Genomic DNA, 72089 nt, shown 5'->3' with positions numbered 1-72089 from the left:
TATACTTGAGAGAAATATTTCTGTATTACACAATTGAATAGTTGCCAGAGCAAGCTACTGAAGGTCTGTTCAGAAGAAGATAACGCTGGTGAGGGAACTTCCTAACACAAATCACCAGGAGCCCCGCGTTAATACTGGTGATTTTGTGACTCCTATCTCTGGTAGATCTCATTTCATAACTCTCCTTTCACTCAGGTTTGAGTTCTGTGCTTGATGCTAAGAATATAAGATTAACTTAGCCCAAAAGGAAAGCTATGTTACAGTGTAAGCAGTACGGGACAGAAAAATGGGTTGAATAGACCAGTACACAACACAGCACTACCAAGAGAACCCAGAGATTCATAGAAAGGTGTTCTACACATAAACTACTGTCCAAAAGGAAGAAACAATACATGAGGAAGGAGTAGGTATTTCATACGTTAGCAGTGTTTTCTATTACCTCTTCACCTCACACTCATTTAACACAAACTTTTCATTGAACACCATTTCTGTGTCTGGAACTTTGCCAGGGAAAGGACACACCTACTCCCAAGGAACACGCAATCTAGTTAAGGCTATAGAATGTATTTATAAAGATACAAGTAGCAAAGTAGCAAATACTATGTAATAGGCAATGATGAATAATGCCAAATATCCCAGTTTTATAGAAATATACCAATGTCAGCCTCTTACGATTGATTACCTTATCAAGAGCATAGAACCAAACCACATCCTTGAGGATCAGGGTGGAGTTTCCCCAGACAGGAGGAGTTTTCCTATCGTCAGTCATCCTAAAAGACATTAAACAAGAGGGCTGGGTTCCGGAGAGTGAGGGGTGAGAAACCTGTGTATAGAGAAACTTGTCTCTTTTTGGGTGGGAGCATTTGATACATGAAAAAGACTATGAATTCTGGAGTGTTTCAAATGGTAGGGTTTGAGCTGTCCCGAGTCAGCGGAGATAGGCTAAAAGCAAGGCAAAGAATGAGCCTCTGAGCAACCAGAATGTGCATAGGTGTAGGCAGTGGTTGTTAGGAATTCTCTGACTTAAATGCCTCTTCTTTCAACCATGATGGATCAATGAAGCCTAAGCAAGAATTATCATAGGTGTCAGTTGTATTGTGGGTTATCAAGAAAGGCTTGGTGCATGCATTTTGGGAAGGAACAATACAAGTGGGAGTAGTTCCTCCTATCCAGAGCCTAGAGAAGGATGAGTGTGGAGATTAAGGAGGGGAAGGTGGGGAGTCAGTGGAGCTGGGCAATGCAAGGACTACCAGGTAGAGTGACTGTCTCATAAGGATCAGTGGTCAGGAAGGCAGAAGAATGAGGATCAAATGAAGACCGAAGAGAAGAGGTATTTGTGCCTAACAGATGAGAAGTAGTACTCTGGGAATGGCCAGAAACAGGTGAGGTTCATTTTGATGAACCTCATTTCCTGACAATTAAGTTAATAGATCTGCCATAACAATTTGCATATAAAGATAAGGTTTGCTTTGATTGGATAATAACAGATTTGATAACTTAAGGCTCTACTATTCAGAGGATAACCATCTGTCCCTTTGCCCAGGTCAGTCAATTTATGCCAGTTGTCCCAGTGTAATTACCAAAAGTACTCATTTTCCTATTAAAAGAGTCCCCACTCGAATAATAATGTGGTCACCCTAACTAAGCACTGCATCAATGACACAGAAAAGACACAGTTTCAGAAGAGAAGGCATCACTGAAGGATGCGAAAGATTACATCTGAAATGTGTTTTGAAGGAAGGGAGGGCTTAAAGACAAAACAGTCAAGATTTTATAGGAAAAACGAATAGTATATGAAAATAAACTCAATGAGGCATATCGCCATTCTTTGCTAATATATACTGAATTCTTTTCATGTGTCATGCACAATTTTCCGGGATTTTATATGTATGAATAGTTTTACTCCTCCTAATAACCTATGAAGTAGATACTACGACCAGTCCTTTTTTAGTGAGACACATTACCCAAACTAAACAGTGAGATGGTGGCAAAGCAAGAAGTAAAACAGCCTAGGGGTGCCTGGGTGGCTCAGTTGGTTAAGCTTCCAACTTCAGCTCAGGTCATGATCTCGCGGTTCATGAGTTCGAGGCCCGCGTCAGGCTCTGTACTGATAGCTTGGAGCCTGCTTCGGATTCTGTGTATCCCTCTTTACCTGCCTCTCCTCCACACTCACTCTCTTTCTCTCTGTCTCTCAAAAATAAATAAACATTTAAAAAAAATTTTTTTTAAAAGTAAAACAGCCTGGCCTCTGTACAATACACTATCAGACAGCAATAAGCAGATTTATTTTGCTAAAGTTTCTGGTGAAAGAACAGTTGAAAATAGGGCTGGCAAGATGGATTAAAGGGTCTGCAATGACTCGATACAGCATTTACACGTCATCTCTTACACAGTATAGAGTTAGGGAAGGGTTTTGAGATACTAATTTGAGTGACACTCATTTTTAGAAGGTTTATCTTTGAGAAGAGCATACAGAAAGAATGAGAATTAGACTTAAGAGAAATCACACTGGTTGATAATCTCAAATTTATTTTACTTATTACCCTCACTCTGCATATAGATAGGTCTGAACATAGGTGATAACTCTTAGAATTGTCACTAAAATCTGAGAGTAAGATTAATAATCAGAGTACAGAAAAAGAAAGTAACCAGAGAGGGATATATACATATATTTGTACATACAAATATTACAAAATATTTCCTGTCTAGAGCCTCAAAGTGGAGTGTAAAAGACTGCAGAAGAGAACTGAGTTGAAGGGAAAAGGGGAAAGGAACCGTAGGGTTATGAAATGATCTGAAATTTCAGTTCAAAACAAGAAAGATTTTCAAACAGTTACAACTATTTAAGAGTGAACAGGCTTGATGTGATTCTATGAGCATTTGATCCCAAATGCCTCTATTCTAAAAGTTCAACCTATTGAATCTTATACAAAAATTGGAAAGAAAAGAAGTATAACTGACACAGTAATATATATGTGTGTGTGTGTGTGTATATATGTGTGTGTGTGTGTATATATATATATATATATATACCCATATAAATAAAAGAAGACAGTACCTATTTAAGAGAAAAAAGAGTAACATGCAGAGTATGTATACTGTAAGTTGGTGACAGATGGACAGATAGGTAAAAATGGATATTGACTAGATATTGACAGGCAGATTAGTATTATCACATTGTTTTACCAAATGTGATAATTTTTCAATTTCCAAAATGTGGAAACCCAAGCAACACAAGACTCCAAGAGTTTTAAGGACTATGCCTCATAATGAATTGCATGGTCCACATATCAGTACAGACTGATATATACAGACTGGCTAGCTCAGTCTGTACAGTGTGTAACTCTTGATCTTGGGGTTGTGAGCTTGAGCCCCACAATGGGGGTTTCCTTTACTTAAAAAGGAAAAAAAAATTAATATATTTATACCTATATAGCATATGTATAGTTTCAGTTCCTTTTTAGGTAGTTTACATCTCATGATAGCAAAAATGAAAATTCCAGAAAGGAATCAGACACCTATCTTCTAATGCTTATACATTATTTTGAAAAACAATGAATTCTGTAGATGAACAATAAAAATATTTTCATTTTTAACTCATTTATTTCAGCAGAAAGACAACCAAAAAGTTTTTTTTTACGTATATTTTTAGGTTATATAATGAACTCATTATTTCCAGAGAATAATTCTTCTTTCCAATTGCTTGAAACCACTGTCATAATAATTTGATTTAGATTGGAAAGTAACAGTCTTTTCAATTAAGAGACACACTTCATTTTCCAATACCTCCATTCTCTTCATTTCTTCTAAAACTCATTACAAACCAAATAATTTTATTCAGCCCAAGTAATTTCTGGAAACACAATCAAGGGTTACAGTATAATTGTGAAGTTTTGATGTCCTTTATCTTTTTCTTAGGAACATTTGATATTAATAGGTAGAAACTCCAACTTTTAAAAAATATTTCCTTAAGGTATAACATCAGCTCTGAAAATAAAAATAGGAAAACTAGCTTTCCTCCAGGATTAGCATGACACAGCACTACTAAAGCACATATTTTAGGGCACAAATGTGTCAAGAAGCAATGATTATTATTATATAGCCAAAGAGAGCAATTAAAAGAAAGTTTTAAAAAACTACAGTGCCAGGTGTATGGCTTTTTAAAGTCAGCAAAATCAAAATGCATTTTTCCAAGTATATATTTTTTGAAATTTAATCTATAATTTCAGAAGAAATTATATTCTTCTGAAAATTTAGTTATTTAAGTTGGACTTTGTAATAAGATATGTAAGGGCCCAAACAGGACTTATATTTTGAGGTATTAGATTTAAATAAAAATTTGATGAAGGAAAGGAAAAATAATTGAACATTATGTAAGACTTAGCTCGTAGAAGTTCACCACACACTTTACATATGTAGTTGTCTTATTTATTACTCTTTCAACAATCCAGGAAGGTTGCTATCATTGCCTATATTTTATGGATGAAGAAAATGGAGGCTGAAAAAGAACAAGTAATTTAACCCAAGATCATACAACAAGTAAGTAGCAGAGTAAGAATTTCAAACCAGAGGTTAATTCAAAATCCTTCCATTTATTGACATGGGGATTCTTTGACCTAATATACTATAATTTTCCTAGATCAATCACATCAAAGTCGGCATTAAAAACATACAGAGAAATATTGGTAGGAGTATATCCACATAGCCATTTTAGAGAATAATTTGCCAATATCTATCAAAATTTTAAACATTAAAAAGTATATCCTTTCATCCAGTAATTCACTTTCAGGAATCCATCTTCTAGAAATTCCGACTCTGGAGCACCTGGGTGGCTCAGTTGGTTAAGAGTCCGACTCTTGATTCCAGCTCAGGTCAAAATCTCACAGTTTGTGAGTTCGAGCCCCATGTTGGGCTCTGCAGGGACAGGGTGGAGCCTGCTTGGGATTCTCTCTCTCTCCCTCTCTCTCTGCCCCTCCCCTACTTGTGTGCTCGCTCTCTCTCTGTCTCAAAATAAAATAAACTTAAAAGGAAAAAAGAAATTCTGGCCATCCACTAGTATGTCAATGCAACATTATAATTTCAACAAAACAAAAAAATAGGATCAATGTCCATGAATAGGGAATTGTTTCAATACAGTGTTCCCATACCACAGAACTATGGATAGTAATATAAGACTGTGGTAAATCTATATGTACTTACAAGGAAAGATCTCTAAGACATATTTTTGAGAGTAAAAGCAAAATAAAATATTACAAGTAGCATGATATTAGTTATGAGTTATATTAAAATTATAATAGAGTGACATATTGAGGAGATTTTTCCTACCATGCAATGCTATATTTGTTTTGACCTTGTGACCATGATTTACATTTATTCCTAGAAAACCAACCCATGCCACAGGTTAAAGACCAAAAATTAAACATCTCTATGTTTTCCTCACAGGTCTATCAGAGTTCCAGGACCAAAGCCACCATTACCCTTTTAATCACAAAGCACATTTGACATTTTAAACACTTTCACTTGAATTACCTAATCTGGTCCTCACAATACCCATAATCCAAGTATCCCAGAGCAGTTCAACAATAACAAAGTCACACTATTCTGCTATTTTATGCTAGTATGAACTGCTATTTTTAATTCTTTTGCCAAGCATTTATTGAGAGTTTATTGTGAGCCAGCTTCTCATAATAGGTGTTATCAGGGTAGAAAGATGAATCAAATTAGACAAGATCCTACCCTGAATAAAATAAGCAGGGTATTTATGTTGGTGGAGGGAGTAAGTTATAAGACACATGCATAAATAACATCATTAAAGGAAAAAGTGAATAGGTGACATTAGAAAGGTACAAAAAATAGGCACAAACCATTATCTTGGTGATCTGCAAATCTGGAAGCCTGGGGGCCTTCTGAAAGGTTCTAAACTCTGAATTAAAGTTGTTCATATAACTATTTTTGCTTATTTACATATAGTTTATAAGTAGTTCTTTTAAGCATGTATATACATACATGTATACATGTATACATATATACATATATGTATATATACATGTATATATACATGTATACATGTATGTATATATACATGTATATATACATGTATACATGTATATATACATGTATACACATATGTATACATATATATACATGTATACATGTATACATGTATACATATGTATATATATATATGCTTATTTACATATAGTTCTTTTGAGATCTTAATGATCTGGTAGCATTCTACAATGTGATCAAGTGGCAAGCACAGAAAGTTAGAGACAAGTAAATCTAATCTCCCATTGGAGCTGCTCCATTTACAAGCTGTTTGGGAGACTTATTTAAACTCTCTGAGGCTTTGTGTAGTCAACTGTATTTTCCAAAAGTGGCTACATCGATACTTATGCTTCAGAACCTTGTGTCTCCTCTATCAAGAGAAGTCAATTTCATCGCCTCTTGAAACTGGGCATTCTACATAGTCACACAGTCACTTAATAAACAGAATATGGCAGAAGTTAACACTGCTATAACGTCCAAGGCTAATCATAGAAGTGATTTCTCTCTCTCCCCTCTCTCAACGCTTACCTTTAAAATCCATCTGCCATGCTCTTAGTAACTGCAAATTAGTCCACATGAAAATAGCACGGAAGTACTTACCATCCACCAGCATCAATGCCTGGACGTGTGAGCAGATGAGTCTTCAGGTGATGACAGACGCAGCCTTCAAGTGCTCCACCTGAGGCCTCAGACATTGTGAAGCGGAGATAAGTCATCCCCGTTTGAATCCCTGATCCACAAATCCATGAGCATAACAAATGTTCATTTTGGCATAATTTGTAGAAAAGACATAGTAATGTGAACACTCAATTTCCTCATCTGGAAAAACAGAATAAGAACAGTATCTGAAGAGTTATTTTGAGGATTAAATAAGACAATATAAAGTAGTTTAGTATAGAGCCAGACACACTGCAGATTCTAAAAAAATGGACGTTACTATTACCATGTTAGTCTCTCTCAAAGACTGCCCCCCTCTACTACATTACACATTATCCGGCCTCCTCTTTTCAACTCTCTGGCAAAAAAAGTTCCCATTCTGAAATTGCACTCCTAGAAATATTCAAGAACTACATCATGAGTTCTTATGAGGAACTAGGTAGCTTTTAGCAAGCAGTTTGTATATTCCTAATCCCTTCCAGTAAACTTGAACTCTGAAGGTAGGAATTAGCAGGATGAAAGGAATGGTTGGAATAGCCAAGAGGGGGCAAAGTAAACAAAAACTCCTCTGTGATGAACCTGCTTTCTAATTTTTTCTGTTGTCACTTCAGGCAGTAAGTACTTGTGTAATAACACACACATACACAAATACACATGCAAATTCACCATTTGAAATGAGCACTTCTGTGATAGTGATAGAATTCATGTGATAGAATTCTGTGATAGAATTCATGATAGTTGGTATCCAGAGCATCAATTTAACATTTTATTTTTATATCCATTCATTCACGCATCCATTGGACAGACCTTCACTTAGCAACTTGTACATGCCAGATGCTGTGCAGGTACTAGTAATTCAAGAATATATTCTACATGGCTTCTGCCCTTGAAGATCTATAGTTTAAAGATATACACATAAAATTTCTTTTTGTTTTTTTGAGTTCTTTCTGCCTCACAAAAAAAACCCTTAATATTTTGCTTATGTAAAAATGTGTTTTAGTGAAAAGAGTAAAAATTTATTTATTTTTTAATATGAAATTTATTGGCAAATTGGTTTCCATACAACACCCAGTGCTCATCCCAACAGGTGCCCTCCTCAATGCCCATCACCCACTTTCCCCTCCCTCCCACCCTCCATCAACCCTCAGTTTATTCTCAGTTTTTAAGAGTCTCTTATGGTTTGCCTCCTTCCCTCTCTGTAACTTTTTTTCCCCTTCCCCTCCCCCATGGTCTTGTGTTAAGTTTCTCAGGATCCACATAAGAGTGAAAACATACAGTATCTGTCTTTCTCTGTAAGACTTATTACACTTAGCATAACAAGGAGTAAAAATTTAAAACAAATAAGTTATATATTAATGCATTTTCAAGTTATATTGATATTCTCCTCCAGTTTTCACATTATCTTCACTTATCACTGTCTTCATCATTGGGATATACATCAACCAATATATATTTCAAGTATATGTGAACAAAATTAAGTAATCACAGTATTGTCATATGGGAATGGATGTTACAGTGCACATGAAGTTATAAAGAGTATTTATATGTAGTATACTACACGTAAGAGTATGACAAGCAATTCATCCAGTATGTGGACTGAAGACAGAGAAACACAAAATGAGGAATAAGGCTAGAGTGGTAGGCAGGGACCAGATCACAAAGGTTGTTGGGTGCCACTTGCAAGGCTAAAGAGTTTTGCATTTTATCTTCTAAGTGACTGAGCAATAATAAAGGATTTTCAGTAGGTGAATTATAATGCATCCAGATTTGTGTTCCAGAAGGCTCACTCTAGTAGCAAAAGTAGAGAATGAACGTCCTGTGTCAAGGATACCAATCTGGGGCTAATTGCATTGGTCCAAGGCAATATATGTGCATGCCCGAAGGAAGGTATTTGTTTGTAGTGGTAATGGAAGAGAAAACAGTTTTGAAAAGTATTTGGAAAACAAAGGACTGCTTCTGACAGGGTGTAAAGAACAGGATAAGTGGAAATATGGGACAATTCTCAAGTTTTCTGCTTTGGGTGATCTGGTAGGTAAGAATATCATCACCAATGAAAGTAGAGAGGAAGAAACATCAAGATGGGAGGAGGAGGGACATTGAAGAAATGGTAGCTTTACAGTGCTGGCGGGACATTCAAGTAGAAATAGTCAGCCAACTTTTAGAAATAAACGTAAGCGGTGTGCCCCATCTTTTTCTGTTCCGCAGAGTATATTTCTTCACTTTTAAGGAAGAGAAAACCTGGGGTGGAGATCAACTTTCCCACATTTCCAGCTGGACTGCTGTCAAGAGGCAGATGTTCCTCATCACTAAACAGCCACAGTGAAGTTGATGCCTCTCCCTCTGATTGGCTAGAGAGGGACATGCACTTCCTGTCTGTATGAGGCACCACCTAACAGAACTCTCCACAATTGAATACAGATCCCAGTGGAAATATAAGCTGATCTTTATTGATACAGAATTCTTCAAAACCATCCCAACCTTTCTCTAAAAGCTATATATCTTTACCTATTAACTGGGACACAATCTAAGTTCTTCGGCCTCTTATCTAGGATTTGCATGTATCTCCATCAATGAACACCCCTCATTGTGTCATTAACTCTCTTTGTAGAAAATATTATTTTTCAGCATTCCTGTTCCATTCTCTCTCCCTAACAGCATCCAGATTTTTCAGATAAACACCCCATCCCTCATCCAATCCATGTACTTGGGGTAAAGATAATTCAAGGTCTACCAGAGGTAGACTTAAGCCAGCAAACAGGTTTCATTCCCCTGGCTGCTGTCACTGATGTATTGTCGATCATGTGACTTAAACAGCCCAATCAGAATAAATCTCAGGACTCTTGCTTAGAACATTTAGATGGAAGTTCTTTTTCCCACAAGAATAAACAAGGAAACATATATACACTTGATTACTATTGGCAGCCATCCTACGTTGTGAGGCTAATTTGCCTAATACCACAGAAGACAAAACAGAATTATTAAGTCATCAGATCACCCTAAACCTAAAATCTGTCCTGCTTCTGGATTTTCTGGTAATTGTGCCAATACATTTTCTTATTAATGTTTCAGCAAGCATAAGCCATATTTTCTACTAGTCCCACAAGTCATATTAACTATACTTGGTATTAAAATGTGAAACGAGCTGAATGAGAGAAGCATGGGTACATGGCATATCCTAAGCTAAGGAGTTGACCATCCTGATAAGGTTGAAAAACTGTTGATGAAACTGTTAGCTTTTGTGATGGGAAAGGAACAGCCTCTCTTCACAAACACCACATTCTCCACACCATCCTCTCTCTTTAGGCCTCTTCTAATACCACCTGAGTGAATCTGATGACTGGACCAATTCTTTGAACTAGCACCACTCAATGAAAATTCTGAAGATTCCTGACTCCAGCTACTTGTGCACGGTACCCTTAGGACATGGAATACTTAGCAACTGGCATCCTCAGCTTTGGGATTTAGCTGCCATAGGTGATAAATCTCATTTATCATTTAGTTACATATCTTCATCTTTATGTATATCTCTATCTACACCCAAAGCCATAACCATCATCACATCTATACCACACACATGCTTATATCTGTATCTATATACATTTATACATACCTATACCTATGCATTGTCTAAATTTAAGTCAATACATCCACCTGCATACACAACACTATGCTGTTGTAACATTTAGGTTGTAATAGCAGTTAAATGAGTTAACATATGTAGGTGCTCAATGAATATTTACTGAGTGAATGCAAAGTGCCCACAACATGTTAAGTTCTCAATAAAAGCTAGGCATTATTATTTGCATTCATTGTACTAAAGGTAGCAACAACTGAAAATCCCAACTTAAGCTTGTTTATCGATAAGTAAATTTATTACCTCAGAAAATTTTAAGATCAGAAGTAAACAGGTTCTAGATACAGTAAAATCAAAGGTTCAGTGATATCATCGAGATGCTTTACCCCTCTTCATTCTGCCATCCTCATATGGGGATGCATCATCCCAAAGTGATTCCCTTGCAGTTGCAAGATAACTGTGGATGCCAATCGGGACTCTGTGCCTCCTTGTTCATACCCAGTTGAAGAGAAGAAGAGAATATTTTCCCCAAGCACGGGAGTTACGTCTTTCCTTTTTCTCGGCCTTTCTTTTGGCCCTTCTCTTCACTTCCCTATGTGGCAGGCAGCCAAAAGTGGCTTCATCCAATTTAAGAATAAAGAAATTTCAAAAAGAGATTGACAGCTCACAGACCATCCAGGAAGCCTGGGGACAATGCAGCCAAGGAAAAAAAAAAAAGCATAAAACTAGTCTTGTGAGGAAGCTGCTACCACTGAGCATTAGACTGTGTAACTTGGACCACCAACATGGAAGGCAGAGGAAAGGATTCATGTGATTAGCAACGCCTAGAGCATGTATCCATACGTTAGGAGCAAGGGAGGCTGAGAAAGCAGCTATCTGGCAGTTTAGCATTTTATAGTGGGAAGTCAACTCTGAACTCTCACTTAGATACATAAAGCAGGCATTCCCAGACACAGAGAGATTCAGATAGCTGGCAACCACTAAGGTCCACTATTGACAAAGCTATATTACAGGAGCACACAGCCACCCACATGGTATGGTTCTCCCTGGGGAAAAGAGACTTTGGGAACAACACTGAAAGGGCTTGCTCACCAAACTCTGTAACACTTCAGGATCCAAGCAAAAGTAAAAGAAGAGTTCTCCATTTCAAATGGCACCCTGCTGCACCGTGGGTCCCCAGTCCAACAGACAGGCAGCATTACTGGAAGACCTCCAGTTTGCATTCATGGTACGAAGAATTTGACTCAAGAGACACTGAATTAATCTCTGTTAGTGGAAAGGATGGTGTGAGGCTGTCAAGGCAAGCATGACTCAGCCAGTGGCAAAAGCAGTGACAGCAACTCATCCAACAACGGTGACAGGGAGCAATAACCAGAACAGATTCCCTGGAGCACAGAAGGTACCCCTTGAGGACTCTAACGATATGTAGGAAAGAATTCCTTACAACGAAAAGGGAGCTTAAAATAAGCAAGATTTCGGTGCTAATGTTAAAATCCAAGGTCTCAGAGAACATGTGGATCACACATGTGATTAAAGAAACAAATGACATCTTATTTCCTGGAATCGGAGCTCTTAGAAGAAGGAAAAGGAAGCAGTTTTGCTAACTGGTTTCCTTTTCCCTCCAACTGATCATGTGAGGCAGCTTTCCTGGAATGCTCTGCCACCCAGCTGGTTCAACGCTGTTTTCTTCTGGACATTCAAATCTCAGCAATCAAGACACGTTCTCAGAGACATCTGCTTTGATGCCTCAGTGTACAATTGCTGCACTTCTCCCTGGCCCCGGCCCAACCACTCTGATCATATTAGTTTATTTTCTTCAAAGAACATGAACCCAGCTAAATTCTTAAAACTTATTTCTTGTTTTGTTTATTGTCTGTCCCCATATAAACATTCACCAGAATGCAAACTCCAGGAGAAGAGTGGCTTTGCATATTACTGTTACTGACAAATACCTGTATGCGTAGGACAGTACCTGGCACGTACGGTAGGCACTCAACAAATACTTCCTGAATGAGCATGAGTATCTGGCTTCTCAGAGTTGAGGCTATTTGACACCATATAAAAATTAAAACTTTAGGGGTGCCTGGGTGGCTCAGTCGGTTAAGCCTCCAACTTCAGCTCAGGTCATGATCTCATGGTTCATCAGTTCGAGCCCCACATCGGGCTCTGTGCTGACAGCTTGGAGCCTGGAGCCTGCTTCAGATTCTGTGTCTCCCTCTCTCTCTGCCCTTCCCCTGCTTATGTGCTCTCTCTCTCTCTTTCTGTCTCTCTCTCTCTCTCAAAAATAAATAAACATTAAAAAAATTAAAACTTTATGTCTACAAGTCTTTAATTCAATTCAAACAACTTTGTCTCTCATTGTTAAGCAGTCTCTATATAAAATCCTCAACACCTTATCTGCCTGGGATACACCTTTTCCCAACTACATTCCTCACTTCCCCTCCAGACACATACTTCGCATGGTTAACTCCTTCCCAATGCCTCTGGTTTACACAGTCTTTCAATAAGGACTCTGAAAGAAGTGAAACATCAAAATCAATAATGCCAGAGAGTAAATCAGACTAACAACAGAGAAGCTGAGGATAGAACAGGCACAGGAAAACATTGGTTTATCAAGATCAATTATTTTAGGAGCGAAACCTAGGGTGCATACATTATACTAGAACTAGGTAATGGTCAAAGAGAAAAAAAGAAATGAAATTATTTAAGCTAGCTACCGTAGTGTGACATGGGATGAAGACCCCAGGAGTTCCTAAAACTAAACCCAAAGACTTTGTTTTCAACCAACGTCTTGCCAAGTGTGGCTCTTTGAGGGTCTGGGATCTACCTGTGGCAATGACAGAGAATGCATGGTATGGTAGAAATCTGAGCATGGGCTTTGAAGACAAATAGAACTAAGCTTGAGTCCTAACCTTGCCAACCAAGACAACCCCTCAGAGAGTAATTGTCCATATAAAAAGGACAAGCTCATCAGCCTTTCGGAGATGCAATCTGTAAAGTATCACTTATAATAGTACCTGTTTTGTGGGATTATTGTGAGGATTAAATAAATTATTGCACATAAAATCAATAGTGCAGAAGATGGCGGCGTAGGAGGACCCGGGGCTCACAGCGCGTCCTGCCGATCACTTAGATTCCACCTACACCTGCCTAAAGAACCCAGAAAACCGCCAGAGGATTAGCAGAAGGGAGTCTCCGGAGTCAAGCGCAGACCAGAGGCCCACGGAAGAGGGTAGGAAGGGCGGCGAGGCGGTGCGCGCTCCACGGACTGGCGGGAGGGAGCCGGGGCGGAGGGGCGGCTCGCCGGCCAAGCAGAGCCCCCGAGTCTGGCTGGCAAAAGCGGAGGGGCCGGACGGACTGTGTTCCGACAGCAAGCGCGACTTAGCGTCTGGGAGGTCAGAAGTTAACAGCTCTGCTCGGAAAGCGGGAAGGCTGGAGGACAAAGGGAGGGAGAGCTGCTGAGCCCCCGGACGGCAGAGCTCAGCTTGGCGGGGAACAAAGGCGCCAGCGCCATCTCCCCCGCCCATCCCCCAGCCAAAATCCCAAAGGGAACCAGTTCCTGCCAGGGAACTTGCTCGCTCCGCGCAAACACCCAACTCTGTGCTTCTGCGGAGCCAAACCTCCGGCAGCGGATCTGACTCCCTCCCGCTGCCACAGGGCTCCTCCTGAAGTGGATCACCTAAGGAGAAGCGAGCTAAGCCTGCCCCTCCAGCCCCCGTGCACCTTGCCTACCCACCCCAGCTAATACGCCAGATCCCCAGCAACACAAGCCTGGCAGTGTGCAAGTAGCCCAGACGGGACACGCCACCCCACAGTGAATCCCGCCCCTAGGAGAGGGGAAGAGAAGGCACACACCAGTCTGACTGTGGCCCCAGCAGTGGGCTGGGGGCAGACATCGGGTCGGACTGCGGCCCCGCCCACTAACTCCAGTTATACACCACAGCACAGGGGAAGTGCCCTGCAGGTCCTCACCACGCCAGGGACTCTCCAAAATGACCAAACGGAAGAATTCCCCTCAGAAGAATCTCCAGGAAATAACAACAGCTACTGAACTGATCAAAAAGGATTTAAATAATATAACAGAAAGTGAATTTAGAATAATAGTCATAAAATTAATCGCTGGGCTTGAAAACAGTATACAGGACAGCAGAGAATCTCTTGCCACAAAGATCGAGGGACTAAGGAACAGTCACGAGGAGTTGAAAAACGCTTTAAATGAATTGCAAAACAAAATGGAATCCGCGATGGCTCGGCTTGAAGAGGCAGAGGAGAGAATAGGTGAACTAGAAGATAAAGTTATGGAGAAAGAGGAAGCTGAAAGAAAGAGAGATAAAAAAATCCAGGAGTATGAGGGGAAAATTAGAGAACTAAGTGATACACTAAAAAAAAATAATATACGCATAATTGGTATCCCAGAGGAGGAAGAGAGAGGGAAGGGTGCTGAAGGGGTACTTGAACAAATTATAGCTGAGAACTTCCCTGAACTGGGGAAGGAAAAAGGCATTGAAATCCAAGAGGCACAGAGAACTCCCTTCAGACGTAACTTGAATCGATCTTCTGCACGACATATCATAGTGAAACTGGCAAAATACAAGGATAAAGAGAAAATTCTGAAAGCAGCAAGGGATAAACGTGCCCTCACATATAAAGGGAGACCTATAAGACTCGTGACTGATCTCTCCTTTGAAACTTGGCAGGCCAGAAAGGCTTGGCACGATATCTACAGTGTGCTAAACAGAAAAAATATGCAGCCGAGAATCCTTTATCCAGCAAGTCTGTCATTTAGAATAGAAGGAGAGATAAAGGTCTTCCCAAACAAACAAAAACTGAAGGAATTTGTCACCACAAAACCAGCCCTACAAGAGATCCTAAGGGGGATCCTGTGAGACAAAGTACCAGAGACATCACTACAAGCATAAAACATACAGACATCACAATGACTCTAAACCCATATCTTTCTATAATAACACTGAATGTAAATGGATTAAATGCGCCAACTAAAAGACATAGGGTATCAGAATGGATAAAAAAACAAGACCCATCTATTTGCTGTCTACAAGAGACTCATTTTAGATCTGAGGACACCTTTAGATTGAGAGTGAGGGGATGGAGAACTATTTATCATGCTCCTGGAAGCCAAAAGAAAGCTGGAGTAGCCATACTTATATCAGACAAACTAGACTTTAAATTAAAGGCTGTAACAAGAGATGAAGAAGGGCATTATATAATAATCACAGGGTCTATCCACCAGGAAGAGCTAACTATTATAAATGTCTATGCGCCAAATACCCGAGCCCCCAGATATATAAAACAATTACTCATAAACATAAGCAACCTTATTGATAAGAATGTGGTCATTGCAGGGGACTTTAACACCCCACTTACAGAAATGGATAGATCATCTAGACACACAGTCAATAAAGAAACAAGGGCCCTGAATGATACTTTGGATCAGATGGACTTGACAGATATATTTAGAACTCTGCATCCCAAAGCAACAGAATATACTTTCTTCTCGAGTGCACATGGAACATTCTCCAAGATAGATCATATACTGGGTCACAAAGCAGCCCTTCATAAGTTTACAAGAATTGAAATTATACCATGCATACTTTCAGACCACAATGCTATGAAGCTTGAAATCAACCACAGGAAAAAGTCTGGAAAACCTCCAAAAGCATGGAGGTTAAAGAACACCCTACTAACGAATGAGTGGGTCAACCAGGCAATTAGAGAAGAAATTAAAACATATATGGAAACAAACGAAAATGAAAATACAACAATCCAAACGCTTTGGGATGCAGCGAAGGCAGTCCTGAGAGGAAAATACATTGCAATCCAGGCCTATCTCAAGAAACAAGAAAAATCCCAAATACAAAATCTAACAGCACACCTAAAGGAAATAGAAGCAGAACAGCAAAGGCAGCCTAAACCCAGCAGAAGAAGAGAAATCATAAAGATCAGAGCAGAAATAAACAATATAGAATCTAAAAAAACTGTAGAGCAGATCAACGAAACCAAGAGTTGGTTTTTTGAAAAAATAAACAAAATTGACAAACCTCTAGCCAGGCTTCTCAAAAAGAAAAGGGAGATGACCCAAATAGATAAAATCATGAATGAAAATGGAATGATTACAACCAATCCCTCAGAGATACAAACAATTATCAGGGAATACTATGAAAAATTATATGCCAGCAAATTGGACAACCTGGAAGAAATGGACAAATTTCTAGACACCCACACTCTTCCAACACTCAATCAGGAGGAAATAGAAAGCTTGAACAGACCCATAACCAGCGAAGAAATTGAATCGGTTATCAAAAATCTCCCAACAAATAAGAGTCCAGGACCAGATGGCTTCCCAGGGGAGTTCTACCAGACGTTTAAAGCAGAGATAATACCCATCCTTCTCAAGCTATTCCAAGAAATAGAAAGGGAAGGAAAACTTCCAGACTCATTCTATGAAGCCAGTATTACTTTGATTCCTAAACCAGACAGAGACCCAGTAAAAAAAGAGAACTACAGGCCAATATCCCTGATGAATATGGATGCAAAAATTCTTAATAAGATACTAGCAAATCGAATTCAACAGCATATAAAAAGAATTATTCACCATGATCAAGTGGGATTCATTCCTGGGATGCAGGGCTGGTTCAACATTCGCAAATCGATCAACGTGATACATCACATTAACAAAAAAAAAGAGAAGAACCATATGATCCTGTCAATCGATGCAGAAAAGGCCTTTGACAAAATCCAGCACCCTTTCTTAATAAAAACCCTTGAGAAAGTCGGGATAGAAGGAACATACTTAAAGATCATAAAGGCCATTTATGAAAAGCCCACAGCTAACATCATCCTCAACGGGGAAAAACTGAGAGCTTTTTCCCTGAGATCAGGAACACGACAGGGATGCCCACTGTCACCGCTGCTGTTTAATATAGTGCTGGAAGTTCTAGCATCAGCAATCAGACAACAAAAGGAAATCAAAGGCATCAAAATTGGCAAAGATGAAGTCAAGCTTTCGCTTTTTGCAGATGACATGATATTATACATGGAAAATCCGATAGACTCCACCAAAAGTCTGCTAGAACTGATACATGAATTCAGCAAAGTTGCAGGATACAAAATCAATGTGCAGAAATCAGTTGCATTCTTATACACTAACAATGAAGCAACAGAAAGACAAATGAAGAAACTGATCCCATTCACAATTGCACCAAGAAGCATAAAATACCTAGGAATCAATCTAACCAAAGATGTAAAAGATCTGTATGCTGAAAACTATAGAAAGCTTATGCAGGTAATTGAAGAAGATATAAAGAAATGGAAAGACATTCCCTGCTCATGGATTGGAAGAATAAATATTGTCAAAATGTCAATACTACCCAAAGCTATCTACACATTCAATGCAATCCCAATCAAAATTGCACCAGCATTCTTCTCGAAACTAGAACAAGCAATCCTAAAATTCATATGGAACCACAAAAGGCCCCGAATAGCCAAAGTAATTTTGAAGAAGAAGACCAAAGCAGGAGGCATCACAATCCCAGACTTTAGCCTCTACTACAAAGCTGTCATCATCAAGACAGCATGGTATTGGCATAAAAACAGACACATAGACCAATGGAATAGAATAGAAACCCCAGAACTAGACCCACAAACGTATGGCCAACTTATCTTTGACAAAGCAGGAAAGAACATCCAATGGAAAAAAGACAGTCTCTTTAACAAATGGTGCTGGGAGAACTGGACAGCAACATGCAGAAGGTTGAAACTAGACCACTTTCTCACACCATTCACAAAAATAAACTCAAAATGGATAAAGGACCTGAATGTGAGACAGGAAACCATCAAAACCTTAGAGGAGAAAGCAGGAAAAGACCTCTCTGACCTCAGCCGTAGCAATCTCTTACTCGGCACATCCCCAAAGGCAAGGGAATTAAAAGCAAAAGTGAATTACTGGGACCTTATGAAGATAAAAAGCTTCTGCACAGCAAAGGAAACAACCAACAAAACTAAAAGGCAACCAACGGAATGGGAAAAGATATTTGCAAATGACACATCGGACAAAGGGCTAGTATCCAAAATCTATAAAGAGCTCATCAAACTCCACACCCGAAAAACAAATAACCCAGTGAAGAAATGGGCAGAAAACATGAATAGACACTTCTCTAAAGAAGACATCCGGATGGCCAACAGGCACATGAAAAGATGTTCAACATCGCTCCTTATCAGGGAAATACAAATCAAAACCACACTCAGATACCACCTCACGCCAGTCAGAGTGGCCAAAATGAAGAAATCAGGAGACTATAGATGCTGGAGAGGATGTGGAGAAACAGGAACCCTCTTGCACTGTTGGTGGGAATGCAAATTGGTGCAGCCGCTCTGGAAAGCAGTGTGGAGGTTCCTCAGAAAATTAAAAATAGACCTACCCTATGACCCAGCAATAGCACTGCTAGGAATTTATCCAAGGGATACAGGAGTACTGATGCATAGGGGCACCTGTACCCCAATGTTTATAGCGGCACTCTCAACAATAGCCAAATTATGGAAAGAGCCTAAATGTCCATCAACTGATGAATGGATAAAGAAATTGTGGTTTATATACACAATGGAATACTACGTGGCAATGAGAAAAAATGAAATATGGCCTTTTGTAGCAACATGGATGGAACTGGAGAGTGTGATGCTAAGTGAAATAAGCCATACAGAGAAAGACAGATACCATATGGTTTCACTCTTATGTGGATCCTGAGAAACATAACAGAAACCCATGGGGGAGGGGAAGGAAAAAAAAAAAAAACAAAAGAGGTTAGAGTGGGAGAGAGCCAAAGCATAAGAGACTGTTAAAAACTGAGAACAAACTGAGGGTTGATGGGGGGTAGGAGGGAGGGCAGGGTGGGAGGGAGGGCAGGGTGGGTGATGGGTATTGAGGAGGGCACCTTTTGGGATGAGCACTGGGTGTTGTATGGAAACCAATTTGACAGTAAATTTCATATATTAAAAAATAAAAATAAAAAAAAAATAAAAAAAAAAATCAATAGTGCAATTCTCTGCCCACAGTTAACTGCTGTTCATTCATTCAGCAAATATCTGCACACACTATTATTAATATTGTCTATCTTTAAGCTATCTAGTTGACTCAAGAGATAATAATAGTTATTGTTTGCCAGGCACTGGACTAAGCACTTAAGAAGCATGATAATTTTTATTTTCCACAACTATAGGAAATAGGAAAAAATATTATTGTTGCATGTTATGGATTAAAAAAAAGGTGGAAGTAATCCAAACAAAAGACCAGAGGTAACCTAGATGATTTAAGCCCTCCATGAAATGGTAAGAAGCTCACCTACAAGATGAGCAGGAATCCTGGTGCTGATGTAGGAGACTTGCTACTTCTTCCAAGGCTTTATTTTTCCCCTGAAGATGTTATCTTTTTTAGAAGGATCCCTTACACACTAGGATGTTGAAATTTGGCACTGTGACCTCAGAAAACAGAATTCCTTCCCCATATTTATACCAGGAGTTGGAGCATATCTCAAACATAATTAAGATACAGACTTAAACGTACAATAATATCGATTCATTGGTCTATTTAAATTCAGGAGTTTAGCTTTTTTTTTTTCATTCTATTTTTGCTCAGCCTAATGCCTTTTATAGATCTTAGCACTGTTAACCAGGTTGTGATATTCGTTCAGTTATCTACTTCAGGTTTCAAATGACACACATAAATTTATCAAACATTAGACCTTAAGTGGACCTTAGAAATCATCTAATCCAGCAGTCTACAAATTACTCTGAACAAATGAAGGAATCCTTTCTCTTTAACCAAATGTTTCACTTTGTTTACAGAGCAAGTGTCATTTCTTTGAAATCAAATTCCACTGAGACTATGGATGCATTTGTTTGTTTTACATTAAACCACCAAGCTAATCCAATGAGAAAACTTTGGATTTTCATTCATTTATTCATTCAGTTTGGCCCCATATATGCCAGAGTTTCTGCCAACCAGTGAAGAAGAAAAGGACACAGTCTCTGCTTCAAGGAGCACATGTTCTACTCAGGGAGGCAGACACACAGGGACAATCATATCCAATAGGAGTAAGGCCACAGCAGAAGCTTGCAGGGGGAAGTGTGAGGCCATGCGTGAGGGGGTTTCACAGAAGCTTCTGGAATGGTGGTCACCTAGAAATGGGACTCAGAAATGAGATGAGAGAAGTAAGATAATTCCCAGGCAAAAGCAACAACAAATGCTAGCAAGAGAGAAAATGAAGAGCTCAGAATGGGAAATAATTGATATGGCTGGACTTTGAGATTCACTGCATGTGATAGGTACTCAATAAATGGCTGGTTTGTTGATTAACTAATTAATTAAACTGGAGGAAATAGGCTATAAAAGTAGATAGAAGTCAGTTCACGAAGGGGCTCATAGGCTGACTCAAAGAATTGGATTTTATTCCCTAAAATAGAAGTTGAAAATGCAAATGTCTGAAGGGATTTTATAGGAAATGTGAATAAGTGGGCCAGGTTTAAAAATGTATATATAGCAATTATGGGGACTATGCATGAAGTAACTGCCTTATTCAGGTACAATATAAGGTACTGTCAGCACACAGATCTAATATATGATCCTGGCCCTTAGGCTGCACATATAAATACATACACAAAATATAATGTGATGATTACCTCTACAATAGGATACAATAGGATCATTGAGGAGAGGCTTACTTAATTCCATCCGAGGAAATCAGATAGGTTTTACTGATGAGATTCTATTTGAGACAACTTGAGGAATGAATATGAGCTCATCTTTCTACTTTTGGACTTTCAGTCCAATCACGTTGGTCTCCTCCTCACTGTCCCACAACACTCTACACTGCGTTAAGTCCTCTCTCAAGTCTTCGACTCTGTCTGGTGTCCCTTACATTCCTTCTTTACTTAACCAATTCCTGCCAACTGTTAAAGGCCCATTGCAGGCCTTCCTCATGCATAAAATCCAGGAAGACTTCCCAGGCATCAAATGTTAATGGAGAATGTACCAGAGGCAAGAAACTACTGGAGGGCTGAAAGACGTTAGGACCCAACAGAGTGTAGAAGTGTTGAGGAAAGGGTGTCTTATTATTATGTGTGATGAGAAGCTTACTAGTTTCAGACTCCAGGATTCATGGGGTCTGTGATTACAGGCAGATCTTTTAGCATGTTTTCCTCAGTAGTCTTACCTCTAAAATGGAGGCTTATCCCCATTATCTTTATGGTCTCTTTCAGTTCTAAAATTATAACCGTGATTTTGTGAAGGAATGTGATCTCTTTGTTGTATTTCCAGTAGGACTTCCACATCTGCCTTCAAATTTTTCTTTATATAATATGATGAGTAGAAATCATTAATCAATGGTAGTAGTACTGAAGAGGATCTTCTCTCTGCCATTATAAATGCCATATAATTCCTACCATAGATTTAGGTGATTCCATAAGTCACAGGTTAACCGCAATAAAGTTGGCTATTGTGTTCCCCTGTTACTACTTTGGTCACCACCTATTAATTTAAGAATAGATCACTTGTTAGGGTGCCTGGGTGGCTCAGTCGGTTAAGCGTCCAACTTCAGCTCAGGTCATGATCTCGCAGTCCGTGGATTCAAGCCCCACGTCAGGCTCTGTGCTGACAGCTCAGAGCCTGGAGCCTGCTTCAGATTCTGTGTCTTCCTCTCTTTCTGCCCCTCCCCCACTCACGCTCTGTCTCTCTTTCAGAAATGAATAAACGTTAAAAATAAAAAAATAGAATAGGTCACTTGTGGTTCTTTCTCTGGACCCTTACAATTTCATGGCAGTGAGAAAATAGAAAATAGATTACAGATCCTGAATATTAAATCACAGAAACACTGCCTATGAAAAAGAACATTCATGAATTAGGGAAGCCATGAGATTATGCCAAAATAATAACTGAAAAGGAGTTGTTTTTTTATATTATTTTAGTTATTATAAATCTCTGAGAAAGAACTGTTTGCATTTTATCCACTTTTAAAATTCATATTTAGTTTGCCTCATTCCAACTTGCCCTGTAAGTTGTACTTTTGGGTATGAGCAGAAGAAGCAACTCTGGCCAGGTGTAAGCAAAAAGCAAATCTATTGAAAGTACACTAGGGTATCTCATGAACTCCAAGTAAAAGTCAAGAATGGGGGGAACCAGCTCAACTCTAGTGACCTCAGCAGTGGGACTTCACTGACCCTCTTACCATAGAATTTCCTTTATCTGACTTCACCTCCTATGACTTTCAGTCTGCATCTTCCTCCTACTTCTTTTAATTACTAGGAGAAAGCATCCATTGGACACAATTTAGGTCAAATGTCCTCCTCAGACACAATCAACCATGACAACACATTGTAAGACTAACATATTACAAAGATGGCCACCAGGGGCCCAACCTTATAGAAGCAGAGAGTTCCAGAGAAGGGGGAAATGTGAGACTCTAAGAAGCCACCTCAAGAGATGTTTGCCTATTGCACATACTTTTTTCTGCTGTTCCTTTTTGTTTTTGTTTTTGTTTTTGTTGTTACCATTCTTCCCTCTCTCCCTAAACTCACCCCTTTCCCCATCATTACAAATATCTATACGACATTGTATAAAATTGTATCTAGAATGGGCTCAAAATATCCTGCTAGATGTATACATTTTACATAAAATTAAAGAAAGGGAAGGAAAATAGGCTGTTGTTACTCTGCAAACTAAAATGTATAGAAATCAATTTGCTTGTATGTGCTGTATACAGTCATCCAAACTTAACTAAAATATTGCACAGAGACTAACCATTACATATGCACTATGATGATGTGACTTTTACTCTGACAACCACAGGACATTCTTTCATGATTAGTAAAGACATTCAGGAGCCCAGAAATAAAACCATATTTACACAATCAATTAATTTACAACGAAGAAACCAAGAATATACAATGGAGAAACGATAGTCTCTTCAATAAATGGTGTTGGGAAAACTTGACAGCCACATGTAAAAGAATAAAACTGGACCACTATCTTACACCATACACAAAAATTAACTCAAACTGGATTAAAGACTTGAATGTAAAACCCGAAACCATAAAACTACTAAAAAAAAAAAAACCCCAAAAAACAAAAAACAAAAACATAGGTGATAAGCTCCTTGACATGAATCTTGGCAATGATTTTTTTGTAACCAGCCTCAAAAGCAAAGGCAACAAAAGCAAAAATAAACAAGTGGGCCTGTATCAAACTAAAAACCTTCTGCACGGCAAAGGAAATTATCAATGAAATGAAGAGGCAATTTACTGAGTGGGAGAAAATATTTGCAAATCATGTGGGATTTGTTAAGTGGTTAATATCCAAAATATATAAAGAACTCCTACAACTCAATAACAACAACAACAACAAATCCAATTAAAAACAGGGCAGAGGATCTGAATAGACATTTTTCCAAATAAGGCATACAGATGGCCAACAGGCATATGCAGAAATACTCAGTTGTCATTAATCCTCATAGAAATGTACTGCAAAATCACAATGAAAGCAGGGGGATGGGGGAATGAGTTAAATAGGTGATGGGGATTAAGGAGTGCACTTGTGATGAGCACTGGGTGTTGTATGGAAGTCATGAATCACTATATTGTATATCTGAAACTAATATTACACTGCATGCTAACTGGAATTTAGATTAAGACCTAAAAATAAAAATAAAAAAAAAATTAAAGAAAAACCACAGTGAGGATATCACCTCACACTTGCCAGAATGGCTATTATCAAAAACACAAGAAATAAGGGCACCTGGCTGGTTCAGTCAGTAGAGCATGAGACTCTTAAGCTCGAGGCTCTGAGTTCAAGTCCTACACTGGGTATAAAAATTACTTTAAAAAATTAAACTATACTCATGCATTACTGAAAAAAAAAAAAAAAAAGACAAGAAATGGCAAATGTCAGTGAGGATGTGGAGAAAAGGGAACTCTCATGCCCTGTTGGTGGGAATGTAAATTGGTGCAGGCACTGTGGAAAACAGTATGGAGGGTCCCCTGGGTAGCTCAGTTGGTTGAGCGTCTTTTTTCTTTTTTTTTTTTTTAAAGTTTATTTATTTATTTTTGAGAGAGCCAGAGACAGTGTGACTGGGGGAGGGGAAGGAAGAGGGAGAGAATCCCCTCTTAAAGGTGACACAAGTAAGCTGCACACTGACAGCACAGAGCCTGATGTGGGGCTCAAACTCATAAAACCATGAGATCATGACTTGAGCCAAAAACAAGAATCCTACACTTAACCAACTGAGCCACCCAAGTGTCCTGAGCATCTGACTCTTGATTTCAGCTCCGTCATGATCCCAGGATTGTGGGATTGAGCCCCGTGTCAAACTCCGTGTTGAGCATGGAGCCTGCTTGAGATTCTCTCTCTTTCCGTCTGCCCTTCTCTCCCACTCATGCTCTCTCTTAAGAAAAAAAAAAAAAAAAAAAAAAAAAAAAAACCATGATAAGGGCACCTAGGTGGCTCAGTTGGTTGAGCATCCAACTTCAGCTCAGGTCACAATCTCATGGTATGTGAGTTCAAGTCCCACATCAGGCCCTCTACTGTCAGCACAGAGCCCACTTTGGATCCTCTCTCCCTTCTCTCTCTGCCCCTCCCCTACTCCTGTGCCAGCTCACGTGTGCATACTCTCTCAAAAATAAATAAATAGGGGCACCTGGGTGGCTCAGTCAGTTAAGCAGCCGACTTTTGATTTTGGTTCTGGTCATGATCTCACGGTTTGTAAGTTCTGGCCCGCATTGGGCTCTGCAGTGACAGTGCGAAGCCTGCTTGGGATTCTCTCTCTACTTCTCTCTGCCCCTGTCTTTCCCTGTCTTTCCCTGTCTCTCTCTCTCTCTCTCAATAAATAAATAAACTTTAAAAAAAGAAAGTGTCTTTAAATAAACATTTTTAAAAAAATGAAAAAAAAAACAATATGGAGTTTCCTCAAAAAAATTAAAAATAGAATTACCGTACAATCCAGCAAATCCACTTCTGGATATTTATCCAAAGAAAATGAAGATACTAACTCAGTAAGTATGGACTCCCATGTTCACTGCAGCATTATTTACAATAGCCAAGATTTGGAAACAACTAAAATGTCTATCAACAAATAAATGGATAAAGAAGATGCACAGGATACTATGCAGCCATAAAAAAAGAATGAAATCTTGCCATTTGTGACAACATGGATGGACCTAGGAGGCATTATGCTAAGTGAAATAAGTCAAAGAAAGACAAATACCATATGATCTCACTTACATACAGAATACACATGGAATTTAAAAAACAAAACAAACAAAATGCTCATAGATACAGAGAACAGACTGGTGGTTGCCAAAGGTGGGAGGGGAGATGAGCAAAATGAGTAAAGGAAGTCAAAAGGTAAGGTATAAATTTCTAGTTACAAAGTAAGTCATGACAATATAATGTACGGTATGGTAACTATGACAACTAATACTGTATTGCATATTTGAAAGTTACTAAGGGGCACCTGGGTGGCTCAGTCGGTTAAGCATCCGACTTCGGCTCAGGTCATGATCTCACGGTTCATGAGTTCCAACCCCACGTCAGGCTCGGTGCTGACAGCTCAGGGCCTGGAACCTGCTTTGGACTCTGCGTCTCTGTGTGTCTCTCTCTCTGTCCCTCCCCCATTCATGCTGTGTCTGTCTCTCTCTCTCAAGAATAAATAAACATTAAAAAAATAAAAAAAAATTAAAAAAAGAAAGTTGCCAAGAAAGTAAATCTTAAAAATCCTCATCACATGAAAAAAAAAAAACTTGGATCTATGTATGGAGATGATTGTAGTGATCATTTTCTCAATATATACAAATGTCAATTAATTATGTTGCACATGTGAAGCTAACATAATATGTAAATTATACCTTCAATTTAAAAAACTATTTCATTTTAGGGGTGCCTGGGTGCCTCAGTCGTTTAAGCATCCAATTTCAGTTCAGGTCATGATCTCACGGCTCGTTCTAGCCCCTCATCGGGCTCTGACCTAACAGCATGGAGCATGCTTCAGATTCTCTCTCTCTCTCTCTCTCTCTCTCTCTCTCTGCCCCTCCCCTGCTCACATGCTTGCTCTTCTCTCAAAAATAAACATTAAAAAAATAATAAAAATAAATTATTTTATATTATAAAAAGATGTTCAGATTGTTTTCTGTAAGTAAAATGTAGACATTTATCAATACCAAATAGATAAAGAACACATGGTATCTATATCCTGTATGCTCCTTTCAATAATCCGTGAAGGAAGTTCTTCCTGGACAGTTTCAATAAACTTTTCTAGATCCTTCTTCCTCTTAACTGTGGTATTTGTACACCTTTGCTTCTTGAAAGTTTAATTTGTCTTGGCTTCCTTGATATTGGACTGTCAGGTTTTTCTCATCGTAAGTAACTTTTGCTACCACCTGCAGACCTATCCACAGGTGAAGGAATTACTCCAAGGTTCATTTTTTTCTTTTCTCTCTATACCCCTATTCACTTACAGAACCCATGAATATAACTGGCACTTCAGGGCCAAGACTGCCAACTCTATCCTGAAAACTACTTCATGTTTTAGTCTACTGTTTCCATACAATTCTCTTTTTATGTCACACTCACACAAGAAGGGAAATATCAACCCAAAACCCTTATTACACCACAAACTATATTATCTTCCTATGGTCATTTTGAAATTACAACTATCAATTTCTCCCAGTCTTGGGAATGTTCCAAAACCTTAGAAATCAAGGGATGATCTTAGCTCCACTAATTTCAGAAAACAATTTATAATCTATTAGAACCAGCCCAAGCTAGTGATGACTACAAGTCCCAGGATGCAAAGCAGGAGCCTGGACCAATGCTGACTGTAGTTCCTCCACGGAACTGAAATCTGATCCCGTGTGCGGCAAACTAGGCGTCTTTGCCTCCATTTCTCAAAGTTAGTTTATAAAAATAAAGCTAGGGAAGAGAAAGTAGAATTCTTACCACAACACTAGGTCCAACCCAGCTGCCAAAGAGCCCTAGCCGCACGCACAATTCGAATTAGTGCCTCCGGGGGTAGGGGGCTGAGGAGGAGGGAGAAAAAGCTCTTTGCGTGACGTCACTTCCTGGAGAGGCGGCCCGGATTGGCCCCTCCCTCCACCTCGCAGGGATCCTGGGCTCCGCGGCAGCAGGGTAAAGCCGGGCTGAGGCAGTGAGCGGCTGCTTCGGGGGACGGAAGGTCACGTGAGGCTTCTTGGTCCCGTGGGTGGAGACGAAAAGCTGCGGTTAAGAAGGGTCGGATTTAACCGTCACGGGGAAGCGCGCTCTACGGAATCGCGGAGGGGGCTGAGGTAGGGACGAGGCGGCGGGCGCCTTCCCGGGCGCTCTTTCGAGTGACACCTGCGCCCCCTTGGCTGGCGGGCGTCTGGCGGACTCCACCGGAGGGTGGACGGGCCCCGCAGGAACCTTCGGGCCACCCTCAGGCCACCGCCGACTCTGCCGTGCGTCTGGAGGCGCTGGCCTCGCGCGGGGCGGCGGAGTTGGGACCGTCTTGGGGCCCCTGGGAGCTCCGGAGAGCGGTGGGTCTTCCCACCCAATGAGCCGAAATCCCGTGGCCTGCTCACCCTGACAAGGCACTCCTGAGGTCGAGCTGCCCCTGGGTTCTCCACTTTTCCTCTCGCCACCCACTTCTCTCTCCTACCTCGTTGCTCAGGCTCGGGCCACCTCACCTGCCTAAGGTTTTTCCAGCGTAGGACTAAGATGTCAGGCTTCGGAGCATCTCCATGCCAAGGCAAAAGTGAACACGCTATTAATGAGCCCAGTACGTTTTCTTAAAGTTTGGGTAGCGCTCACTTCTTTGCATGTCAGTGATTGTGTTGATACGCGCGTCCTTCCCCCAGCCCTGTGGCCTCAGGTAGTTAGTTGAGTAGCAAGGGGCAGGGCTATCCCACGGGCTTTGAAAAGGATAAGATTTCAGACTTTTATTTACTTCTTGGGAGTGTGGGGGGAGCATCAGGCAGAACCGAGGAGCAGTGAATCAGCAACTCGAGTTTCTTGAAACTTTGATGATGAGGAAGGTTGCCCAGAGCCACGTGCTGGATTAAAAATCTTACATCAGCGTCTTTTCCAAGCCCAAGCAGCTCCATTCCTACCTTTCTCACTAGTAGAGTTGCATAGATGTAGTTAAGATAGGCAGACCCTTTGTTATGTGCCATTTCACAGCTCTGTAGTTATTACAGTTTCTTAGTTTATTATTTAACAACTTAGTGGTAAACCTTTTCTTCATTGTATGAGATTATTCTGAGACAAGATAAATTGGTCCTTTTGACAACAGATTATTGAGTATGAGTTGTAAAGATTTGTTGACTACCCTCAGTTTTTAGCATAGCAGGATTACTGATGATCTGGAGACTGAAGAACATTTTCACTTTCAACCTTTTCATATTTTAGGATATAAGTTTAATGTTCATTGGGTTTTATTTGATTAGTTTAAATTGACCAGGAGTTTTTCCAGTACATTTCATCCTGTATTTAGTAAACTAAAATTTTAAGAGCAGTTGATGTTTGCTTTGTAACATCTAAGCTTCTGGTTCACTGTTATTACTCAGGGTAATTCTTTAGAGTTTTGCTAATTAAATCAAACGGAATTATGAATAACTCTCCTCCCTTTCTTTTCTTCCCTCCTTCCCTCCTTGTATGTAGAACTGTCAGGACCGTAAGGAGACAATAAAGTTTCAGAAAGGGCTTTACCACTCGTCCTGTTTCCAACTCTTCTATGTAGGTGAAATCACGTTAAAATGAACATTACAGAAATCTATCACAAGGAAATGAAGTAGAGATTAAAAAGAACCTGTAGTATGAAAGTCAAGAAAAAGACTGGAGTAGTTTTACTCTCTTTACCTTGCAAATGAGAGTCCTTAGAGATGATAGTTTGGGATTAAAGAAAGAGGTTTGGGGCATGTTTTCATTCCACATAAAGTAACTGAGTGTCACAAAATCAAAAGAAATGAATGTGAACATTCTGGGGGTTTTGGGGATAACATTCCAAATTAAAGACTAACCTTCAATATGTTCTTCTCATTTTTAGATAGTGAATTCCCAAGAAGAAAATAATGGATTTCATATTAGTTATTCTCTAAATGTTTGGACTCAGCAGCGTATAGGTTTGTTGCAAAAGCTAAAAGAAGATGGCAACTCCTTATGTCCCAGTTCCTATGCCCATAGGGAACTCTGCTTCCACTTTTACAACCAACAGAAACCAAAGAAGTTCTTCTTTTGGGAGTATCTCAACAAGTTCAAACTCTTCCAAAGGCCAGTTAGAGGACTCAAATATGGGTAATTTTAAACAGACAAGTGTACCTGATCAAATGGATAGTACTTCATCTGTCTGTAGCAGTCCCCTCATTAGGACTAAATTTACAGGTGCAGATTCTTCCATTGAGTATTCTACTAGACCAAGAGAAAGTGAGGAACAAAATCCTGAAACAGTGTGTTTGGAAGATAGACCTTCTACACCTACTATATTGGGTTATGAGGTGATGGAAGAAAGAGCTAAATTTACCGTGAGTATTAACTTCTTCTGTACGTCAGTAGAAAGTGAAAAATTGGGTTTAATTGTTACCTATACTTGTAATTTCTTGAACATAAAATTCAAGTGGTTTTTACAACTCTAAATACTGTCATGCTGTAGTAAACCTTTGTTTTATTTGAATGAATTTTCACAAACGAGAAATTTCTGTGAAATTAGCACACAGATCAAGAAACAGAACAAGCATCCAAAATGCACCTCCCCCATGCTCTTTGTCAGTCAATACCCACTCTTCCTGATAGCCTGCATTAATTTTGCCTATTTTTGTACCTTATGTAAATGGAATTGCAGAGTATGTACTCTTTGAAGTGTGGTCTTTTCAATATTGTGTTTGTAAGATTTATCCTTAAACTTGCGTGTAATTATAGGTAGCTCATTTTTGTTACTGATCGTATTCCTTTTTTGTGAATATACTACAATTTATTAAACCATTCTACTGTTGAAGCATTTGTAGAATTTCCAGTTTGGGGCTGTTACAAATGCTACTGCAATGAACCTTTTGGTACTTGTCACTCAGTAAACACATGTACACATTTCTGTTTGGTATCTGCCCAGGAGTAAAACTGCTAGATTATATGCCTAGCTTTAGAAGATGATGATGAACAGTGTGCCAGAGTGGTTGTACTAATTTATACTCCTGTAAGCAGGGTATGAGAGTTCTAGTTACACTACATTTTCCCAATGTGTGGTATTTTTCATCTTTTTCATTTTACCTATTCTGGTGGATAGAGTAATATCACATTATGTTCTTAATTTGCATTTTTTAAATGGCTAGTTAAATTGAAGATGTTTTTGGCCATTGGATGGATAGCCAAAACATTCCTGTTGTGAAGTATTTGTTCCAGACCTTTATTCCTTTTTCTTTGGGAAAGTTTTTTCCACTTGAATTATAGTTTTCTCTGCATTTTGCACATAAGTTTTTTCTTACAGCATGCATTGTGTTATCTCTCACTCTGTGGCTTGCCGTTTCACTTTCTTAATGATGCATTAGATAAACAAAAGTACGTAGTAATAAATGTGCTTTATTAATTTATTCATATGCTTTATATATACTATACAAATATAAATATCTTAATACTTGTTCTTTTACGGTTAACACTTTTTTTTAACTTTTCTTTTTAATGTGTTTTTAATTTATTTTTGAGAGTGAGAGAGACCGAGCACAGGCATGGGAGGGGCAGAGAGAGAGAGGGAGATACAGAATCTGAAGTAGGCTCCAGGCTCTGAGCCCCACATGGGGCTTGAATTTGTGAACCATGAGATCATAACCTGAGCTGAAGTCAGATGCTTAACCAGCTGAGCCACTCAGGCATCCTAACACTTTTAAAATCTACCTATTCCCAGCTTACAAAGATGTTGGCCTATGTTTTCTTCAAAAACTTTATTGTTGGACCTTTCACATTTAGATCTGTAAAGCATCTGGAATTGATTTTTGTCTGTGGTGTGAGATAAGGGTCAAGACATTTTTTTCCCCTCAATATAGGATAAAGTAATCCGGTTTTTATTGAAAAGACAACTCTGTCTACATTTGCACAGTTGCTTATGTCATAAATCAGGCAATCATGAACATATGGGTTTCTGTGTTCCATTTTTCCTTCATTTACCAATTCCACATTGTCCTTAATTACTAATGCAGTATGAGAGGCCTGGCTACCTGCTGTCTTAAGTAGTCTAGCTTTGTTCTTCAAGACTGTCTTGGTTATCCTTGGCTCTTTGCACTGCAGTTGTATCGAATCTATAGACTGGAGAGAACTGACATCTATACACCACTGAGTCTCTGCATCTATGAGCCTAATCCATACACGGAAGTCATTAACTTCTTTTAATGTTTTGTACTTTTCAGAGCAGAGGTCTTTCATTTTTAAGTTGTTTTTTTTTTTTCTTTTTAAGTAATCTCTATACCCAACGTGGGACTCAAACTCACAACCCCAAGATCAAGAGTCACATACTCTACCAACTGAGCCAGCCAGGTGCCCCTAGTTTTATTTCTGAATACTGAGAAATATGTTGTTTGATGTTCTTGATACCTTGTTTTGTTTTCTTTTTGTTAATTGCTAGTTTATATGTTATGGTCTTGTGTGTCGATGTGTTTCTGTATCTGGAGACCTTGCTGAATATACTTATAATTGAAATAGTTCTTGGATTTTCTTGATACAAAGTTTTTATGTTTACTTCAACATTTCATGCTATAAACCTATGACAGTATAGTAGGACCTCCAAGAAAAAAGTTGTTGTGATAACTTTTTTTTGTTATTAGGGATTTTTGTTGTTAGGGATATGTTTAATTTTTTTTTAAGTTTTTTATCAGTATAGTTGACACACAGTGTTATGTTTGTTTCAGGTGTACAACATAGTGATTCAACTTTTCTACACATTATGCTATGTTCACCATAAGTGTAGCCACCCTTTGTCACCACACAACACTGTTGCAGTGTCATTGACTATTTTCCTTATGCTGTACCTTTTTCCCATGACTTATTCATCCATAACCGGAGACCTGTATCTCCCTTTACCCATTTTGCACTTTCACCTACCCCTCTTTCCTTCAACAACCATCAATTCTCTATATTTATAGATCTGATTCTGCTTTTTGTTTATTCATTTGTTTTTTTTAAAATTCCACATAGTGATATCATATGCTATTTGTCTTTCTCAGTCTGACTTATTTTGCTTAGCATAATACCCTCTAGGGTTCATCCATGTTGTCACATACAGCAAGATCTCATCCTTTTTTATGGCTGTGTAATATTCAGTTTTGTATATGTGTCTATTTGTATGTCTATATATGTGTGTGTATGTGTTTATATACACACCACATCTTCTTTATCCATTCATCTATTAGTGGACACTTAGGTTGCTTCCATATCTTGGCTACTATAAATAGTAATGCTGCAGTAAACAAAGGGGTATATCTTTTTGAATTATTGCTTTCATATTCTTTGGGTAAAAACCCAGTATTTATGGTAATTCTATTTTTAAATTTTTGAAGAACCTCCATACTGTTTTCCACAATGACTGTACAAATTTACATACCCACCAACAAATGTACAAAGGTTCCTTTTTCTTCACATCTTTGGCAACACTTATTATTTCTTACCATTTTTATTTTAGCCACTCTGATAGATATAAGGTGATATCTCGTTCTGGTTTTGATTTGCATGTCCCTTATAGTTAATGAAGTTGAACATCTTCTATTCATGTGTCTATTTGTCAGCTGTATGTCTTCTTTGAAAAAATATCTATTCAGGTCTTCTGCCCATTTCTTTTTAATGTTTATTATTTATTTTTGAGAGACAGATTACAAGTGGGGGAGGTACAAAGAGAGAGGGAGACACAGAATCCAAAGCAGGCTCCAGGCTCTGAGGTGTCAGCACAGAGCCCGATGCAGGGCTTGAACCCATAAACAGTGAGATCATGACCTGAGCCAGAGTCAGACGCTTAACTGACTAAGCCATCCAGGTGCCCCATAATACCCATTTTTAATTGGATTACTTGTGGGTATTCTTGATGTGGAGTTGTATAAGTTCTTTATATATTTTGGATATTAGCCCCTTATCAGATACATTGTTTGCAAATAATTTCTACCGTTCAGTAGGTTGTCTTTTAGTTTTTTTGATGGTTTCCTTCATTTTGCAAAAGATTTTTATTTTTATGTAGTCCCAATAGTTTATTTTTTCTTTTGCTTCCCTTGCCTTGGGAGACATATCTAGAAAAATGTTGCTAAGGCTGATGTCAAAAAATTTGTTGCTTGTATTCTCTTTTTTTATTGTTTCAGGTCTCACATTTAGGTCTTCAATCCATTTTGAGTCTATTTTTGTGTAAGGTGTTAAAAAGTGATCCAGGTTCACTTTCCAGTTTTCCCAGCACCATTTATTAAAGAGACTGTCTTTTTCCTATTGTATGTTCTTGCCTCCTTTGTCATAGATTAATTGACTGTATAAGTAAGAATGGGTTTATTTCTGGGCTGTCTATTCTATTCCATTGATCTGTGTATCTATTTTAGTGCCATTACCTTACTGTTTTGATTAGTATAGCTTTGTAGTATATCTTGAAATCTGCGAATATTGATACCTACAGATTTGTTCTTGTTTCTCAAGAGTGCTTTGGCTATGCAGGGTTTTTTGTGGTTCCAATTTTAGGATTATTCTATTTCTATGGAAAATGGCTATTGGTATTTCAATAAGGATTGCATTGAATCTGTAGATTGCTTTGGGTAGGATGGACATTTTAACACCATTCTTCCAGTCCATGAGAATGGAATGTCTTTCCAATTGTTTGTGTTGTCTTCAATTTCTTTTATCCTTGTTTTGTAGTTTTCAGAGTACAGGCCTTTCACCTCTATGGTTAAGTTTATTCTTAGGTATTTTATTCTTTTTGACACAAATGTAAATGGAATTGTGTTCTTAATTTCTCTTTCTGCTACTTTGTTACTAGTATGTAGAAATGCAACCAATTTCTGTGTATATATTTTATATTCTGCAACTTTACATAACTCATTAATTCTGGTAGTTTTTTGGTGGAGTCTAAGATTTTTTGTGTACAGTATCATATCATCTGCAAATAGTGATGGTTTAACTCTTCCTTACAAAAATGGATACCTCTTATTTCTTTTTCTTATCTGATTGCTGTGGCTAGGACTTTCAGTACCATGTTGAATTAAAGTGGCAAGAGTGGACATCCTTGTCTTGTTCCTGATCTTAGAGGAAAAGCTCTCAGTTTTTCCCCACTAAGTATGATGTTAACTGTGGGCTTTTCATATATGGCCTTTATTATGTTGAGATATCTTTTTTCTAAATGTATTTTGTTGAGAATTTTTTCATGAACAGATGTTGGATTTTGTCAGATGCTTTTTCTGCATCTATTGAAGTGATCATATGATTTTTATCCTTTGTATTGTTGATGTGGTGTATCATGTTGATTGCTTTGTAGATGTTGAGCCATTCTTGCATTCCCAGAATAAGTTCCACTTGATTGTGGTGAATGATCCTTGTAATGTATTGTTGAATGCAGTTCGTTAATATTTTATTGAGGATTTTTGCATCTATGTTCACCAGAGTGTTGAGATAATCTATGAAGAGAGACAATCTTTGGAGTTAAATTTTCATGAGACTGGTGATGTGTTGGGAAATCTGCATGGACCTGAGTTTTTTTGGAAATTAAAGTAAAGTGGTAACTCATTTTCTAGAGGGAAAGAAGTAAGTAACAGTTGTAAAGTCATTTTTATTCATTAATTCATTAATTCAACATTTTGGGGGTACAGCAACCCAAATGAGTGAATGATAGATAAAGTAAACTTTTTTAAATGCTGGTATGTCATATGGTGATAAGTGCTATAGAGGAAAATAAAAGAGTGAAGGAAGTTCCCCCACAACTGGAGTTGCAATTTAAATAACATTGTCAATCATGGCCTCATAGAAAAGATATTAGCACTAAGAGACAGCAAACCATGAGAGTATGTGGGGAAAGAATTTTCCTGACAGGTGAGACAACTACAGAGACCCTGGTGGCTGATAGCAAAGAAGCCATGGGGAGAGATGTAGGAACTGAAATAACAAGTAAAGACAAGGGAGTGTGACACACAGATCAAATAGAGCATGTAGCCATTGTAAGGCCATTAGATTTTACTCTGCACAAGATGAAAATCTTTGAAAATGTTTTAAAGGATTTAAATGTTTAAATTTAAAAAGTTTTAAAGTCACATGATCTGACTTAATTTTTAAAAAAGATTGATCTGGCTGCTGAGTTGAAACTAGATTTTGTGGGGGAATAATGGAAACGGAAGGTATTAGGTTCTTGCAGTAATCCACGGTAGATGACATGATGGTGGCATGGACAGGGTGGTGGGAGAATTTCTAACAAGTGATCAGATTCTGACACATTTTGAAGATAGAACCTTGAGATGTGGGAGAAAAAGAAATCAAAGATGATCCCAAAGTTTTTGGGTAAAAAATGAGAAGAATAGGATTGCCATTTAATTAGATATCAGATTATGAGGGCAAGATCAGGATTTGGTTTTGGACATGCTAGGTTTGGGATACCTAGTAGACATCAAAATGGAGATGTCATGTACCTGTCTGTGTATGTACACGTAGTGTGTACGCAAGCATGTATTATGTATATGTATATTAATATAAGTTGAATTTAGGGGAGAGGTCTGAGCTGGAAATACAAGCTTGGGAGGAATCTTAGGTTTGTAAGATAATGTTTCCTAGATATATTTCTTTGAATTGATCTCTTAACTAAACAAGTATTAAGAATGACTGGTAAGATCTGGTAAAATAGAGAGCATCAAGTCTTTGAAAATTGTTTAAGAGGAAAAGTGGGTGTGCCTGGGTGGCTCAGTCAGCTAAGCGTCCAACTCTGATCTAGGCTCAGGTCATGATTTCCCAGTTCTTGAGTTAGAGCCCTGCATTGGGCTGTGCACTGACAATGCGGAGCCTGCTTAGAATTCTCTCTCCCCCTCTCTCTGACCCTACGCGATTCATGTGTGTGCTTGCTCTCTCTCTCTCTCTCTCTCTCAGAATAAATAGGAATTTTTTTTTTTTTTTTTAATTTTAAAAATACAAAGAACAAAAGTGACTAGGAGGAGTGATGAGTCAGATTGGGAAGGATTGGGCTGCTTCAGTTGGTAATGTTTTCTTTCCTGCACTTGGTACTAGTTACCTGAGTGTGTTTGTTTTGTGAAAATTCATCAAGTTGTATACTTATAATTTCTGTGCTTTTCTATGTGTATTTTGTAATTAAGTATATGCTTCTGCATAGTTTACTTACAAAGTAAATATGTACAAAGTTGTATATACTAAATTTCCAGTAAAGAGTAGAAACCATAAATGCTATTAAAACATAGAGGAGGGAATGATCAGTAGTGTCCATATTGTTTTTTATTGAAAGCACTACTTAAACAAATAGAAACATGGGAGAGCTTTCTAGAGAAGACAAAGCACAAAAATCTGTACTTTGTCTTTCTTAGAGAAGCAGAAGTGCTCAGGGGCCACTGTGGAGAGCAACTTAGAAAGGAGTGTTCATTTTTTAAAACAGGAAAATAAAGACAATATGGATTATGTGTAGATAACACTTATTACCATATGACGTTGACTTTTATTATGCATCAGTTATTCATACTCACAAGTTTGGAAGCTAAGTTATCCCTTTTGTTTTGATTAGTAACTCCTAAAAAATGTTTCTTTAGTATCTCCTTTGCAACTATCTTAGATCAGGACTTTCTGCAGACCTTAAAGGGTATCTGAATAATCTTCGTCATCCTTATATGTTACCTTGAGATGTGGGACAGTTCAACCCTAATCCTTGCTGATTCCTCATTCCCCCCTTAAAAGTTCAAAGAGAAGTCTGGTAAGGGAGAAAATTCAAATGATAAGGATGATCTAGCCCCTAAATAACAAGTCTTCTCTACAGCAACCAGTAGGACTCTGTGAGCCACAGAAGTAAAAAGCAGATGAAATTATATTTAATAATATAGTTTATTTAACCTAAAACCATTTATGAACCTTTTTTTTTCATTCTAAGTCTTTGAAATTTGGTGTTTATTTTACACTCATATCACCTGTCATTTGGGACTTGTCAACATTTCACGTGTTCAGTAGCCACCTGTGGCTAAAGTGCACTTCTAGAGCTCCAGCTGAACGTTATTCCACAGCTGACTTCAGGAAAAAAAGTTACTCATTATTAAGAGGGTTTCACTGGTTCAGCAGATGGGTATTTAGTATTTCACATGTGTCATGTATTTAGTTTAGCCCAAAATACTGTACCAAAACTATCAGGAGACGTTCTCTGAGATTCTCTTATACATAGTACTTCCTCATAAGTTCTAAAATTATACTTACAAAAAATAGAATTGAGTTTGCTTATAATATGCTTTTTTAAATTATTGACTTGCCTCTAAAAAAAAAAAAAAAAAAAAAAAAAAATGGGGCGCCTGGGTGGCGCAGTCGGTTAAGCGTCCGACTTCAGCCAGGTCACGATCTCGCGGTCCGTGAGTTCGAGCCCCGCGTCAGGCTCTGGGCTGATGGCTCGGAGCCTGGAGCCTGTTTCCAATTCTGTGTCTCCCTCTCTCTCTGCCCCTCCCCCGTTCATGCTCTGTCTCTCTCTGTCCCAAAAATAAATAAAAAACGTTGAAAAAAAAAAAAAAAAAATTTAAAAAAAAAAAAAATTATTGACTTGCCTCAACCAAGTTTTTTTTGAAGCCTAGATAATTGTGCATAATTATAGAAATGTAAACTTTTATATAATATGGATTTTTTTTACCTGCATTTCAGCCTTGAAGATTGAAACAACATCAAATGTATTTGAAAACTTTGCTTAATAGTTATTGAATTTAGAAGTTAAATTGATTGTATAGGGCAAGAGTGGCTATTTTTCAAGCATGATTAAGTCTTTCATCAATTTTAGAATATTTTATCATAAAACATATTTTGGAACTGAGGAGTTTATTTAGCATGTGCCAGAAAAGCATTTGTCTCAAATTTGTCACACTCATGTTTCTTAAGACCTGAATCTTGCTTTTGATGCCTGCATTGTAATAATTTGTATATTTGATGGTCCAAGTGACTTCCGATATTTTTTACATACTAATTGTTATCCAGGTTTTCAAATAAAAGTTTTAAAAATATTTGATTTGGAGTTTTAAATATCTTATATACATTTTTTTTTCAGTCTCTCTCTCTCTTTCTCTGCACAGGTATATAAAATACTAGTAAAGAAAACCCCAGAAGAAAGCTGGGTGGTTTTCAGAAGATACACTGACTTCTCTAGGCTTAATGATAAAGTAAGTCCTTAGATAAATCTAAAATGGACTTTTCAGTTTTGCATTATTAACTGTTACAGTTAAATTTGTGGTTTTTCCTCCTCATGAGCTACTTGAGTGAAGTCAAATCTTTGCTAGTTCCTAAGAAAATTAACTATTTCACTTAATTTTAATAGCCTAAATACCCATCTCTACACACAATTTCTTTATTTTGGAAAAAAAAATTATTTTTAGTATAAAAATGTGAAAACCTTAAAATTGCTAACAGAAATATAAACGATTATATAACCTTGTGAATTTGAAAAAGGTATGTGTATATAAGATCTCCTAAACCATGTGACAATAAGAGAATGAACAAAAAAAGTATTTCTACCATGTTGTATTAGTTTTCTATTGCTGTTTACCAATAGCACAAACTTTATGACCTAAAACATACCTTTTTATTATCTAGTGATGTAGGATCGCTTCTCAGCCTTTTGGCTAAGATCAAGTGTAGTGATTTAGGTGGGCTCAGCTGGGTTTGCCACTTGGGGTCAGACAAGGTCAAAATCAAGCTGTTGCCTAGACTGGGCTCTTATATGGAGGCTCTAAGAAAGTATCAGCTTCCAGGCTCATTCAGGTTGTTAGCCGAGTTCAGTTTCTTACACTTGTAAGACCAAGCTCCCTATTTCCTTGCGGTTGTCAAGCAGAGGTGTTCTGAGCTCATAAAGAGTGCTGTCCAGCCCTTGTACCTGGCCTCTCCACCTTTAAAGTCAGCAATAGCCAGGTCAGGTCCTTTTTGCGCTTTGAATCTCTGACTTTCTCTTCTGCAGTCAACAAGGAATAAAGCTGTACTTTTAGAGGACTCGTATGATAAGATTAGGTTTACCCAGATAATCCCATTTTAAGACCAATTAAAGAGTAACCCTAATTACATCTGCATACAAATCTCTTTTGTGTAACATAACAAAATCACAACACCAGGAGCAAAGGTCATGAGGCCATCTAGAATTCTGCCTACTGCATTTATGAAACAGAATAATAATAAAAACCCTCAATATATTAAAAACTCTTGGGACACCTGGATGGCTCCGGTCGGTTAAGCATCTGACTTCGGCTCAGGTCACGATCTTGCGCTCAGACCCTGGAGCCTGCTTCAAATTCTGGGTCTCCCTCTCTCTCTCTGCCCCTTCCCCACTCACACTCTGTCTCTCAAAAAACGAATAAATATTAAAAATAAAAAATTAAGGGGCGCCCTGGGTGGCTCAGTCGGTTAAGCGTCCGACTTCGGCTCAGGTCATGATCACTCACTCTGTGATCCAGCCCCATATCGGGCTCTGTGCTGACAGCTCGGGAGCCTGGAGCCTGCTTCGGATTCTGTGTCTCTCTCTCTACCCCTCCCCCGCTCATGCTGTGTCTCTCTGTCAAAAATAAATAAACATTAAAAAAATTTTTTTTAATTAAAAAAAACTCTTAAAAATAAAACAAAGTAAACCAAAAAGTAGAAAATACTGTAAATGGTGTGAACAAGGCAAGCCATAGAAGAAATATAAAGGACCAATAAAGTTAGAAAACATTTAATATCACAAAGTACTCCAAAGAAAATTAAGGAACTCTTTTGTACCCATCAGGTTGACAGACATTTAAGTGGCGTTATCCGTTGTTGGAAATACGAATCTTCCTAGGGTACATGGCTTCCTAAAGTTGTGCTTAATCACATTTCTGGGATAGGAGAAATCATGGATATGGGCAGGCAATATTTAGTTCAAAGGATACTTTTCACCATGTTTTGTTCATTGTTATTTTCTTCATGTTTTAATTTGTTTTTAATACTTAAAAATTAGAACCAACCTAGATTTCTAGTACGGAATTGATTGAGCAAATGGCAGTAAGAATGTAATAGAGGAAGAAAAGCTGAGCTGTGTCCACAGGGCTAGAGGGAAATTAGAGGAGGTAGATGAGGGTAGTGGTATTTAAAGTATTATTTGTAATGTAGTTCTGCCATTATATATGAATTTTATGTATTGTTCTTGAGTTCTTATATTACTGTAATATAAGAATTATAAAACCTATAATTATAATTTTATAATTTAAAATAATTTAAATTTATAATATACACAATATATAACATTGTATATTATTATATATATTATATGTATATTATATATATTGTTATATTATACATAATATATAATATATAATATAAATTTATAACTTATAATATTGTAATTTATAATTATAAAACCTATAATTATAAACCCAGAATTATAAAACCTATAATTTTCTACCTCTGTTGATTTTTTTAAATAATTAAGCAAACAAGAAGATCAAAGTAATTCGTGAAGTTACCAGATACCAAAATGGAATTCTTAGCTTTCTTATGAAATTGTTATAATTTTTGTTCATGAAGACTAATTTCTAACAGTTTCTCTTTAGAGCTATATAATCCTTTATGACTTGCTATTTTTCTTTTCAGGGTTCAACTATTATTTAGTGTTTATTTCTCTTCATCTCTCTAGGTGCATCTTTATATTGCTGTGTTATTTGTTAGGCAAGTTGAGATTTAGATAACTCTTAAGTTTTTAAAGAAAGATTAGTAAGAATTTAAATTAGTAAATATCTCCTTGATATTCCAACGTGGGCACCTAAAATTAATAAGTATCTATGTCAGTGTTCCTAGGTATCAGAAATAGCTCTACCCATCACCTGCTTTTACTTGCAAGAATCAAAAAATGTGTGTAAAAGTCAAGCCACAGCCTGGGAGAAAATATTTGTCATACCTGTATCTGACAAAGGACTTGTATCAGGAATATATAAAGAACTCCTGTAACTTAATAATAAAAGATAAATAATCCAATTTTTTTAAGTGGAGGGGTTAAAAGATTTAACTAGATAATTCACCAAAGATATGCAGATCCAAATAAGCACAGAGAAGATAGTTAACATGATTTGTCAACAGAGGAATGCATATTAAAGCCACAGTAAAGTACTACTATGTACTCACCAGAATGGCTAACATTAAAAGGATGGACAAGGCCTAGTATTAGCAAGGATGTGGAGCAGTTGTAATGCCTATGTACCCACAACTGGTAGAAATTAATAAGTAAAACACTTGAAGTAAGAAAAACTTAGCTGGATTTTATTCTTTATTTAAGTTTATTTCATGTAGTTAACAGGATAGATTTTGTAGAATTGCTATGATTGAGTTGAACACTGTGTTTTCTTTTTTTCTTCTTTTTCAGTTAAAAGAGATGTTTCCAGGCTTTCGATTAGCACTTCCACCAAAACGCTGGTTCAAAGATAATTACAATGCCGACTTTTTAGAAGATAGACAATTAGGATTGCAAGCGTTTCTTCAAAATTTAGTGGCTCACAAGGACATTGCTAACTGGTATGTGACAAACTTAAATAAGAGGTTATAGGTGCATTCCAACAACTTGTTTAAACTGAAGAACAAACACAGACCATAGTTAATTGAAGCACAAAAAAATAGGGTAGGAATATAATTACTTGGCCTCTCCAATACAGCACTATTTGGAATTTTCTTGCTTTTTATTGGTAAGAATTTTACCTGGTGGGACGGACTCAGTTGGTTAAGCATCCAACTCTTTTTTTTTTTTTTTTTTCCCAATATATGAAATTTATTGTCAAATTGGTTTCCATACAACACCCAGTGCCCATCCCAAAAGGTGCCCTCCTCAATACCCATCCCCCACCCTCCCCTCCCTCCCACCCCCCATCAACCCTCAGTTTGTTCTCAGTTTTTAACAGTCTCTTATGCTTTGGCTCTCTCCCACTCTAACCTCTTTTTTTTTTTTTTTTCCTTCCCCTCCCCCATGGGTTTCTGTTAAGTTTCTCAGGATCCACATAAGAGTGAAACCATATGGTATCTGTCTTTCTCTGTATGGTTTATTTCACTTAGCATCACACTCTCCAATTCCATCCACGTTGCTACAAAAGGCCATATTTCATTCTTTCTCATTGCCACGTAGTATTCCATTGTGTATATAAACCACGATTTCTTTATCCATTCATCAGTTGATGGACATTTAGGCTCTTTCCATAATTTGGCTATTGTTGAGAGTGCTGCTATAAACATTGGGGTACAAGTGCCCCTATGCATCAGTACTCCTGTATCCCTTGGGTAAATTCCTAGCAGTGCTATTGCTGGGTCATAGAGTAGGTCTATTTTTAATTTTCTGAGGAACCTCCACACTGCTTTCCAGAGTGGCTGCACCAATTTGCATTCCCACCAACAGTGCAAGCATCCAACTCTTGATTTTGGCTCAGGTCATGATCTGATTGTTCGGGAGATCAAGCTCTGCATTGGGCTCTGTGCTGACAGTACAGAGCCTGCTTGGGATTCTCTCTCTCTTTCTGTGTCCCTTCCCCACTCGCACACGTTCTCTCTCTCTCTCAAAATAAATAAATAAACATTAAATTAAAAAAAGAATTTTATTTGGCATTTGATTTGTATTAACACTTGTAAAAAGTCAGCAAAGTTAAAAATTTTTCAATGTAAAAAAATTTTCTAAGTTAAAAATTCAGTGTACCATATACTCAGCCCAACTGTAAACTTGATTTTAGTATTTAGTATTTTAGCAATCATTTAAACAAAGTGGCCCACATATTAGAATTTTGGTTAATATGACACTATATAATTATATTTCTCCAAAGTAGTGCAAAAATATGAAGATTGGGAAGTTGGGTTAATTTATAAGTTATATATATGCAATCATATATGCAATTCCCTCTTGACAAGGATATCTTTCAGATATCTCAAAGTGATCTCAAACTGGGTAAAAGCTTACTCTTTAGACTTTTTTCCCAATGTTCAGCAACATCATTTATCCAGCACCTGGTACTTATCATTGATACAATCCTCCTACCCTTATCCCTTCCTTTATGTTTTAAATTCCACTCAAATCTGTCTACTTTTCTCCATTTCTACCATCACCACCCTGATCTAAGCAGTTATCTCTCACCTGAATTACTGCAAAAGCTTTCCCTCTGGTTTGCTTGATCCACTCATATTTCTGTAGCCCATTGGAGCCACAGTGCTCTTCAGCTATATTGGTCTTTTAATTTTCCAAAGTCACATTGCTCCTTGGTCCCTTAGGGCCTTCAAATATCGTGTTCCCTGGAAAGACAATGTTTCACACTACTATCCCACCCAGCCATGGCCTAGATAACACCTATATGTCCTTCACATTTCAGTTAAAAACTTCACTTCCTCACATAACTGGTTTTCCTGACCCAATTCCTCATGCACCACCACCACCAACAAAGACTAGTTTAGTTCTATTTCATAGTACCTGTACCAGTCCCTCTCAACTGGTTCTGAAAGTCAAAACCTAATGCCTTAAGTAAGACACACATTGTATCTATGAATTAACTTCTCTAGGCTGGTACTAGTTATGTGCCAGTCTTAAGGGAACTGAGAAAATAGTCAAATCATTGCCTTTAGCATCTAAGTCTCTTCTGAAATCCCAGCTAAGAAAGGCTGGTTGGTACTTGAATTTCATAGCATTTCAGTTTGTGACTATTTATCTGATTATTTGATTTTCACCCACCTGGTTGTAAGGTAAATATGTAATAGTAGGTTACGTGGCTGTTTTACTCACCATTCAGTGTGCAGTGCTTAACACAGTGCTAACACAAAGTCTGTGCTCAATAAGTACTTGTTAAACAAATGGCTGAAATGTTGATAATTGCTACTGTATTATTATTACAAGAAAAATATTTTGGGGGTGCCTGGGTGCCTCAGTTGGTTAGGTGTCCAATTCTTGATTTTGACTCAGGTTATGATCCCAGGGTTGTGGCCTTGAGCCCCACATCAGGCTCCATGCTGAGCTTGGAGCCTGCTTGAGATTCTCTCTCTCAGGGCAACCTGGGTGGCTCACTCTGTTAAGTAGCTGACTTTTGATTTCAGCTCAGGTCATAATCTCACAATTCATGAGTTCAAGTCCCACATCGGGCTCTGTGCTGACAGTGCAGAGCCTGCTTTGGAGTCTCTCCCTGTCTTCTCTGCCCCTCCCCTGCTCATGCTCACTCTCTCCTCTCTCTCTCTCTCTCCGTCCCTCCTTCCCTCCTTCCCTTCTTCCCTCCTTCCCTCTTTCTCCTTTTGCCCCTCTCTACCACTTGTGTTCTCTCTCAAAAAAAAAAAAAGAAAGGAAAAAAAAGAAAAAAGTTTGAAGTAAATATAACTCAGTGTGCACTCTAGGTAGTAGGAACACGGAGGTCCCTACTTCTCAAAATTTGTACATCTCAAAAGCAAAAAGGAAGTTAGTGTTAATTCAGACACACAGAGAAAGAATAAAAACCAAAAAACTCTCAAATCATAAAGATTTTGAAGAAATCTTTTGAAGAAAATATATTTTATATGATACCATAAAAGAAAATAAGTCAACATATCTTATCCCCTTTTTCTTTTAGTCAGTAAACCTTTATGTCTTAGTATTGAAAATATCATGGTGACTTAAAGTCACATTTATTCTATAAATAACTATACTTTATATAATGAAATATTAAATAAATCATATTAATAAGCTGATTTTGTGGTATCTTGATTTTTTAGTGAAAGTGTATCTTAGTTTTATTGCATTTTTTAAAAATTATTGGTAATAATGGGGCACTGGGTTGGCTCAGTTGTTTCAGTGTCCTCTTTTGGCTCAGGTCATGATCTTATGGCTCAGGGGTTCAAGCCCCGCGTCAGGCTTTGTGCTGACAGCATGAAGCCTGCTTCGGATTCTTTGTCACCCTCTCTCTCGGCCTATCCCCTGCTTGTGTGCATGCTCTCTCTGTCTCTGTCTCTCTCTCTCTCAAAAAAAAAAAAAAAAAAAAAAAATTGGGGCACCTGGGTGGCTCAGTCAGTTAAGCATCCTACTCTTGGTTTCAGCTCAGGTCACAGTCCCACAGTTTGTAAGTTTAAGCCCCGCATTGGGCTCCGTGCCGATGGTGCAGAGCCTGCTTGGGATTCTCTCTCTTGCCCTCTGTCTCTGCCCCTCCCCTGCTTGTGTGCACTTTCTCTCTCAAAAAAAAAATAAACTAAAAAAAAAAAAAAATTCCTAAGAACAACATAGGGGAATGCTTAACTTTGGACCAAAGAAAAATTCACAGTAGGATTTATAATTCTACCATAGAAAGAGAAAAGACATACTTCCTGAAGTTATCCATGGCCAAGATTATTGTCTCATAACCTTCCTCTTAAAAGAAGTAGGAGGTTAGGGGCACTTGGGTGGCTCAGTTGGTTCAGCATCAACTCTTGGTTTGGGTTCAAGTCATGATGTCACAGCTGGTGAGTTCAAGCTATGCATCAGGCTCTGTGCTGATGGCAGGGAGCCTGCTTGGAATTCTGTCCCCCCCCCCCCCCCCACCTTTCTGCCCCTCCACTGCTCTTGCTTTCTCTCTCTCAAAAATAAACACTAAAAAATATTTTTTAAAAATCTGTACTTTAAAAAACTGATTGATGATAGATTTTTGTCTCTGAGGTATGCATACATGGGACGTTTGCGATCCTTTTGTTTCTAAACTGTGTACTTTAGTACAGTGGTAGTAGTCTTGCTCAATTCATAAGTAGTTATTTCAGGAAAACAAAGATTTCTTTGCCAAATAATTTGGGAAAGGTTTTACGTGACATTCCTAGAATATTAGAAGTTCTAAGAAGTCTTGCATTAAAAAATGTAGTGTATCAGGTGTTGTCTACTTGATTGTGTCATGTAAATCATCAAACATTTAGGGACTACTGTTAGATAAATTGAACTCAGAATGAAGTATTTATGCCTTATTTATTCTAGAGTACACTCTGTCTTTTTTGTGGGTTATGGGTAGCATTCTTTATTTCACAATTTAACAAGTTTCTTAATAAGTTTTTGTTTAAAGCATGAGTGAAGGGAAGGAAAGACATTATTTATCTGTATTATCTTGAGCATTTGCTCTGTGTCATGCTAGGAAGGTTATGAAGGAAGCTAAGGTTGTAGTCACTGGTCTTAAAATTCATTTGAAGAAATGAGGCTTCAGGATGAACAAAATAAGGGAGTTTATGAAATGCTTCTTGGTATGATACATGTTACCTGTTGATATACTTGTTAGCCTCCTTTTATAGTTGTAATGGGAGCATAGAAAAATTGCTGTCTTTATATGGCCAAATAATTATTTGATATTAATTCTTTATAAATTTATAATTACACTTTTTTTGCTTTTCTTTTTTATATCCTTAGCACTTCACAACACAGTTACTTCTTAACCTTCATGTTGGCTAAGAGCTTTTCATTATACAACAGGCTGGTGGAGGCTTTTAATATTATTACCTCTGTAACTGTAACAAAGCAGAAGTAGAAGAAAGTAAGAACTGAAAGGACACTAAGGATGGTTGATCTGAAAGCTTTAAGATAATATTTTCAGATGCATTTAGAAAATACAAAGGAAACAGATGAAAAAAAGTTAATATTTTCATGATTTCAAAAAATCAAAGGATTTGTTATTGATTTTCTCTGTTCCATAAATATTTATGTAGGTCTTACTGCATATAAGGTATTGTAGTACACAAAGGTGCTTTAGATACTGATCCTTTATTTAAGAAAACTGAATAGGAGGAAGATTCGCCAAAAACAACTATGATGAGTAGAGCTAGATCTCTTTCAGAGGAGAAAGAGAGAGGGAACTTTTGACTAGGAGAATTGCAGGAAGCTTCCTAGAGGGTGACATTTGAGCTGGATTTTAAGGAATTGGTGATATTCAGACCAACAAGAGAAGGTAAAGAAGGACCTTACAAATGAGAGGGAGTATTCTATCAAAATGCAGAAGCAAGACGCAGATCCTGCACCAGCAGCATGTGACTGTCAAGGTGAAGGCCACCGAAAGATGGATGGAGAGGGAAAGTCTTACATTGCACAATTTGTTATAGTTATTTACTACATAGTTATATTATTTATAAATTATTTCTATAAATGATTCAATGTATTTATAAATTGTATGTTATAAATTATATATAAATTATAAATATATTTTATACTATCTTATGCTACTTTGAAATTGTTGCATCATTTAATCAGCACAGCAATTTTTTTACTGTTCTCTTTTTTCATAAGCATTTACACATATATCATAAGTTACCAAATTTTTTCTCTTTTTTAATTCTTTAAAATAGAGGGGTTAAATTATATAGGGTTTTTTTTCATATTACCATCCATCTGTAAGGACTTCAATACCAAAGTTCATGTTTTAAATTATTTTTCTTTTCATTTTTAAAAAATATTTATTTATTTTTGAGAGACAGAGAGAGACAGAGCATGAGCAGGGGAGGGGCAAGAGAGAGGGAGACCCAGAATTCAAAGCAGGCTCCAGGCTCTGAGCTGTTAGCATAGAGCCCGATACGAGGCTCGAACCCACGAACCATGAGATCATGACCTGAGTTGAGGTCGGATGCTTAACTGACTGAGCCACCCAGGTGCCCCATCATGTTTTAAATTCTATATGTGTTAAAAAAAAAAAAAAAATTCAGGATGGATTTGCATTAACAGCAGTTAATAGTAAACAAAATATAGAAGTATTTACATAAAGGAGGAACTGAACAAAATGATAATATTTACCCTTTAAAAGACAAAAGTCCTTGGTGGGGAGGAGGGGGTGACACCTGGCTGGCTCAGTAGGTTGAGCATCTAACCCTTGATTTCAGCTCAGGTCATGATCTCATAGTCATGAGATCCAGCCCCACATCGGGCTCTGTGCTGGGCATAGAGCCTGCTTGAGATTCTCTCTCCCCCTCCCTCTCCCACCCTTCTGTCTCTCTTTCAAAAATAAAAATAAATACACAAAAAAAATTTTTTTAATTTAGAAAAACACAAAAGTACTTGGGGGATAACAGAGCCATCTTCACATATTTGAAAGATTATGAGGGGGAGTGGGGCGCCTGGGTGGCTTGGTTGGTTAAGTGTCCGACTTCGGCTCAGGTCATGATCTCATGGTCCGTGAGTTCGAGCCCCACGTCGGGCTCTGTGCTGACGGCTCAGAGCCTGGAGCCTGTTTCAGATTCTGTGTCTCCCTCTCTCTCTGCTCCTCCCCTATTCATGCTCTGTCTCTCTCTGTCTCAAAAATGAATAAACGTTTAAAAAAAAAAAAAAAAAGATTATGAGGGGGAGAAAGATTAATCAAATAATACTTAACTTCAAAGCAGTGCTTCTTCAACTGTAGTGTATCTTATTAAAGTGCATATCCTGAATCAGCAGGTCTGGAGTGAAGATTCTTCATTTCTAACAAGTTTTTAGGTGATGCTGATAATGCTGATCTAAAGACCTCATTTTTTTTTTTTTTTTTTTTTTTTTTTTTTTTTTTAATTTATTTTTGGGACAGAGAGAGACAGAGCATGAACGGGGGAGGGGCAGAGAGAGAGGGAGACACAGAATCGGAAACAGGCTCCAGGCTCCGAGCCATCAGCCCAGAGCCTGACGCGGGGCTCGAACTCACGGACCGCGAGATCGTGACCTGGCTGAAGTCGGACGCTCAACCGACTGCGCCATCCAGGCGCCCCTAAAGACCTCATTTTTAATAGCAAGACTAACATGTAAAACTAGGAATAGTAGTGAAAAGTTAGAGGAAGACCCTATCAGCTGATAATAAGAAAGAGTTACATATCATTTCAGGCTATCTACTGTAAAAATATTCTGGGGTGCCTGGGTGGCTCAGTCTGTTAAGTGTCTGACTTAGGCTCAGGTCACAGTCTCACAGTTCGTGAGTTCGAGCCCTGCGTCAGGCTCTGTGCTGACAGCTCAGAGCCTGGAGCCTGCTTCGGATTCTGTGTCTCCCTCTCTTTCTGCCCCTCCTCTGCTCTCAGTCTCTCTCTTTCTCTCTCTCTCTCTGAAAAATAAACATTAAAAATATATATAATACAAAAAATATTCTGCCTTTTGAGAAAGTGAGTTTCTCTTTACATAAATATTTGAAAAGGCTAGATAACCATTAGTGGTATTGAAAGGGGAATTATTAAGTGGAATATATTGGATTAGATAGCTCCTTAGGTTTCTTTTAATTGTAAAATTCAGTAATTCCATAATTCTTGAACAAGATACTTAAAACTATTTTTTACACATTTCAGCCTGAACTATCTTCTCACAGTAAATTTTATCTTTAATGTATCTAAGTTGTTTTTATATATTAAGATATCATCAAGAGAAGCTAGATTAGTCTTAGTATTTTTATAAAATGAAAGAATTCAGTTACATATTCAATAGCTCATATAATGCCAGCTTGTGAAAACCAACACATTATTGCTAAGTTTGGTCAAGTGGTTTTCATCACTAATGTTGGTTTGGTAGACATTCAATTAAGGACACTTTTTTAAAATGCAATAAAGCCAAGTATTTTGTATTCAGATCTATGTAAACTCTTACCTAACTAAATTGGGTCTCAGAGATCTTCTGTAAAATTCAGTTTTCTGGGCTTAATAGTGAAGTAATTTTAGTTATGTGATTTTAATCAGTATCTTCATTTGGAAAATGAGGTATTTGAGCTAAGAGGCCTCTAAAAGTTCTCTTTCAACTCTAAATTTCTTATATCCTATTCTTTTTATTGTGCTTCTTCATGCATCTTGAAGTCAAACCATCAGAAACAACCAGATTCTGACCTTTTAACTAAGACTTTTGGTCTTGTTGCTGTCCAAAGTCTACCTTCTTATGAAAGTAAGATCAACTTACAGGGCAAATTTGCTCTGATAATAAAAAATGCTGAGGGATACTGTCTGAGGTCTCCTTATCTGCATGTTAAGTCAACAACTGATCTCAATTTTAAAGTAGAGTTTTCCCAGGTGCATGGCTGGCTCATTCTGTTAAGCGTCCAACTCTTGGTTTCAGCTCAGGTCGTGATCTCACATGTTCTGCACTGACAGCACGGAACCTGCTTGGGATTCTCTTTCTTCCTCTCTCTCTGTTAAGACGTCTGTTAAAACCTAAAATCCTTCTCAAATTAGAGAATTGTAGTATAGTGTTTACCTACAATGGTGGATAGAAATTTGTTCTGATCCTTATAAAAGTCATTAACTTTTTTTTCTAATTGCATAACTCTTACAAATAAAGTCATTATATGTGGGACGCTTATTCTGTGCTGTGCTAATTGGTTTGGATATGGTCTATAGAGTCCAGAAATTTGTCATCTACCTTTTGGTGAAACAGTCTGCTTGGTAAACACAATACTAGTAATACAGTATAGTAAGTCCTATGAAAGGATCTCTTCAAGGTGCTGTGGTAATACTGAACCTAACATAGGGTAGGGGAAGAGGGTCTAGTCAGAAAAGACTCCATGAGGAGATAACAGATGAGCCGAGTCATGAAGAATAAATATGAGTTAGCCGAGGAAAGGTGGGAAGGATGGGCCAGGCTAATAGCAGCAAACATGACTAAAGGCATGGAGGCATGAAATAGACATGAGGTGTACCATCTTTGAAGTGTCAGGAAAGACAGAATTGGAATGCAGGCAGATGTTTCATGCCAACACTAAGATCTTGGCTTTGTTCCATCTTGCCAGAGGAAGCATAGATGGGTTTTCAGCTGGGTTTTACCTAAAACACTTAAGTACTCTAGATTAGAGGGTATAAAACTGAACATAGGAACACACCTGGGCTAGTAACTAGGCAAGAGAGCAGCAAGGTCTAAACTAGACCTCCGCTGCCGGGCCTTCACATCTATCATAGGGATGTAAACGTGAACCCTTCAACCTCATACCAAGTCAGCCCGTCTCCTCCAGTATGACCCTCACTATCACCAGCCTTGATTCCTGAGTCCTTATCCTTCAGGTTGTATTTAACATCTAGTTTCTGTTACTGTCTTTTAGCCGGTAGAGAACACTGAAGAGAAATACTAACTGATTGAACATTTCTATCCCAAATCCCTCAGTAATGTTTTCATTCAATGACTTTATGTGCTTAATTTGATTTTGGCAGAATTGGTATTTAGTATTTTTAGTACATTTTTCACTTGGTTCTCGATTGACCTTTTAGTGAATTGTAGGCATTAGTTTTAAGGGTTTTTTTTCCTTTTAAAATACACATTTTGAGGGGGGCCTGGTGGCTCAGTCAGTTAAGCATCCAATTTCAGCTCAGGTCATGATCTCATGGTTCAGGAGTTCCAGCCCCATGTCGGGCTCTGTGCTGACAGTTCAGAGCCTGGAGCCTGCTTCAGATTCTGTGTCTCCCTCTCTCTCTGCCCCTCCCCCCACTTGCGCTCTGTCTCTGTCTCTTAAAAATAAACATTGAAAAAAATTTTAAATAAAATATACATTTTGAGATAAATGGCACATTTAGCTATTAAATTACTAGTTTTTTTTAAAAATTGTGAAGTGTAAACAGATACATAACTATGAAAGAACATAAAATATAATAGTAAATAGAAGATGAAAGGTCAGCCAATGAAATAATTTTTTTATAAGTTTGAAAATACAGTAAAACTCTTAAAGCTTTTTTTAGAGTATCAGAGGAAGAGATCAAGTTATAGGGCAAATTTGCTCTATTAAAAATGCTGAGGGATACTGTCTGTGGTCTCTGTATCTTCATGTTAAGTCAACAACTGATCTCAATTTTAAAATAGGGTTTCCCCAGGTGCATGGTTGGCTCATTCACAAGCATCCAACTCTTGATTTCAGCTGAGGTCATGATCTCACAAAGGAGATTGAGTTCTGCACTGACAGCACGGAACCTGCTTGGGATTCTCTTTCTTCCTCTTTCTCTGCCTCTCCCCCACTCGAGTGCTCTCTCTCTCAAAATATATAAATGGATATTTTAAAAAAATAAAATAGAGTTTTCCCAAACATACCTGAAAGCTATTCTAGATAATAAAGGGAATAGAAAGGTACAGAGTCTTTTTTTTTTAATTTTTATTTTTTTAACATTTATTGATTATTGGGAGACAGAGAGTGAGCAGGGGAGGGGCAGAGAAAGAGGGAGACAGAATCTGAAGCAGGCTCCAGGCTCTGAGCTGTCCTCACAGAGCCCGACACAGGGCTCAAACTCACAAACTGTGAGATCATGACCTGAGCTGAAGTTGGACGCTTAACCCACTGAGCCACCCAGGCGCTCCTGTACAGAGTCTTTCTTTAGCTTTTAATTCCAGATTGTTGCATTTTTCTTAGTCAAATAGATTTCTCTCTCTCTTTTATTTATTTGAGAGAGAGAGAGAGCACAAGTGGGAGAGGAGCAGAGAGAGAGGGAGAGAAAGAGAAACGCAAGCAGGCTCTGCACTGCACCAGTGCGGGGCTCAAACTCACTAACTGTGAGATCATGACCTGATCTGAGATCAGACAGTTAACTGGCTGAGCCACCCAGCCACCTCCAAATAGGTTTCTCTTTTATCCTAATGTTTGACCTACCTTTATTATCATGGCCAAATGGAAGCAAAAGTAGTAAAGATTGAATACAGATTGGGAGCTGTATTGAACCTATCAGTCAGTGAACAAGGGGGGGAAAAAGTAAAATTTTTTCCTTGAAAACTGACTTCTATTTTATTTATAAGCATGTAATAATATAGACTCTTGGATATTTATGTTTTATTTGAATTCATTTGATTCATTCACAAATCATACATTGATGGGGTGCCTGGGTGGCTCAGTGGGTGGCTCAGGTGGCTTAGAGCCACTCTGGGTGGCTCACTGAGACTTTTGACCTCTCAGTCCCAAGATCAACTTATTTCGGTTGAGCATCCCAACTCTTGATTTCGGATTAGGTCGTGATCCCAGGGTCATGGAATCAAGCCTCATGTGATTCGCTCTCTTGCTCTCTTTTTCTCTTTCTGTCTTTCTGTCTGCCCCTCTCCCCAGCTTGAATATGTTCTCTGTCTCTCTTTCTAAAAAAAACAAAGTAATAAAATAAAAATTATACAAAAAACAAATCTTGGTTTATAACATGTAGGAAATCGCTGAGCAGAACCATGACACACATAGGCAGTCAACTATTTATCAAATCTAAATAAAGTTCTCTAGTCAGTGATTCTCAAGCAGGGGTAAGGGTTTCCTTTTCCAGAGGGAAAAGAAAAAGGTATCTGAATGCCTGAGAAGAATTGTTTTCCCAAATACTACCATCTCCCAGAGATTCTTTCTTGTGTGTCCCTCTTCCATGCAATAGTGTTTGAGCATATTGACTCCTTCTCCAACACCTGAGTCCCATTGAAACAGAAGAATTGTAGTGAACAACTGAAAAAGTATTTTATAAATCAGAGTCGTAAAGCCAGTTTTAAATTTCATTTTTCTGCTACAGATTAAAGAAAGTAGGGCATAGAGTATAACCTTGAACTACACTGAGAAATAACTTAGGGGATCCATTGGATTTCGTTTGAGTAGAACTCTAGAGAGCTAGAGATCATAAAGATTTTTCTCTTTTTACTGAACTGTATAAATGGACATACAATATCCCATTAGTTTCAGGTGTATATCATTGTGATTCAGTATTTTTATACATTGTTAAATGATTCCCACAATAAGTCTAGCTACCATCTGTCGCTACAAAGTTACTGCATTGATACTGACCATATTCCCTATGCTGTACATTAGGTGAAAGGGATTAAGAGGTACAAATTTTCAGTTATAAAATAAGTCATGGGGATGTACTATAGATCATAAAGATGTTTAGGGAAGGAGAATGAAATAGAATAGCCACTCCAAAAAAGATTTCTACAGCTGGGTACATTGTCAACATCACTGTTGATCTTGGGCTAAATTTCTACTATAAACCAAAGGTATAAAAAGAGATACATATATTCCCTTACCTACTTTTTCTTTCCTAGCAGCAGCATTTCAGTAATTAATTTGTAATGTTACTAAAGAATGAGAAAATCTGGCTATAAGCCTATAAGAAAACAATGTCTCACGTTGGGTTATCATATACTTAAAGCATTAAAAAGAAAAAAGACCCTTCTATAAACTTATGTGTACTTTCCTTATCAGTCTTAAAGGCTATTCTCAGGGTTTCATCCAGACTTTTGACCTCTCAGTCCCAAGATCAACTTATTTCCTGTGGCTCATTTTTGCCTAATAGTTGGTTCTCTAATATAAATAATAGGTGGATAGAAGTATAATATCTAAACCAAAAGAATCTATAGTGGTCCTATTCTCTTTTCTGTTAGACCAACTGCAATATTCTAGAGGCCTTGGTTAAAGGATGACAGACAAATTGAATGCGGTCTGAGAGAAGTGACCAGCAAGGGGAAAGAATCCAAATGAACCAAAACATAATAGGAAAGAATTTAAATGTAGAAAAAAGCACATATATTCACTCAGAAGACAGATTTAAGGTCTTGTGACCTTGTATGAGTCATTTTAACTCTTTGAACTTTGGTATCATTTATAAAATGGAAATGCAATGCCTGTCCTCACCTCAAATGATTATTGTGAAAATTAAACAAAACAGAGTATGAGAGAGCCCTGTGTGTGCAATGTACTTTGAAAGTATTAGGAATGATAACCATGTGGCATGATGGGTATGTTAATTAGCTTGATTGTAGTTCGCAATTCACCATGTGTACTTAAATCGAGTTGTCCACCTTAAATATATACAGTTAGTTGTCAGTTATACCTCAGTAAAATGGAGGAAAAAATGTTGCCTCCATGAATGCAGAGACCATATAGGCTTTAAGTACTCAATAAATTGTGTACAGGTTAAAAGAAAAGAAGATATTAGTGTATTAGTATTGTTTTGGAAAAATATAAGGTTAGAGGAAAGATAACATTTTTTACATTCTTTTAGGGTTATCATGTGAAAGAGGACTTAGATTTACCCTGAATGGCTCAAAAGCACAACTGAGATTCATTGAATAGAAGCTGCGGGGAGTAAAAGCCCAGCTCAGGGGAAAAAAAATAATTCTCTAATTTTCAGTATTTTTCAAGAATAAGATGGATTATTCTAAGAGGTGGAACGTTCTCTAAACCTGGAGGTGTTTAGGTATACTCCTGGCTGAACGCATGTAAAGGATAGAAAGCATACTATGGATCACATCTTTTAGAAAGCAACTAGATCACATTTAAGATCCTTTCCATCTGTATGATTTCATGATTATGAGTACTCAGCTTTTTTTCTCAGTTTCCCTGAATGTGTGTCCTTTACTACTACCTATATTGTCAAGATTTTATACTCCACAAATTTACTCCTCTTTGGAGTCTTCTGGATCATTTTCTTAACGCCACTTCTTTATATTAATTCATATTGCTTTTTCTTTTGGAAAGCTTTCACTGTTCCATTTAGCTCTTCATGACCATCCCCTGTCATCAACCTGTCTCACCTGCATGAACCCCAGCATTCCATTCCCTTCTCAGTATATGGGTGACATCTCCTGACATCTCCTTTATGCAGCACATCAAAAAATCATATTTTCCATATTACAGTTGCCTCTTGAGCAACACGGGTTTGAACTACATAGATCCTCTTATATGCAGATTCTTTACAGCATAGTACTATAAATGTATTTTCCTTATGATTTTCTTAATATTTTCCTTTCTCTAGCTTTATTGTAAAAATATAGTATATAATATACAATGTATGTATCAATTGACCATTTATGTTATTGGTAAAGCTTCCAGTCAGCAGTAGGCTATTAGTAGTTAAGTTTTTGGAGAGTCAAAAGATACATGCAGATTTTCATCTGCACAGGGAGTCAGCACCCTTAACCCCTGTATGATTGAAGGGTCAACTGTATTTCATTATTTTGAAATTTATGGTAATTCAAAAATGAGTTCAGAATTTTTTTCTCTTAAACTCTTTAGGGAAAATATTTAACTAAATTAGTGTAGTAAACATGATTGCAACAAAAATCTTTAACTTGTTTTAGAGTAAATACTTTTTAGTTGCTTTAGAAGCATCTCCTGAGGAAGAAACAAAGTATAAATTAGAAATGGTATTGCTTCATAACAAGATCATGACATTTTTAGACTACTTTAAATTGATATTGTTTTGGAAGTAATACTGTTTCTATTCATCATTTAGGTTGGTCTCTTATACCATTATTTTGACTTATATTTTATGTCTTGCAGTTTTTATATAGCATGAATTCATAATCTCTATCTTCATAAGATCTTAGAAAGTGACTTAAAGTCTTTGTATCTTTTATAGATTTTATATTTGTATTTGGTTGTTTATGTAAAAACACATAAACCAACTTGCTGCTTTTAGTATATATGCAAAACCGATTTGTTTAAAACACTGTAATGGCTTCAAAGTAACACTTGCTTTTTGCTCTCTTTTGTAAACTTATTTGTACCCCAGCTTATTTTTTTTTCCCCTTTGAAAAGCCTCGCAGTGAGAGAATTTCTTTGTCTGGATGATCCACCAGGTCCATTTGATAGCCTAGAAGAAAGCAGGGTAAGTGGTGTATTACATATCACATGGAAAGAGGAACAAATAATACAGTACAATAACCACATTGTTTCTTGAATGGAATAGCAAATAGCAAAATATTATAATTTCAGACCTTTGTAGTTTTAACACAGAAAGCTTTTAATGTTTGAGTCAAAGGTTTCTTTCATTGAAATACATGAACTAGTTCAGTGAAAAAATAAAAATTCATACATGCCATGCCATCAATGAAGCTCTAAAATTAAACGTTGCATTTTTCTCCTTATTTTTACTATTTCAAAAGAAAAGAAAATCATCCAGAAATTTATTTTACTACATTTAAAAGTACTATTTGTATGCCAAGCTTCTAAATATCAAAAATAAAGAACCTACAACTAAAATCAATTAAAACTTACCTTCAGAAGTAGAAGTTATTCTCTGTTGTCAATTCAACTCAAGCTTGATGCTACTCAAATTACTTTAATTCATGTGTTAGCGGCCTATTTCTTGAAGCAATTGGCCAGATACACAAAATAGATTTGGTAATAATAGATTAGGAAGGATTTTATGCAAGTTTTTTTCCCCAACTGTTCAATTGCACTTAAATGGAACAGATTTAATTGGTAGATTTATAATGTTTTTTGGTTAAACTGAGTCTGTTCTTTATATTAGAGTGAATGCCATAGCTTTTTGGAAACAGCTTTATTGAGGTAAAAGTTTCATCCATAAAATTAACTATTTGCTATTCCATTGTAAATGTACAATTTAATAATTTTTAGTACATTTATAGAAGTATGCCACCATCTCCATATCCAATTTCAGAAATTCCCATCTTTTTGACAAAAATTCCCTACAAGCCATTTTGCAATCAGTCCATACTCCCAGCTCCAGACAACTAGTGATCTGATTTCAGTTTCTACAACTTTACCTGTTCTGGATATTTTTTATGTGAATAGAGTCATAGTGTGTGTGTGTGTGTGTGTGTGTGTGTGTGTGTGTGTGTGTGAGATCAGTATTCAATGTACATAATCTTTTACAAATACAGTATGCATAACATATAGTATAATCTTTACATCTACTTTCTTTCACTAGTGTCGTGTTTTTGAGGGTCAACTATGATATAGCCTCTGTGAATATTTCATTACTTGTTATTGCTGAATGATTTTCCATTGTATGCACATACCACATTTGTTTATCCAGTGACCAGTTTTGGGACATTTAAGTAGTTTCCAGTTTTGGCTATTTTGAATAATGGTGCTGTGAACAATCTCATAGAGGCTTTGTGTGCACATTTGTTTCCATTTCTCTTGGATTGATCCCTAGAGGTGGAAGGTTTGCTTATATGGCAAATAAAGTTTAACTTTTTAAAGAAACTCACGGTTTTCTAAAGTAGCTATACCATTTGACATTCCCACCACTAGTGTATGAGAACTCCAGTTTATCCATGTCCTTATAAATATTTGATTTATCTGTCTTTTGGAGTGTATCCATTCTTGTGAGTGTGTAGTGTGGTATTTCACTATAGTTTTAATTCACATTTCCATAATGACATGTTGGTCACTTTTTTAATATATTGATCACTTCTTCATGTGTTTTTTAGCCATTCCTATGTTTTCTTTGATGAATTGTCTATTTACGTCTTTTGCCCATTTTTTTCCAAGTTTGGTTGTTTGTCTTATTGAGTTATAAGTGTTCTTTATTTTGGATATAAGTCCTTTATCAGATATCTGATTTTCCTATATTTTCTCCTGATCTGTATTCATCTTCTTAATGGTGCCTTTTAAAGTACTAATGTTTTGGGGCGCCTGGGTGGCTCAGTCGGTTGAGCGTCCGACTTCAGCTCAGGTCACGATCTCACGGTCTGTGAGTCCGTGAGTTCGAGCCCCGCGTCGGGCTCTGGGCTGATGGCTCAGAGCCTGGAGCCTGCTTCCGATTCTGTGTCTCCCTCTCTCTCTGCCCCTCCCCTGTTCATGCTCTATCTCTCTCTGTCTCAAAAATAAATAAACGTTAAAAAAAAAAATTAAAAAAAAAAAAAAATAAAGTACTAATGTTTTTCATTTTAATGAAGTTCATTTTATCACTTTTATTTTTATTTTTTTAATTTTTTTAATGTTTATTTTTGAAAGAGAGAGAGGCAGAGCACAAACAAGGGAGGGGCAGAGAGAGAGGGAGACACAGAATCTGAAGCAAGCTCCAGGCTCTGAGCTGTCAGCACAGAGTCTGACATGGGGCTCAAACTCCAAACCGTGAGACCATGACCTGAGCTGAAGTCAGATGCTTAACCTGCTGAGCCTCCCAGGTGCCCCCATTTTATCACTTTTTTTAAATGGCTCATGCTTTTAGTGTTGTGTCATTTAGAACTCTTTCCCCAGTAGCATCTGGCTGGCTCAGTCAGTAGAGCATCTGACTCTTGATGTCAGGGTTGTGGTTCAAGCCTCACGTTGGGTATGGACCTACTTAAAAAACAAAAAAAAATAAAAAATTCTTTACCTTATACAGGGTCACAAAAGTTTTCTCCCTTTTTTTCTAGGAGTTTTATAGTTTTAGTTCTTACACGTAGGCCTGTAATCCATCCTGACCTGATATTTTTTTAACAAGGTGTGAGGTAAAGGTCTTAAGTTCCTACCGATATCTAATTGTGTCTGTACCTTTATTGAGTTGGCACCTTTATCAAAAGTCAAGTAAACATAAAAGAATGGGTTTGTTTCTGGGATCTTCATACTCTTCCATTGGTCTAGGTACCTATCCTTGTGCTAGTACCACACAGTCTTATTTATTACAGCTCTCTTATGGTTACTGTTTGCCTAGTATATGTCTTTCCATCTTTTTGCTTTCAGTTTGTGTCTTTCAGCCTTAGGTTCTATTTCTTGTATATAGCATGTAGTTATGTCTTGGTCTTTTCTTTAGTCTGACATCTTTACCCTTTACATCTGCCATTTTGCAATTTATTTTCTATCTGTCTCATCTCTTTTGGTCCTCTTTCTCCTTTACTGCTTACTCTTGTGCAAAAGAAGTATTTTTAGTATGCCAGTTTGATTCCTCTGTAGAAATTTTTATGTTTTTTATTTTTCAGTGGTTTCTGTAGTATGCATTATAGTATGCATCTTAACACAGTCCACTTCAGAGTAATACGTAATTCCAGTAAATTATAAACTTGATGTCCATATATCTTTCCCCCCCTCCTTTGTATTGCTGTTATTACATATTTTTTAAAGTAAGCTCTAGGCCCAATTTGGGGCTCAAACTCATGTTCCTGAGCCAGCCAGACACCCCTATTATTACATATTTTAAATCTATGTTATAACCCCAATAATACAGTGTAATAATTACTTCTATGTATAGTCTTTTCTCTTATAAAGAAATTAGGAAATGGGAAAAATATGTTATAAACTCTTATATTTATCTATTTATTTACTATTAACAGCCCTCTTGATTCCTTCCTGTGAATTGATGTTATCATCGGGCATTACATTCTTTCAGCTTCAACATCTTCCTTTAATATTTTTTGTAAGGCAGGTCTGAGGGCAACAAATTCTCAGTCTTTGTTTATCTGGGAAAGCTCATTTTTGAAGGATGGTTTTATTGACAGGTTTTTTTCTTTCGGTACTTTGTGTCATTCCTGTCTTCTGACCTCCATCATTTCTGATGAAAAGTCAACCTTTAATTACATTGTTCCTGTGAACATGATGAGCTGTTCCACCCTTGCTATTTTCAAGACTTTTTTTTTTTTTTACTTTCCTTTTTTTTTATTAACATTTATTTATTTTGAGAGAGACCGTGCACGTGTGAGCTGGGAGGGAGGGGCAAAGAGAGAGAGAGAGGGAGAGAGAGAGGGAGAGAGAGAATCTCAAGCAGGCTCCACGCTGTCAGCTCAGTGCCCGATGTAGGGCTTGATCCCATGAACCATGAGATCATGACCTGAACCAAAATCAAGAGTCAGATGCTTAACCAACTGAGCCACCCAAGTGCCCCTTGACTTTCAGCAGTTTGATTATGATGTGTCAAGGTGTTTATCCTAATTTGGCTTCATTGAGCTTCTTGGATTTGGCAAATTAATGCTTTATGTAACATTTATGAAATTGTTGGCCATTATTTCTTCAACTAATTTTTCAGTCTTGTTCTTTTGCCCTTCTCCTTCTGGCATTACCATTACCCACGTTTGTATACTTCATATTGTACTACATGTTTCTGGATACTGGTTTGGTTTTTTTTGTTATGTCTTTCGTTTTTTGGTTTTTTCCCCAATCATTTTCCCTCAGCTCTTGAGATTAAATAATTTCTATTGGTCTATCTTCTAGCTCACGGACTCATTTTTGTATCATTTCCAATCTGCTATTGAGCCCCTTTTGTTAATTTTTCACTTTGGGTATTGTGCTTTTCCAATTCCAGAGTTTCTATTTTCTTTTATTACTATTATTATTATTCTATCTCTTTATTAAGTCTGTACTGTGTTAATTAATTATTATGGCTTTATAATCTTTGTATCTGGCAAGGCAAGGTTTCCCTTCCTTGTTCTTCAAAATTGACTATTTGTTTTCCCATATGAAATTTAAAATCAACTTGTGAGTTTTATGAAAGATCCTGGTGGTATTTTGTTTTGAATTACAATAAATTTACTGATAAATTTTGAAGATCAGAGTCATTACAGAATTGAATCTTTCTATCAATAGATCTTTGCTTAAAAGTCTTTAATGAAGGTGATTTTTTTTTTCCTTAAACTTGTAGGGAAAGCTATAGAATTCTTTATGGATTTTCTTATCATAATTGGTATTTTTCTTATATTCTAATTTGTTACTGTTATTATTTTCTATATATTTTATGTTACATCTTTGATGAAATCTCTCATTAGTTTGTAGATCCTTTTAGATTTCTATATACATAATCACATCCTCTGAAATATTAACAGCTATGTTTTTTCTTTTTTAATCCTTAATACCTTTCATTTCATTTTCATATTTTTTGTGTGCTAAGTAGAAACTTTGGAGTTAAGTAGGAGCATTTATGGTGAGCATCCTTTTCCTCTCTTCTTAACTTTAAAGGAAATGATTTTGTATTTCACCATTAGTTACATATGGTGTGTCCTACAAGCTGTTGGTAATTGTGGGTTATGTTTGTTTGTCTGTGTTTTTAGGCTAAGGAAGTTCTATTCCTAGTTTGTTGAAAGGTTGTGGTATGTGTATGTTATTAATGCTTTTGCTTACATCTTTCAAGATAATCATATGGGTTTTTTAATCTGTTAGTGTGGTAAATCACATTCTCAGATTCTTAAATGCTAAAACATTATTCATTTATGAAATTAACTCATTCAGCATTTTTTTTTAATTGCTGGATTTGGATCGTAATGATTTTATTTAGAGTTTTTGCAGTATAATTTTCCTCCCTGTTATTGTTGTTGGATCTGGCACCAGGATTATACAGGTCTTACATAGGTTGAGGAATAGTCTCTTTTTCTTTTCTCCAGAATCATTTGAGTAAGATTAGTATTGTTGGTTCCCTGAGTATTCATTAGAACTCACCTATTAAACAACCTGAGTCTGATATTTTCTTTGGTTTGTTCAATAGTTTTATGCATAGATTTTCAACAACTGATTACGTTTCTTTAATGAGTAGAGTTTATTTGACTGTTTCTTTAGGGATCAAGTTTGATGTATTTTTTTAGAAGATTGCCAATTTGTACAGATTTTAAACTACATTGATGTAAGGCTGTTTTCTCATGATTTTTAAAAATATCTTAACATCTTAATTACCAAAAGTAGTATACTTAATTCCCTCATTATGATTTGTTGTTAATTTTTTTCTTTAGAATTCTGTAGTTGAAATATCCCTAGTGAATCATTCCTTTTATTATTAGATAGTGACTGTTTTTGTGCCTGATGTTTTCCACTTGAAATGCATTGCTCTGATATTCATAGAACTATACCTTTTGTGGGGAAGAAAGAGCAGATTTGCCTGTTGCCTTATAAGTATTTTTCTATCTTTGTATTTAAAGTGTGTTTCTTGTCAGCATCATAGAGGTAGATTTTTGGGTTTTGATGTAAACAGAAAAATATGTCATTTGGTGAATTTATGTTATAATGTGTCCAGTAATTACCAATATACTTGTATTTATTTCTCTCATTTTATTTTGTGCTTTTTATTTACCCTGCTTCTCCTTCCCTTCCCTTTATATACGTAATGTGTTTTCTTTCTTCCCTTTTTTCCTCTATTCTTGGCTTCTAAGCTCTGTATTCACTGTCTTTTATTTAATGGTCATATGTTGTTCTCATCAGATAATTTAGAACCAGGTTGTTTCCAGCCTTCCCAAAGTGAGCCAGTGCTTCCTTTGATTTACCTGCCACTTTCTTTGCTCACCATTCCATGTTCTTTCACCTCACTCTTTCCACTGGGGCTCAGTTAACTGCTCCTTGAAATACGTCATTTAATAGTTCTCTTTTAGTGAATGTGTGTTGGTAATGGATAGGTATTTAATGTCTGAAATTTTTAAAATCTTGCTCTTTTTCTTGAAGTATGATATAACTGGGCCTAGAATTCTACCTTGATATCATTTTTCTTCGTGCTTCGAGGTCTTTTCCACTGCCTCTGCTGTAGACCGTTGCTGTGAACCATCTATTCTCAGTTCATTGTTGTCCCTTTAGAGTAAACTTTTTCTTTCCTAGTATTTTAGAGATCTTCTCTAAAGATCTAAATGATCTAAATGATTTTGGCATTTGCAATTTTACTATCTTGTGTGTGGGTGGTTTCTATTTTTGGCTTCCTTGGGATGCATTATTCTTCCCAAATCTGAAAGTGCTAGTATTTAATCAGTTGTGAAAATTTTCTGCTGTTTTCCCACGAAGTGTTGCTTCTTATTCTCTCTGTTCTCTTTTTTAGGAACTCTATGTATAAATGTGTGTGTCAGTTTCTTTTTTTTTTTCCTTTTCCATCTGTCTTAACCTTTCCTTCATGTTCTCTATCTCCATCTGTCTTTATTCTTCAATTTATAAATTCTGCAATTTTCTTTGTTCTCCCTCCCAGTTTATTGTATTGTCTTCAGACAGGATTATACTACTGTTTGATACTTCCATTAAGATTTTAATAATATTGACTATATTTCTCATGTCTTGACATTCTGTTTGTTTTGTCTCAGTTATACCTGATGTTTTTTTGATAGTGGCTTTTAAAAAATATTTTCAGGGTGCCTGGGTGGCTCAGTTGGTTAAGCGTCGAACTTCGGCTCAGGTCATGATCTCGCGGGTTGTGAGTTCGAGCCCCGCGTCGGGCTCAGTGCTGACGGCTCAGAGCCTGGAGCCTGTTTCAGATTCTGTGTCTCCCTCTCCCTCTGCCCCTCCCCTGCTCACACTCTGACTCTCTCTGTCTTTCAATAATTAACATTAAAAAAAAATAAAAAATAAAATAAAAAATATTTTCAAGTCATTATACTTGTTCATATTTTATGGTCTTTAGTAATATGCTATCTGAAATTTATGGGATCCTAATTTTTCTGTTTTTGGGGTCTGTTCACTTTCTTTTATGTTGGATGATTTCCTAGTGTGTTTTGTAATTTTGGATTATAAATTTACTTTGATTAGAAGTTTGTCTACAGGAAACCTTAACAGCCAAAGTTGAGGGTATATTCTTCCATGGAAATTTGTTTGCTTCTGCTGAGATACCTTGAGTATTGTTGATCCTGGACCATTTTTTATGCTGATTTCTAAGCTTGGGTGTTTCTGGCTAATTGTGATAGTTATAAATTCAGTGCAAAATCCACATGAGGCATTATTAGCTCATGGTTGTAGATTCTTCCAGAAGACTTTAGCTCTCCCACCTAAAAGCCAAGATGAGACAAACAGTCTTCCTTGATGCATTCCTATTTTGATGAGTGAGTTTTATTAATGACTTAGCTTTTTAAAGTCCTTGTTTTATTCCTGAGTGTCTCATTTTTTGGTCACTAGCCCTTAAAATGTGCCTGACTCCTCATCTCTTGTCCCATCTTGGTGTTTAAGGTTCAAAATGACCAAAAAATAACCTCTCTTCAACCCTCCTCCCACTATCCAAAGACATAGTGTCGGTGCTCGTGGCACTTGTTTTCATTTCTCTTGATTTTTGTTCCCTGAGACTTACCTCTGTTTCTTGCCCACATAGCTATTTTAAAAGTTGGGTTTTTAGCTAGGTATTTTATAGCCAGAGGCCTTATTTTGTTTAGTCACCCCCCGTGCTGTGATCAATGGAAGTTATGTGTGGTTCATTTTTTTTCTTCTTGTCTGTGTTCCTGGTTCTATTTCCATTATAGTTGAAAAGTATTCGGTTTTTTCATAATGTGAATATACCCAAGGTCTTAAATCTGGGAATGTTTATAAGGTTCATCTTATGTCATTAGGTAAAAATGCAAGCCACAGAATGTTAGGTATTATATACTTCCACTTATATAAAGACAAATATTTGAGAAACTGAAAGTAATTCAGTTAGGTGGAACATGGGGTATGAGGAGGACTAGAAGACAGGAAAAGGAAATAGAGCAAAAGCTATGAAGTTGGGGTGAAAGGCATATGTCACATAATACTTCATTTGTCAAGGTAAGATATTTGACCTTATTATTTAGGCAGTAGTGAGTCAGAGGTAGCATTATCAGATCTGTTTTTTAAAAAGCCAGCTTAGGGGCACGTGGCTGCCTCAGTCGGTTCAGTGTCTCACTTTGTTTGGCTCAGGTCATGATCTTGCGTTCCCGAGTATGAGCCCCGCGTCGGGCTCTGTGCTGATGGCTCCTCGGAGCTTGGAGCCTCCTTCAGATTCTGTGTCTCCCTCTTTCTCTGTCCTTCCCCCACTCACGCTGTGTCTCTCTCAAAAAATAAATAACGTTTAAAAAAATTTAAAAAACAACAGAAAAAAAGAAAGCCAGTTTAGATTAGCAGAGTGCCTAAGTGAACATAGGTAAACCAATTAGTTTACTGGTGGTATAGTTTGGTTAACAATTAAAGACTGTAGAAATGAGAACAAATGACAAAAATACAAGCAGTGTTGATGAGGCAGTGGGGGGTGAGGGGAAGGGAGAGTAGAAAAACTGAGTTATCCTTGGGTCATAGAAAGTAGGTAGGGAAATGGAGTGATCTAAGATGCCTGCCCGGTGGCTTGGAAGATGAGGAGGTAGAATAGATATTCCTTTGTGAACACCATTTGACTTGCCATTGGTACATCTAATTCTTCTGAAGAGGACCAGTAGGTATATGAATGATGTCCATGCACTCAGGAAAGGTGTGGGCTGGAGATTAACAACAGCAACAGCAAACCACATTGGAAGTTAGATAGAATAAACATGAGAGCTGACATGTTAACAGTAAGTGCAATTGCCTAGGGATGGCATATAGAGCAAGAGATTATGTAACCAAGGGCAAAACTTTAATGAATGCCCACATGTAAAGAGCAAATAGAAAACTAAGAAGTAACTAACAAAGTTAAGAGGCCAGCCAGGAAGTTTTATGGAGGCCAGTGAAAGAGGTTTCCATTAATTTTTTTTTTAATTAAGTCACTGGTGAGTGACATTCAGTGTAGTTAATAAAAACAGTACTTTGGATTTTCCAGTTAGAAGGTCATTGTTAGCCTTTGCCTGGGCATGGTTAGTAGAGAAAAAGAGAGCAAAACTTCTCTAATTTCGTGATTTTAGAGGTAAATTGGGGGCTCAATTTGAGTGAGAAGTACTTTTTTTTGTGGAAAACTTCTCTGTTTTGAAAGGAAGGAGATTGCGTTAGTAGCTAGAGAGACTCTTGATCAAGTGGGTGGTGGAGATAATTTTTTTTTAATATGGAGAAATTTTTAGGCTTCATCAACTTGAGTCAACTTTATCAAGTAAATGAAGGGTCCAGAGGAAGGGGAAAAGTTGAAAATTTAAGAGAAAGTATGTGATAGAGCATGCTTCCAGAGGAGGTAGGGGTACATAGGATAGAGCATGTTTCCAGAGGAGGTAGGGTACACAAGATGACTTGAGTCATTCAGGGACATTCTTGAGGACAAGCGCAGGATGCTAATGTAGTTGAGAATCGGGGAGTCAGGGATTTGGTTTTTCCTGGTATAGGAATCAGTATCATCTGGGTTTGGAATCAGCAATAGTAACATGTCATAAGTGGACTTGCCAAGAGTGAAGGTTTAAAGTAGTCACAGAGAAGACAGGGAATGATATAGACAACTAGGAATAATTAGAAGCATTGATCAGTTTCACTGAAAGCCTCATCAAGATAAGTAACCCACATTTTTTCATGACATTTTTTATGGTAGTATGATTTTGTTTATTTGTTTTAATCTTTATTTCAGCAGGATTTAGCATCTGGGTATGATGGGTAGAATGTCAGTTTTGAATGAATATGGTAAAAGGAGAAGCAAGAGGAAAGCAATGTTGGGGAAAAATAAATAGGTGCTATTGAGGAGGTTGTTATAATAATATACCTGCTGAGCTAATACAAATGAATAGCCACATTTTTCAAAACGTATTCATCTAGGACCAGGCAAAAATAGATGAAGGAGAGTAGAAACTTTAACAGTGGTTACTGGTTATTTTTTCCCAGTCCTACACTAGAGGGTTATCACATACTCATTTCAAGCACGATGGCCTACTACTTAACAATTCTTAGGAAAAGGGACTTGTAATTATAAGTCCACAAGGTAGGTGAGGATTGAGTGTCAAGATAGCAAAGACCAAAAAAAAAAAAAATGCGGGAAGAGAACAAATTGTTTGGGCTGCATACATATTATTTTGATTATGTTCTTTGACTCTTTAGTAATGCTCTTGAGGGAGATACTGCATAAGTAATTAATTTTTTCTTCATTTTTTGTTTGTTTTCAAGGCTTTCTGTGAAACTTTAGAAGAGACAAATTACCGTTTTCAAAAAGAACTACTTGAAAAACAAAAAGAGGTGGAATCACTGAAGAAACTGCTCAATGAAAAGCAACTTCATATAGATACTCTAGAGAACAGAATTAGGTATATTGTGATACTTGCATTTTTGGCCTTACTAATTCAACTCAATACTCTGGGCTAAATGCCCTTTGTATTTTAATATGATTTAGGAAATTTCTGATTCAAAAAGTCTTAGACTCTTAGTATACTTCCTTGTAGGTTGGAAAAGTTGCCTTTTGATAATTTATTTAGGAGGCTGAACATTTGAAGGATGGGAAACATCAGAAAAATAAGCCTCTAGTTGTTCAACAAGATAAACATTATTCGCTTTACCCTATTTAAGTGGCATCTTTGTTTCAAGGCACTTACACTAATTTTTCACATGTGAAAGTTGTAGTTTGCATTCCCGTCAGCATATATTGAATTGATGTTAAAATCACTTTACATTAATCATAAGTACTAATTTCTCTGTTGACTCCCAGAGTCAGCACCTTATTAGCCATTTTAAGAATAGCTGAAGACTGGGGCACCTGGGTGGCTCAGTCAGTTGAGCATCCAACTTTGGCTCAGGTCATGATCTCACTATTCATGGGTTCAAGCCTCCCATCAGGCTCTGTGCTGATAGCTCACAGCCTGAAGCCTGCTTCAGATTCGGTGCCTCCTTCTCTCTCTACCCCTCCCCCGCTCGTGCTCTGTCTCTCTGTCTCTCAAAAATAAATGTTAAAAAGAAAAAAAAAAAAAAAAAAGAATAGCTGAAGACTGCTAAAGCTACATGTATTTACAAAAACAAACCAGTACTTATTTGTAGAAAATAACTTGTTGCTATAATTTACTTTTAGAACATTGTCTTTAGAACCTGAAGAATCACTGCTCATGTGTGGAACGGAAGGTGGACACATCCCAAAGGTGGAGTCCTCTGCACCTGAGGTTGATAGAGATGATTTACATGAAGAATCTAGGTAAATAATATTTGGTTTATTGTAGCCCAATCATCTGAATAACTAGAGGCAAATAGGCACTAATACTCTATAGAGTATTTTTTATGAACCCAATGTTATTGTATCATAAATCTGAGCAGAGAAAGACTTACAGATATTCTAAGCTGTGCCTAAAAATGAGTGTTTAGAATCCAGGCTGTAAATGTTATTACTTACTTTGAAGATAGATCTAAATTAAGTACTCAGTTAATTTATTAATTTTGTAAAGCTTGACAAATTAATCTCTCTCAGTCTTTTTCCATTCAAAAAGTGGGATACTGTAATAGCAACCAGCCTGCCTACCTACAGGAATGATAAAAAGATAGTATATTTGAAAGCACATAGAATATTTATTACTTATAAATCCAAAGTCATTATTAATACTTTAGTGGTAGCAGGTAAGCTGTAATTATGAGAACAAATTTTATGTTGGTGAAAGTCACTATATTTTATTGATAAATGATAGTTGAAAGAGCTGAAAGAATTAAAAATATATCTCCAAAGGTGTTGTAACAACTTAAAAATGATTAAATTTCTGATCAAATATTTAAATATTCTTTTCCATGAAATATTTCCCATTAGTATTTAAATATTCTTTACATTAGGTAAAATTTGAAAGGTGATAGTGAAGGGAAACAGCATGTATCTAATCCCTTTATTGACATGTTTCTCTTTTTTGCAGAGCTGATGATAAGCCATGCTTAAGTTTGAGTGAACCTGAAAATTCTGTATCAGACATAGAAGTAGCAGAAGTGGCATACAGTGCTGAGGACGACTAACTGCGAGCAGTTCCTTCCATTTCTATGTTTCGGCAAATTTAGAATAGAGTGGGAAATAGTTAAAAATAAAAGACAGACTGAAGCATTTACAGAAAACAAAAAGATTGCACATGTATAAAGTTTACATAAAGAAAAGTTTTTTAAGTTATTGGGATAGGAAATGTATTCATTGCTGCTTTAAACTATCTTTTATCCAACCTTTGTATTTAATACACCAAAAAAAAATCTAGTTAGAATTCTGTTATCAAAACTAAATTCTTAAATAATGTGCATAAATTATTTTGGCTTTTTGCCAATATATTGCTCCAAACTAATGTGTGTATGCGCGCTTGTGTGTGTGTGTGTGTGTGTGTGTGTGTGTGTGTGTGTGTATGCGTGTCTGTGTTTGTGTTTAAATTGCCAATTATATCAGTTAAGTGGACATTAAATGCATGTTGCTATCTGGTTGATATATACTTCTTTGTATCTCTGACATGATATATTTTCATTAGTGGTTTAAATCAGTGGTAAAGATGAATTAAGTTTTAAATATTGACATGTTTGCCATCTGTAAATAAAAATTGCCTGTTGCAATGTTATTGCTATTTAAAAAGAAGAAAACTTTCTAATACCAAAGGAAAACTATTTGAAAGAGCTATAGTAACATATAATAACATAGCTAAAGTGATAAAATAGCCTTGATTTTAAAAGCTAACTCATTATCAGAATATTATAAGTGTCCTAGTTTATTATAATATGTTGTACTGATTTTCCACATAATCTTTAATCTCTACCTGTAGAATCAGTGAGTTTGCCTCTTTCAGAATACTACCTCTTCTTGCTAATCAAAATATACTCTTTTGAAAATATTGATTCTAAGCAAATAGGGAGTTATAAAAAAAAAAACAACACAAAATAAAAAGCCATATATACTATAAAGTTCCTAACTATGTTGACTCCTGGGATTGCATTTTTATCTCTGCATATGTGAATATGTTGCTATAATGTATTAAGGCTGATTTTCCTTTTAATATATTTAGCCAAGTGATGCACTTTATGATAATTAAACTCTTTTGTGCCAAGTTTAATTGGTGAATTTCTTTAGTAAGTGGAGTTAGGAAAAACTTATGTAGTGCCTTCACTATTTCACTTTTATACACCAGTCTGCTAGAATCTGTGAGTCAGCTTTATGAAAAAGTGTTTATTTCAGATTTGCTTATAGTTGTTCAAAGTGCCTTGTTTCGTTTTTATAATATGTAGTTACTCATTTATTTTCTATTTCCACTGCTTTGCATATTGCTGTTAATAAGTACTGTGATCATGCTAGCATTCTGAAATTCCACTTGGTTTTTTGAACTGCATGTGCTTTCTAAAAGCTGAGGGAAACTTACTAGGGAAATAGAATAACGATCTCCAGTTTTGTTTTCTTCACTATCTAAAAGTTTATCGGTATCTTGATGTACATATTAAAATGTGGTTGTTTAAAATTCTACTTAAGTAGATAAAAGATCAATTGGCTATTGTCAACTTTTGATCTAAAAAGGGACTGCTTTTTACCAAAGGACCAAAAATTGTAAAAAAAAAAAAAAAAAAAAACCTTTGTCCAAATGCGCAGGTATGTTTTCTCTCAAAATATATTCCACAAAGTATACTAGAAATGTGTTTACTATCTTGGGAGATAGAAAGAATGTAATAAACTATTCTATCTGTTCATTTCAAATATTCTAGGCCTAAAAAGGCGTAAAAAGAACAATCATTTAAATTAATATCATTTTTAGTCGAATAAAACAAGATGATCTTTGCTGAATTTTAGATGTTATAGTGCTATATTCAAGTCTGCTTTAAAGTGAACCATACATTTTCAAAATCTAGCCTTTAAGAACATTGTATGTAAAGTTTTGGATGAGTAAAGAAAAACCCTTGTTGATAAGCCACTATTATTTATATTTAGAATTTACTTTTTTTTTTTTTACTTTTGTGATGCATTTTATTCCCAGTATTATATTCATTTAATAAATTATTTTTTCAGTACAGCAGTAGCTATGTTGTTTAGATCTTGAATACCATTTTCCCCCTTCAATTTCAATGTTCTCTCTATCCCTTACAATTATTGTAAATTTAATTATACTTAACTGCTGCATTTCACAGACATGGAATGGGTTTATGATTTTTTTAAGTTTATACTTCATATTACTGATAATTTTAAGTCTTTGTGAATAGGTGCAGTACACTTCATATGTAACCAATATTAATAAAAAAATTGAACATAATTCAAGCAGAAAATACTTTTGTGGATAATCTTTTAACTTAAGCTTCTAAAAATTAAGTTCATGTATAGGTAGTAAAACCATAAAACTTAGCATTTTAAAATGCATTTTATTTGTCTACTATCCTGAGATTACACATTTAAAGCACATTTATTTAGAAAATCATGTTTCTCAGATAAATTATGTATGTAGTCTACTCTAACCATCTGTGATATCAGAAGGGAACAGTGGCCTTCAGTCTGCAAATAATTTGTCTGGTTTTGAAATGAGTTTTGTTACTTACAGGAATAGAGGAGTTTGGGGATTATGTTAAAAACAAGTCT

General features: G+C 37.0%; 1 protein-coding gene across 5 annotated transcripts; it reads left to right on the top strand.

Moving 5' to 3' along the window:
- Positions 1–27437: 27437 nt before the first annotated feature.
- Positions 27438–71768, top strand: SNX16 (sorting nexin 16). 5 transcript variants are annotated; one of them, XM_042923811.1, is made up of 9 exons: positions 27654–28092; positions 28974–29048; positions 29359–29833; positions 38555–38641; positions 41842–41990; positions 56858–56927; positions 67712–67848; positions 68604–68723; positions 69424–71768. In XM_042923811.1, the coding sequence occupies exons 3-9, from the start codon at positions 29459–29461 to the stop codon at positions 69518–69520; spliced, it is 1035 nt and encodes a 344-aa protein (XP_042779745.1). In that variant the 5' UTR covers positions 27654–28092; positions 28974–29048; positions 29359–29458; the 3' UTR covers positions 69521–71768. The 5 variants fall into 5 exon arrangements, with proteins under 5 accessions (XP_042779746.1, XP_042779747.1, XP_042779745.1 ...); XM_042923814.1 differs by lacking the exon at positions 28974–29048 and having other exon boundaries at positions 27655–28092; positions 29359–29606; positions 29694–29833; XM_042923812.1 differs by lacking the exons at positions 27654–28092; positions 28974–29048 and adding an exon at positions 27438–27622.
- Positions 71769–72089: the final 321 nt, after the last annotated feature.

Source organism: Panthera leo, chromosome F2 (genome assembly GCF_018350215.1).
Source record: "Panthera leo isolate Ple1 chromosome F2, P.leo_Ple1_pat1.1, whole genome shotgun sequence".
NCBI classification, from domain to species: domain Eukaryota; kingdom Metazoa; phylum Chordata; class Mammalia; order Carnivora; family Felidae; genus Panthera; species Panthera leo.
The sequence above is the reverse complement of the archived record's forward strand: the minus strand, read 5'-3'. Positions and strand labels throughout refer to the sequence as shown.

Bases quoted from the DNA above. Each gene is read 5' to 3' on its own strand.
- SNX16 (XM_042923812.1), top strand. From the start codon at position 29,459: ATGGCAACTCCTTATGTCCCAGTTCCTATGCCCATAGGGAACTCTGCT. The intron at 41,991-56,857 runs GTATGTGACAAA...CCCTTTGAAAAG, and splicing joins CACAAGGACATTGCTAACTG to CCTCGCAGTGAGAGAATTTC. The intron at 67,849-68,603 runs GTATATTGTGAT...ATTTACTTTTAG, and splicing joins ACTCTAGAGAACAGAATTAG to AACATTGTCTTTAGAACCTG.